Below are 72,089 nucleotides of genomic sequence, written 5' to 3'. Positions count from 1 at the left end.
CCTACTCTGCCAAGCCGATGACTGGCTCTTCATCAAAATCTAAGCTTGCTGCCTCATCAACAAATGACACCTTTTTGTTCCAAGCCCTCTTAGGTTTAAAGGGTTTGATATCCTGGTCGGAAATCCTCTAGACCAAATGAGAAGCATATTTGTCCCTGATATGTGGCAACAAACCTTGGAAAGCCAAATTGGCTAGCTGCCGATCATCTAAAACCAGACTATAGCATTTATTCTTAACTTCCCGCAACCTCTGCACAAAACTTTCAATCGATTCATCGTTATGTTGTTTCAATCTGACCAAATTGGTAATCTTCTTCTCATGAACTCCAGAAAAGAAGTATTTGTGGAACTGCTTCTCTAGATTGGCCCAAGTAAATACTGAGTTGGGAGGTAATGAAATAAACCAGGTAAAAGCCGATCCAGATAGAGATGAAGAAAACAAACGAACACTTAATTAATCCCTGTTAGCAGCTTCTCCACATTGGATGATGAACCTATTAACGCATTCCATGGTGGATGTGTCATCCTGTCCAGAAAACTTAGTGAAATCTGGTACCTTGTACCGATTTGGAAGGGGAATTAAATCATATGAAGGAGGATACGGTGTCCGATAAGAGTAAATGTTGACTTTGGGTTTTATCTCAAATTGGTCCCTCATTACTTCAGCAATCTTATCGGCCCAATAAGCATTGGCATCTTGCCGATGAGGGGTTTGTAGATCTGGCACCTACTGGTAAGCTTCCACGTGTCGCTGAGGCGCACGATCTGCATGGAACATGGGGTTAACCATCTGACCACCAATCTGCTAACCTAGATTCATCGGCTGGTTGATCAATCCTTGATTCTGAAACCCAGGCTGGACCTGTCCTTGTTGAAATCCAACAGCCTAATGATTCTGCTGAGGCATCTGTGGAAAGACTAGCTGCCCTGTCCATCCATTATTAGCATTCATCGGCATAGGCCCTGCCGATGACAGGTAATTGGGCATCATCATTGAGTTGACGTACCCCTGCTGTGTCATAAAACTCCGTTGCGTCGGGATTGAATCTGCCGATGTATTAGGCATCTGAAACGTTGGAGCTTGAGAATTCCCAATGTAAGGTCTTGCAGTAGTAGTTGTAGTATATTGAGGACTCTGATTCATCGGCATATTTGGAGGTGCCGATGCCATAGGAGCCTTGCCTCTCATGTCAGCAGTTTGAGATGTCCCTGGCGTCTTCAACATCATCTCAGGGGGCATACCATAACCCCACCAGTTAGGAGGAACAGATCCCGACATTGCCGATGCCAATAGATCTGTAGCAAGCTTGATTGACTCGTCTGATGTTGATGGATTGGTCGTCATCGGCGTAGATTGCGCGTTAGTGACTCCTAATGTGCTTGGGGGAACTGTAGTTTCTGTGCCCGCAGCGGCTGTAGTGGCCGATGGAGCTGTGACAACTGGTGATCCCTGCTGATGATAGACAGGGCCCACATAGTTTGGTGGCAATTGTCCTTCTTTGAAAGTTCTAGCCACGGCATTGAAAACTGTATTGGGCAGCACACCAGCTTGGTTGATCAAGGCACGGTTGATAGCATTATCGACCATGTCCTGGAGTTTACCAGGATTGGCTTCAAAAGTAACATGCCGAGGTGCCGGCAGTGCTTCTTTCTAGATTACTTCGCCGCTCCTGTTGATACTGAAGGATTTCAAGCATTGCTGCTTGTAGTCCTCCATGGCTTTTGCAATAGCTTGCTTTTGCTCATCTCTGAGATTGGCTTCCGTCATAGGGATGACGTTCTCCAGATCGAACTCGGTAGTCGACATGTTGATCTTGATCTTGAATCTTGTATCAGGGTCCCACCGGGCGTGCCAAAAGATTTGTTGATGCAAAAACTGATCTGCAAACACAAAGGGCTAATACCCGATTTAAACGTTAAGGCGTGCCAGCCGATTTGACCTTACTATCGGCAAAGGTGATAACTCGAACACTTTGGTCCCGACAACAGCGATGCGCCCGGATGTCACGGCCAAGAGGTGCTCACGCGGAACTTGAGAATGCGCCGAGCTTAAGTCGACGAATTCCTAAGAACTCGTAGTAAAAAGGAAAATATGACGAAGTCGTCAAAAAAGTAGATGCTGGAATATGAGTAAAAACTTGTACTTGTTTGATTGATAGATAGATCATACAAGGCCCTAGGGTCTACATTTATACCCTGCTCAAAGAGCTACAATCAGACACGACTAGGACTCGAATTCCAAATTAAACGGAATCCGTATACAAAACGAATTTAAATATCTATGGCAAACATAAAACTATCCTCCCGTAACAGACCGGGACACCACCACAGGTCAATCGGCAACCTTCACATTCTCCTTCCGAGTCATCGGTAGACTTCTTATCATAGCCATCGGCAAAGACTAACGCTGACCATCGGCACGAACGCGTCACCACTTCTGGACTTAATCACATTCAGCCGTCTCTTCATCAGCAACCACCCTCATCGGCAACTCCCCAGCAGACTAGTTACTGTTGCTCCATCTACCGATCTATACTTTACCGATCCCTGGGTACGTGTCCAAAAACGGTGCCAACAAAATTACACCAAGCTATCTGGGCTACCACAAGGTTACTATAAAATTTTCATGGCTCTTGCACCTGCAGATTGTGAGATACAAAAATGACAAGCTAACAATGGAAATAAAGGCATAAATGTGAAACCCTACCAAGAAGTGCAAACAACAGATTGCAGATTTTTCTTAGCTTTGTTTACACATGATTACATCACCCAGCAAGTTCCATCCTAAAAGGAGTCATATTTATTTATTAAAAATACCGCAATAAACTCCTATTTAAACAAAGGATAATTATAACTTTACCAACAGGCATCAAAGAATCATGAGATCTTTATCAGGGCCTATTCATATCATAAATAATACTCTCGTAAATTTGCATGGCCATAGGACGCATAGATCTAAAGATATAATTGCCTTCTTTTTACCAAGAATTAAATCATACCTATTTATTTCTCCAAAAACATTTGGATCACTCCATTTGGATCTGCCTAACTAGACTAAGTCAAGGATCTGACAAAATTGGAATCACTCCATTTGGATCTGCCTAACTCAAGTTATGAATTTTCCAAGAACAGCATTGAATCTGCCTAAAACATAATAGGGGGAGAGAGGAATAGTGGCTGACAGAGGGACCCATTGGTCAGCGGGACCCACTTGACAGTGACACAGAGACAGAGGAGAGCTCGTCGCCAGCGGATCTCGACGACGGCGAGGTTTTGGTCGAATCCAAGGGCACGGTCGTGACCCTCTCACCAAGGCGGACCTACCGAGGTACGATAACCTTACTCTACCAAGCTGTAGGGAGCTCGTCGGCGTGAATGGTGGCTCGGCAGCGCTGCTCAGCCGACGTCGACCCAGTTGAGGTTCACGCCGAGCATCAATGAGTCAAGAGGAAGCTCTAGGAACGAAAATGGGAAGAAATGGTGGAGCAGGGAGGCCTGGCCACGTTGCCGGTGAGCACGACGAAACTCCGGCAAGCAAGACAGCTTGGAGCTCGGCAATGCCGCCTACCCACTCTCGACAATGGCAATGGAGGTGATGCTGAGGTAGAGGAAGCTCTGGCAAAGCTTTTGGTGGGCTAGCTTGGCCAGAGACGGTGAGGAAAGCTCGGCGGAGTCACTGACTCACAGCTGAGCTCGCCGAGGAAGAAGCAGAGAGGAGAGAGAGCGCTGGGGAGGGAAATGATGTCGGCTGGCACTCGGGGTGGCATCGTGGCGTCCAAGTGGAGGTGTTGGGGCTGAGAGGAGGGATCGCCGTCGACGTACGACCGCCACGGGGTGTCCACGTGTCGACCGGCCGGCGACTGAGGAAACTGAATCGTTCGATTCAGTCGTCGTCGATAGTATCTGAACCCTGATATTCGTCGATGTTTTACTCGCGATCCACTCATTGGTTTTGACTCAGATTTGCTCCAATGGATAGAGTTACATGAGTTCAACAATATTGCTTAAAGGATCAAAGTCTGGTTTGGCCTAGATTTGAAACTACAACGCTCCCAAGTGCCCTACCTCGAAACTGCACTGGTTTCTGGCTTGTGGGCCGCTTTTGGTTAGGTTCCAAGCATTTTCATGGAAAGGTACCAAAACAACTTTTGTAGCTTATAAAATTTACTACAACGTTTCTTTAGAAGTCACTTACATGAAAAGCATTTAACACTGGTTTCATAAAGGATCTTTGAAAAGAGGTTTAGGGGGTCAACTAGGTCAACCTAGGGTTAACTATGACTTAGGGTCATTTTTGGGTGAAACCTCCAACATAAACTTTGTTCAAAATGTTATTATAAACATGAATAAAGTATTTTGGAAGACAATGTGCAGTTGTATACATTGGTCATACATGACTAACACATAGAACAAGCCATATGAGTCATTCAATCACATAGTGTATACACAAAATGACATGTGTTCATGATATGATGCTTATGAGTGAGCATGATGATGCTTATGTTGATGCAATGCTAACATGCAAGCTAACACTAGGAGTGTTACAGCCCTCCCCCCTTACAAAATTCTTATCCCGAGATTTGAAAGACGTACCATTTTTCATAGAAGGAGGGGTAAGTCACATGTAAATAGTCTTCCCTTTCCCAACTGGCATCTCTTTCACTTTGATGGTTCCATAGCACCCTATAAAGTTTTATCACTCTCCCATGAGTAACTCTTTCTTTCACATCAAGAACTTGTACAGGTTTTTCTTCATAAGATAGATCTGACTATAGTTTAAGACCTCCTGTTTCAACTCTTTCTTCGGGCATGCGAAGGCATTTCTTAAGTTGGGACACATGGAATACAGGGAAAATAGCTCTCATCTCAGGAGTTAGATGTACCCTATAAGCCACTTGGCCACTCTTTTCAGTGATTTGGTAGGGACCCACATACCTAGGAGCAAGCTTTCTCTTCACGCCGAAGTGATTCACTCCCTTCATGAGTGATACCTTCAGGTACACAAAGTCACCTACTTCAAATTCGAGTGGTCTTCTTCTTGAGTCAACGTAGCTTTTCTGTCTAGCTTGGGCGGCTTCCATGTGTTTCTGGATAACAAGAACTTGTTTTTTGGCTTCTTTGACAAAGTCAATTCCGTAGTACCTCCTTTAACCAGGTTCGACCTAGTTCAGAGGAGTTCTACATTTACGGCCATATGAAGCTTCGAAAGGAGCCATTTGAATACTCTCTTGATAGCTATTATTGTAAGAGAATTCACCAAAGGGTAGCCACTTCTGCCATGCACCCTTGGAAGAGATACACACGCCCTCAACATATCATCTAAGATTTGATTCACGCGCTCAGTCTGACTGGAGGTTTGAGGATGGTAGGCTGAACTGTGAACCAACTTTGTACCAAGGAGTGAATGTAAATGTTCCCAGAAGCGAGCAGTGAACTGAGCACCTCTATCAGAAACAATAGTGCGAGGCACCCCGTGCAACTTAACTATCTGAGAGAAGTACAACTCAACATTGTCGGATGGTCGGTATGTAGATCGTACCGGAATGAAATGAGCTGACTTGGTCAAGCGATCAACAATCACCCATATGGAATTGTACCCTTTTTTAGTAGGGGGAAGCCCAACAATGAAATCCATGCTGATTTCTTCCCACTTCCAACCCAGAATCGACAAAGGTTGCAACAATCCTGCAGGCTTAAGGTGAATTGCCTTTACCCTGCAGCAGGTATCACACCTAGCAACATAAGCTGCTATCTCTTTCTTCATCTTGGTCCACCAGAAACGAGGTTTAAAGTCTTGATACATTTTGCTACTACCAGGATGAATGGACAACTTAGAGGAGTGAGCTTCATCTAAGATTTTGTTGCGTACAAGTCGATCATCAACCCATAGTACACCCTTCTCATCAACCCTGAAATGCTTGGTGTCTTGCTCTTGCATTTTTCTTTTGATGTGGAAGATACCAGGATCGGTCTTTTGCAGTTCTATAATTTGACTCTCTAAAGAACAACTGACTACAATGTTGTGCAGGACTACAGGATGCAATAAATTGAACCCTTCCTCATGGAGAGGTCCAACATGTTGCTTTTGGCTAAGGGCATCTGCTACAACATTGGCCTTGCTTGGATGATAGTGCACTTCAAGATTATAATCCTTGATCAACTCTAACCATCTTCGTTGTCTCATATTTAGCTCAGGCTGAGTGAAAATATATTTAAGGCTCTTGTGGTCAATATAAATGTGACACAGATTACCCAATAGATAATGCCTCAAGAGTTTCAACGCATGCACAACGGCCGCTAACTCTAGATCATGGGTTGGGTAGTTGAGTTCATGTTTCCTCAGCTGCCGAGAGGCATAGGCAAATGACTCGGCCTTCTTGTAGAAGTACACAACCCAATCCTGTGTCCGATGCATCACAAAAGACATCAAATGGCTTTTCGATGTCAGGCTGTGCCAAAACAGAAGCAGTGGTCAGCAAATGGCGTAAAGCAGTGAAAGCGACCTCACACTCCTGAGACCACACAAATTTCACATCTTTTTGCAGTAGCTTGGTCATAGGCTTAGCTATCTTGGAGAAGTCTGGAATAAAGCAATGATAATATCCCGCTAGACCGAGAAAACTTCGAACCTCATGCACTGAAGTCGGGGCCTTCCAGTCTAGAACCTCCCGTACCTTCGATGGGTCAACAGAAATACCGTCTTCGGATAAAATATGGCCTAGAAAAGGCACTTTCATCAGCCAAAACTCACATTTGCTGAATTTGGCATAAAGCTGGTGTTCTTGCAATCTAGTGATTACAATCTGAAGGTGCTTCTCATGGTCATGGGCATTTTCACAATACACCAATATGTCATCGATGAACACCACCACAAACTTATCCAGTTCTAGCATGAACACCGAATTCATCAGGTACATAAAATGAGCAGGGGCATTAGTCAGACCAAAGGACATGACTAGATACTCATACAACCCATACCTGGTAGAGCACTACACCACAACACTTTTATAGCGTCAGACATCTGACGCAAAATCTAAATTTAGCGTGCTATTGTCTGACGCTGTAGGTACTTATATTCAGAGTCTAACTATCTGACGCTAAAACAAGGTACACCGTCCACCCCTCTGACGCGAAAAATAATGGGCCCCACCCTCGCTGATTAGGTTGGAAGAAAATCTAAAGTGGCTAAATTTTTACCTCATTAGTATTAGAGAAGATAGGTTATAATCCAAATAGTTTTTTAAACCTGATAATCCAAATGGTTTTGACAGTTCAGAAATATGAATCATGGTTTTGAAGTTTTTTGAAAAGAAAAACAGAACTTAAAAAATTTCTGCCAGCAGATTTCTTGTGTTAGTGAGGTAGAATGGACCTTTTATCTTTCCTTCCTATAAATGTCCGGTGAGCTGCAACCCAGCCCATCCCGAGTGTCCGGCCCAACTAGCTAGCCCATGTATGTAGTCCAAACCTAACCCTAGCAGTACATCTCGCTCTCCACGGCGGCGGCGGCTACGGCAACACGTCTCGCGCGGGATCCTAATTCCAAACAGCACTGCCCTCTTCTACTGTCTTTCCCAAGTGCGTGCGATCTCCCTCCCTCCCTCTCGTAGCGACGACTGGGCGGGCGACTGCTGCCGGTGTCCAGGTGCCCAGGTGTCCATCGGTACCTCGCCAGGTCTTCTTCGGCCCTTCGCCGCCGACAAGCTCTGCCAGGTACGCCCACCCTTCTTTTTCCGTTCCTGCTGTGCGAAGCTGAACACCCAAACCCTAGGGCGCGTTTGGTTCCCTTCCGAGGGTAGCCAGGAAGCCAGCCAGGCCCCTGGCAGCCATGCTCGGCGCGTGCGATTCGGCTTTGTTTGGTTCGTCGTATACTATCAGTCCGGTCTAGTAGGGATCTTGTTTGTTTCCCGTGATGCACAGGCGTCAGAGTGGTGTCAGTCTCTCAAACAGATGCTGCGCGCTTGCTTGCTTACACCATCCCGGCCTGGCTGCGTAGGAACGGTGAAAGTTCTCGTGTTGGGAGAGACAGGCCCGGCGGCTCTTTTTGCACCTGCTCAACCTAGCTAGAACTCCCGCACAACCAACCAATCATGCGTGCACTGCATCATATGAGCCTAGTTAACCCTGGTACTGGGAACCAAACGCGCAACTGTGCTAATATTTTAATTGGTTCATATTGTTGGTTTATTAATGTGTTTTTTCTACTGTAATATCTTATGTTATCAAAGCAAGGCTAGTAAATCATGTTCTGCTATTACAGGTTGCTGTGTTAAGTTGTCACATGGATCCAGTACAATATTTCCAACCCAGGACATTCTCAATAAAGTTGTGGCCACCAAGTGAAAGCACACGGCTCATGCTTGTTGAGAGGATGACAAAGAATCCTGTGGTGTTTGCTTGGTCTCAGTCAGTTGTTTTTTGCACTGATTTTGCTGAGTCATTCCTGCTGGGTACCATCGCTAATTGAATGAAGGTGCTTGTATCATGGAAGATAAATGCAGCACATGTGGGAGGAAAAGGCAGTAAATGATTAATTAGTAGGCTTGTAGGATTCTGGAATTTTGTTGTCCAAGAGGATAAACATTTGTTCTTTTAGTTTGCTGTCCCCTAGGCTTGCAGCTGAGTATTTTGTGGTTTCATATACATGCCTTGCTCTAGCATTCTTATGGGGTGCATCATTTATTTCAGGTTGGAAAGGATGTGATATTATATGCTGTATTGAGATCTGAGTTACCTGTGGCTAGGGGAACAGTCATTTCAACTAATCCAAACACCATTGTAGGAGGCCAGCCTCTTGGTAATGAATACTGTGAGGTAGTAGTTAATGTTGTGATGAAGAGGGATGCTATGCTGCCTCGGACTTATGGCGAGATGATGAATATGGGTAGTGCTCTCAGTATGAATATTGCATGGCCATTCAATAAAGTAATAAACTAGACTTGACATAATTTTCATTTTGGTTTGATCTGTGATGCATGACCAATAATGTTCCTAATTTTAAACCTATATGTGATACGTAAAAGAATGCAGGAAGAAGGAATGCAACAAGGCATCCAGTACACCTGTCAAGGGCATTGCAGGTATATTCCTAAATTTGCATTCATCAGAAACTATGTTAGATAGCCTGTGGATGTTTGTTCTCAATGGTTGGCTGTTGGATTAATTTTTCTGTGCCATTGTTGCTCTTTGGTCATGAATGTGTGATCCTATCCAAGATCGGTGCGTATGTTGTTGTTTTCCTTCATATAGTAGAGATTTTATTTTAGATAACCCCCGTTTCAGAGCATCTGCTTCTAGCAGAGCAAGTGGTCAAGCTTCAGCTTATATTATCTTCTGTTGGTTCATCTACTGGTTCCAAGTGGTCAAGCTTCAGCTTATATTATCCTCTATAGTGCTTGCCCATCTTTTGCTTTGAATTTGCCCAGTGATGGTAGTAGCTGAATATTGCTAGCAATTTCACTTACAATATATCCTCAATTTACTTATGTCTTTGACTGAATTGGTTGAACATGTTTCATTTTTCAGGAAGTGCTGGCAACAAGTCTTTGGCTTGAGTTTATGGAAAATGCTTCTCCAAATAACCTAGTGGATGTTATTTTGGTTTTTCAATATGATTGTGCACAAACCTTAGTGTAGCAAACACAAACTATTATGATTGCTTGCTGGTGTGCATTCATGTGCTTTTGGTAGACTTGACTATATTGGATGATGTAATGTGAAGACAATATTGTATGCTTCACTTAATTTGCTGGAAGTGATGTAAACATGCAAGAGACAAGATTAATATATGTATGTATTGATCTCTATGTGATGTATCTGCTAATATATGTTTATGTGATGGACATTAAGCTTTAATGTGGATTTGATGTATGTCCTAAATGTTTTTTCAATTGAATTTATTTTTTTATTACATTTAAATTATCCCGTTGAACAATCTGACGCTATAAATATGAATTCTATTGGATGGACTGACGCTATATGTATGGCAAAAGAGTATCCGACGCTATATCCTAGCAATGGACTGTCTGACGCAATAACAAATCTTGGTGACATGCTATCTGACGCAAAAACTCGCGTCTGACGCAATAAGTCTTTAGCGTCAGGACTTACTGCGTCAGCTCAGGACTGACGCTATATCTTTTTTGCGTCAGATCGTGTGAGGCTGTAACGGCTTTTCGCGTCAGACGGTTCGGCGCCTATGTTGGTGTTGTGGTGTAGTGGAGAAAGCTGTTTTAGGAATGTCTTCAGGTCAGATCTTGATTTGATGATACCTGGACCTCGGATCAATCTTCGAGAATACCTTAGCCTTGGCTAACTGGTCAAATAGAATATCAATACGAGGCAGGGGATACTTGTTCTTGACAGTCACGGCATTTAGCGGACGATAGTCTACACACATACGTAGAGACTTATCCTTCTTCTTGACAAAGACAGCCGGACAACCTCATGGAGAAGAACTAGGCCGAATAAGACCTTTCTCCAGGAGTTCTTGCAATTGCTTCTTCAATTCTGCTAATTCGTTGGGTGGCATTCGATATGGCCTTCTAGAGATAGGTGCGGTACCCGGAAATAAGATCAATTTCAAACTCTATGTCTCTGTCCGGAGGCAACCCGGGCAGGTCCTCTGGAAAGACATCCGGAAACTCACACACTACAGGAATCTCGGCCACAGTGAGTGGTCTGATAGCATTGGCAGTGTGACGGATGTCGTCATTTTTGGGAAGTTGGACTAAGAAAGCTTCTTTACTATCAGGCTCCCTCAACATGACTACCCTTTTTGCGGTATCTATCAACACCCCATGCTTACTCATCCAAATCATTTCCAGAATAACATCTATCCCCAAGCCCGGCAAGATTACAAGAATTGCTGTATAATTATGGCCTTTGATGGCAATGTGCACATCCTTCACTAACTGACTCGTAGAGATTTGATTACCAGCAGCACTAATGCAAAATTTGCCATGGTCAAGATCAACTACATGTTGCCCATGCTTAGATACGAATGCTTGACTCATAAATGAATGCGAAGCTCCAAAATCAAACAGGACAACTGCGGGATGTTGGTTGACAAGAAACATACCAGCAGTAACCACTTCACCTGTGGGGATTTCTTCAACGGAGGTATAGTGCACTCGGCCGGTACGAGTATTAACCCCAGCTACAGAAATCTTCTTAGGATAAGGGCAATCCCTTGCCCAATGACCAGCTTGTTTGCAGTTGAAGCAGGGACGGTTGTCAGTGGGAGTTTTGGAGCTCCCTTGACATGTGGCACCTCTAGGAAGAGCAACTGTGAAGGACTTGCGAACTCCCGTCTTCACATTTGACTTCTTCTGCGGTGGCCTGTACCTTGTCACAGCATTGGGTGGGCGATAGGCAGGCTTACTTGTCAACAAAGCCTTGGACTGCAAAGCACCTGCTTCATAGGCCCTCTTGCGGTTCTTGGATGCAGCATAAATAGCATTGGAGTTCTCCTGGGTCAGAGCATCACTCACAAACTCATTGAAGGTGGTACTCTTGTTACCAGCCATATTCTTGGACAGCTTAGGCCCGAGTCCTCTCTTGAAACTAGCAAACTTCTTAGCGTCAGTGTCAACAAACTCAGCAGCATAGCGAGACAAATTATTGAAAGCATGAAGGTACTCAGTCAAACTTTTGGTGCACTGAGTTAAGTTCATGAACTCGGTATGCTTGATGGTCATTAAGCCTTGCGGAATATAAGTGTCCCTAAAAGCATTTTTGAACTGGTCCCAGGTTACAGCAGCATTGGCAGGCAAGCTCGTCCTATAATGGCTCCACCAAACACCTGCTTTGCCTTCCAACTGGTGTGCTGCATACTCCGTCTTCAGCTCCTCAGTCACCCTCAACAAGCGGAACTTCTGCTTGAGAGTGTTGAGCCATTCATCGGCTTCCAGAGGTTTAGAGCCCTCCTTGAAAACTGGCGGCTTGGTGTCTTGAAAATCCTTGGAATTACTATACTGATTCGCTTCTCCACCTTAGCGAGCATGGCGACCACCCCGGTTCTGCTGTGCCATGGTTTTCATAGCATCATCTAGGATCCGCTGGCCCTCAACAAGAGTTGCCAGGAGCTCAGCAAGCATAGGCGGGGGAGGAGGTGGTGGTGGTGGCACCTCATTGTGGTCGGAACGAGTATTACGCGTCAAGCGATCGTTTAGGATGACAAGAATAATTGCCAATGAATTTCAATTGATGCCATATGGAATTTACTGAAATAAATCCACATAAGACAGGGCACAATAATCCATTACAACAAGTGAACATCATCCACGATATTGGTTACACTTGCGATCATTCACAACCACATGATTTCATAGGGATTAAAGACATCACTGGAAATTATTTAAGCTCAACATAAACATGGAGCATCCCAGACAAGTGCATATGGTTACACAAGGTCATTGTCACAGATTAAGTCTTACATGAAGGGCATTCTGGCCAAATACATAGTGTCTCAACTGAAAATTCAGTTTACATGTCCAATACATAAAAAGACAGGAGCTGGTACATAAATGCGGAAACCATTGCTAAACTACAGATCTTCCTCAGATTCTTCATTAGAGACTATGCCATCATCCTGATCTTCCTCACTAGAGTCCTCTTCATGATTAACGGGGACAGGGTGTGGAATAGGATTTATGACATTGTTTAGGCGATGGACATCTAACTGCAGCTCGGCAATCCTATGGATTAGCTTTTGCTCTCTAACCTCAGCTTGGAACAAAGCTCTAACTCTAGCAGCTTCTCTATTTTCAGCCAAGCGCATAGCATCATCTCGCTCTCTAGTCATTTGCATCATGCTCGCTTGTGCTTCATTGCGCTCTCTAACTGCATTTTCGACTTGGTTGTGGCGGGCTTGCAAAGCAGTATGATAATTTTGAATTTCAACTTGTGCATCACTAAAAGGCTTTGCGGTGCTTGCGCACGTGCTTGCGCAATTTGCACTGCCCAACTTGAGCTTGCTGAAGCGCTAGCATGACTTCTACATAGGTGTCTTGGCGTACATAGTACAGCTTGAGTACCGCCAGCATGGCACTCATGGCGGGGCTAGAGCTATATCCTAGTATGGTTTCTCTTATCTCCAGGGGCTCAGTTCCTATCTGGGATACAAAGGTGTCAGTTACACTCACACTAGGGAAAGATCCAGCTGGGCCATTAACTAGTTCATCACCAAAGTCGTGGCATATTTCTAACAACACTTCTAGGGCTGCTACTTGGGCACCCTCCCAAGGAGTTTGGCCATCGGACTCCACTATCCATCCTAGCCACTGCGGGTTATTAGGACAAGGAGGAAGTGTAATTTGGACATCTACCCAAGGCAAGGATCCTGCATGCTCGGCCTATGTCCAAGTATACTAGGGTGGTTCCTCATATCCCACTGATCTTAGCACCTTCCACAATAAAGTAGGAGTGCCAAACATGTCTAGGAATGTTTCACTTGCATGTGGGGCTGCCATCTGTAGGGAAAGACCAGAATTTGAGTAAGGGAATATTACTTACAAGAGAAGATAATTAGGTACAAGTTTCAAAATTACAAGAATTTAAATAGTACATAACGGGATGCATGAATGATTCATGATGCATGCACGTTCCATACGTCCTTACCATCCCTAGAAAAGAAAATTCTAGCGGTATAGTCGGTGGCATACATACGTGCTCTCTTGATACGTAACTACACGGTCTACACGTTTCGCTATTAGTGTACCTGCAGAAATTTCATTTCAGCCCAACCCCACAAGAGTATATGTGCAGAAATGAAAGTCTAATTTTCTAAATTTAAGCGAAGTACTCTAATATATATCCCTGAACATATATCGCAGCACCCTACCCATGTGAAGTACACCCATATATACATCAAATACGTATACACGGTTGCACCAACTACCCACAATTAAGTACTTTCATATATACATGTGTGCAACATGTAAATATTCCGTAACCACAGCTAACACTCCCCTAGACCGACGGTTGGACGGCCATGCTCTTACAACTCACACTTACCATAGTGTAGAGGCATATAGATCCATACATTACCACTCAAGCAAGTGGCATCCATATAATTTCACGCCGTATGGACAACAAAAGGAAAACATTGCTTACCGTGGCGTAGAGGTACATGATCCATTCATTACCACTCAAGCAAGTGGCATCCATATTATTACACGCCATATGGACGACGAAAGGAAAAACCCCCTGTTAATAATACTTAGCCACCTAGAAGTCCTTAAGCGGGCATAAAGGGTGTGACCACTGGCATGGTATATTTTGTTCATTCATTTTAAAACAGCCCTATGTATAGTCTAAATTGCCAATTAGTTTGGGAAAAACAAATTCATTTGTTTTTAAATACACCTATGATGGTTAAATGCTTAATCTTGCTCCGATACCAGCTGTAACAGTACCGTCCAATTTATAAGAATTCAAGTGAATTAGCGACCACAAGAGTAGTCAAGCCAATGGACTTGAACCCATATAAACCCAATAGTCTCACGAAACCTCAAAAGATCTCGATTCAACCAACATACAACCAAGACCATACATGATCAAGCATTCTCCATCACAGATTACAACATTCATCACAGAACATAGTTTTACACACATCAGAGTTCAAATAGAGTTATTACAACATAGTTTAGTAGCGGAAGCAAAGTAGTTTTGAAACTTCACACAAACTTAGTTTAATTACGTGCCAGCTCCATGATCATCCCAACAAAAGCACAACCGAAGATAATAGAAGTGATCTTGCCCGAGATCTACTCATCATCCGCAGCCGAATGGTGGCAGTTAGCACAGTAGCCGTGATACACGACATCATCTGCAACAAGGGTAAATAAAACCCTGAGTACGAGAATGTGCTCAGCTAGACTTACCCGTCATAAACCAGAAATAAAGTGACACCAAGGAGTATGCAAGGCTAATATTTGTGGGCTGGTTTGACTCACATTTTGCATAAAAGCTTTAGTCTTGAGTAACCTTTTTATAACATTTTCAGCAGCAAGTTCATTACTTAAACAAGTATCCACTAGATTAGCACCTGTGCTAAGCATACACTTGAGTATTTAAGCATCACAATAATAACTATATCCGGATTATCACATAGCCATCATCATTCTCATCATAACCATTAAGTATACTTAGTGAATTCTACATTGCCGCTGCTTGAGTCAAGTTCTCACTATCCGGGAGAGACGGCGATTCGAATCGATTTCTATCCAGCTGGAGGGGTATTCCTAGCACTCACCCAAGCATACCTTGCGAGGGCAGCTCGGATCACCTTTAGCACAACTCTAGACCAATTCGCGGGTCCGTACGGTGCCGCACCCCCAGGGACCGCCAATCTGCCAGGGTCAGGACTCTAACCTGACTCCTCGGTCTTATGCCATTGACTCCCCGCACATCCTTGCTACCAAACGGGGTGCGCACTTTAACCGATCGGGGTATCCGGCCGGAGAGGCACTCGTAGGCTTCGCGGTCGTAACGACTTAACCGGCCAACTAAGTGTTAGGCATGCGTCCAACATGACACGAGGACGTACAACATATCGGTCCTTAAATGACACAAACGGGGATAGATTCACACCCAAGACCTCCATGCCTTGTTGCTTCCCTATCGTCATCCCGCCCGGTCTCAAATTCATTATTAGCACATGGTTATTTCCACGATAGCAAATATAGCCAACCGTGATCAGGTATCCACCTATCTCTCACAGGTGACAGGAAATCACCCAGCTTCTACCGAGCTAAGCATGGCTAAGCATCAATTCGATCCAGTACCTACTCCGGTGAGGTATAAGGTGGACAAGGTAGTCTTTATGCAGCAATGTTGTCATATCAACGCCTAACACTTAATGCAACAATACATAACCATAGTCAAATGACAGCTGGACATGATAACAAAAATAGTAGGAGTCTTATAATGCTCTGGGGCTTGCCTTCGACGTAGGTGGAAGGACGGTGGTCGGGGCACTCCTGTAGATCCTCCTCCTCCTCAGCTCCTTCTCCTTGAGGTGGCTCCCTCTGCTGCTCTTCCGGCTTGGGTGTTGCAAATTCCAGGACCGTCACGCCACTGGGTACACCTATGTATGCATGACAAGGCGTTAAACATAGGGAATGCAGATATGATGCATGATGTCATGATGAGGAGCCAAAGGAACATAAAACAAGGTGCAAACATGAGCATAAGCTTCTAAGATTAAGAGGATCATGAAATAACAAATAAGTGCATACTTCTTCTCTGGTAGAGAGGCTAACTAGACAAGCTAATCAACCTTAGCTACTCATACACAACAACTGGTGTCATGGACAGATTAACTAGTAGTCATCAGTTGGCCAAACTAAGCAAGTAAGCACTTTCTGGAAAGCTAAACAAATTACCTACAAATCACTTTCAGACATCCCACAAATATTCCCAACCGAAATGGACTAAAACAGACAAAGTCTCCTGGCTGCTCTGGAAAATCAAGAGAACAAGCACTTCGCAGCAACTACTTGTAGCAACCACAACTTTTAAACTACTCAGCCAAATGCTATGAAATTTGGACCCAAGGTAGATAAGTAAGTTAGCTACAAGTTTGTTGTAGACAAGTTTTCCAGCAAACTTAATCTTCAAGCAGTTCTTCAGCAATTTCTACCAACTACCCAGAATGTGCTCTAGACAAGGCATAAATAGCAAAATAATATTTTAACACATATTAAGAATATAACAATGGTTCAAACCCAAGGCACCAGTAGCTAGAACATGTCTAAGAAACACCATAAAACATGATGGCAAGGTTTAAACTCATTTTTATTATCACCTTTTCTATTTATTTGATTATTAAGGTGAATTAATGAGCATGTACTAGAAGTGCTTCAAAAATCCCAGAAAAACTATAGCAAGCTACCTGGGCTACCACAAGGTTACTGTAAAAATTTCATGACTCTTGCACCTGCAGATTGTGAGATACAAAAATGACAAGCTAACAATGGCATTAAAAGCATAAATGTGAAACCCTATCAAGAAGTGTCAAACAACAGATTTTAGATTTTTCTTAGCTTTGTTTACACATGATTACATCACCCAGCAAGTTCCATCCTAGAAGGAGTCATACTTTATTTATTAAATATACCACAAGAAACTCCTATTTAAACAAAGGATAATTATAACTTTACCAACAGGCATCCAAGAATCATGAGATATTTATCAGAGCCTATTCATATCATAAATAACACTCTCCTCAATTTGCATGGCCATAGGACTCATAGATCTCAAGATATAATTACCTTATTTTTACCAAGAATTAAATCATACCAATTTATTTCTGCAAAAACATGGCATGCTTCATATTTTTATTAAAAACTAGACTAACTCAAGGATCTGACAAAATTGGAATCACTCCATTTGGATCTGCCTGACTCAAGTTATGAATTTTCCAAGAACAGCATTGAATCTGCCAAAAACAGAATAGGGGGAGAGAGGAATAGTGGCTGACAGAGGGACCCACTGGTCAGCGGGACCCGCTTGACAGTGACACATAGACAGAGGAGAGCTCGTCGCAGGCGGATCTCGACGACGCCGAGGTCTCGGTCGAATCCAAGGGCTCGGTCGTGACCCTCTCACCAAGGCGGACCTACCGAGGTACGATAACCTTACTCTACCAAGCTCTAGGGAGCTCGTCGGCGTGAATGGCGGCTCGGCGGCGCTGCGGGCGGTACGCCGGCATGCTCAGCCGATGCCGACCTAGTTGAGGTTCACGCCGAGCATCAGTGAGTCAAGGGGAAGCTCTAGGAACAAAAATTGGAAGAAATGGTGGAGCAGGGAGGCCTGGCCACGTTGCCGGTGAGCACGGCAGAATTCCGGCGAGGAAGACAGCTCGGAGCTCGGCAATGCCGCCTTACCCGCTCTCAACAATGGCAATGGAGGTGATGTCGAGGTAGAGGAAGCTCTGGCAAAGCTTTTGGCAGTCTGGCTTGGCCTGAGACGGCGAGGAAAGCTCGGGCCGAGTCGCTGACTCACGGCGGAGCTTGCCGAGGAAGAAACGGAGAGGAGAGAGAGCGCTGGGGAGGGAAATGAGGTTGGCTGGTGCTTAGGGTGGCGTCGTGGCATCCGAGTGGAGGTATTGGGGCTGACAGGAGGGGTCGCCGTTGACGTACGGCCGCCACGGGGCACCACGTGTCGATCGACCGGCGACTGACGAAACTGAATCGTTTGATTCAATCACCGTCGACAGTGTCTGAACCCTGATCTTCGGTGACGTTTTACTCGCGATCCACTCGATGGTTTTGGCTCAGATTTGTTCCAGTGGATAGAGCTACACAAGTTCTACAAGATTGCTTAAAGGATCAAAGTCTGGTTCGGCCTAGATTTCAAACTACAACGCTCCCAAGTGCCCTACTTCGAAACTGCAGAATCCAGACTTAGCCAAATTCGACTAAGTGTTGGAAACAGCACTAGTTTCTGGCTTGTGGGACACTTTTGGTCAGGTTCCATGCATTTTCATGAAAAGGTACCAGAACAACTTTTGTAGCATATTAAATTTACTACAACTTTGCTTTAGAAGTCACTTACATGCAAAGTCTCTAACACTGGTTTCATAAATGATATTTAAAAGAGGTTTAGTGGGTCAACTAGGTCAACCTAGGGTTAACTATGACTTAGGGGCATTTTTGGGTGAAACCTCCAACATAAACTTTGTTCAAAATGTTATTCTAAACATGAATAAAGTATTTTGGAAGACAATGTGTAGTTGTATACATTGTTCATACATGACTAACACATAGAACAAGCCATATGAGTCATTCAATCACATAGTGTATACACAAAATGACATGTAATCATGATATGATGCTTATGAGTGAGCATGATGATGCTTATGTTGATGCAATGCTCATGGTTAACATGTAAGCTAACACTAGGAGTGTTACAAACCAGTTCTAATTTGTGTTTTTTTGAGTCTTCTTAAAGTTGGAACTTGGTTGGGTAAAAGTCGAGTGAAGTTCCAAGTTGAAAAACAGGCCAAAGGAGCACCGGACGATGCACAGGACGCTCCTGCAGTGCGTCCGGTGTGGTGAGTTTGCTGGACAGCACTCACCGGACGCTGGAACAGTGTCTCTGTAGCATCCGGTGAGGTGCGTCCGGTGGTCAACCTGGCGTGCCCTAAGGCACCGGACGCTAAATCCAGCGTCCGGTGGCCATCGTCCGGTGGTTGCGCGATTTGCAATCTTCTCTGTGTTTTAGTCCGGTGGTCACCAGACGCGTCTGGTGCCACTTTAAGACCGTCCGGTGACCCTGCGATAGGCGCATATAACCCCGTGATCCGCATTTGATTCGGTAGTTCTTCTCTCTCCCAGCGATTTCACCCAGCCCGCAGCGCACCCCCGTGCCCTAGCCGCCTGCCAAGTCGCCACCGCCGGTGAAGAGGTTTTTCCCCATGGATTAGCCAAATCTCTTCCCAAGGCTCTCTTCTTCCCTCTCTATGCGCAGGAATCTCAATCTCGCGCAGTTTTAGGGTTTGAGGGTGAGTTCCCTGTTCTGTGCACTTACGGTGTTTGGCTTTTTTGCCTAAACGGATTTGAATGTTGTTTTTGACAATGTTCTCTTTCGTTTACCCTTCATAGCACCTTGAGGAGTTGATTTGCCTTCTCCGATGGATTCTGATCATGATCTTTCATCCGAAACGCGGCTCAACATCGGATTGTAAGCTGTTCGCGCCCGTTCCTCATCGAATCTTGCGATCTATAGGGTTTTCTCATCTCTACATACTATGTGTGCTTATGTATACCCTATATATTCCATCTCTTGCAGCACGTTGGTGTCTTGTGGCAGTTTGTCAGTTGCAGTTGAACTCGGGGCCAAGCCCGTGAGTACAGATTGAGGCCAAGCCTCACGAGTGTCAGCTTGTCAATTGTCAGCAGTTTTTCAGGCTCAGGTTCTTGCAATAGCACGTTGCAAGAACGTCAGTAGTCCGACAGGAGCCAGTGGTGGCTCTCTAGGAGGTGATGGTGGAGGTGATCCTCCCCGTCGCTTTTCAGCTATAGAAAAGGGCAAATGCAAGAAGCTGGCCACCAAGAAGAGGAAGGCTAGTGACAGAGAGGCCGAGGTAGTCAAGGCAGTGGCAGCAGCAGCTGAGGCAGCAGAGAGGGGTGGCCGCTCAGGTGCTCTAAGGATCAGGGCCGATCTCACGCTATCTTAGAGGCGTGCAGTGCTTCAGGTTGAGGCACGACATGGGACTCCACCTGGCACCATCATGCTATGGGGTCAGTGTGTTCAGATTGACATGACTGAGTCAGCACAAGAGGAGCCAGAGGCAGAGGCAGAGACCCAGGTAGAGGGCCTGACACAGGTTCAGGAGGAGGAACAGCCCCTTCGGAGGTCGACTCCTGGTCGTACCCAGGCTGCCTCCAGAACTGGTACACAGGGTCAGTCCACCTCATCGGCTCGCTCCACTCCATCACGTGGCACTCCAGCACCACGTCCAGCTCCAGGCAGGATACATAAGGATTATACCTAGGCGCCTACTCGAGAAATCCAGGAGTTCAGGTTTGCTCCGTTTCCCACTTGGTTTCCAGCAGTCCGGGATCAGAGGGATAGTGCCAGATTCTACACAGTGGTCCAGGAGGATATGTATGAGGCTTTTGTCCATTCGGAGACCCAGTTCAGGGAGCATAGGGTGCTAGACCTCGAGGTGCTAGGGAACGTGGTAGATGCTGACATCAGGCAGTACTTCACCTATCTGATAGGTCTCCCAGACTTGCTTGCTTTGTCAGGTACCTACAGTGAGGAGTGGGTAAGTGAGTTCTATGCCTCAGTGTGGGTTGCTCCAGATCACAGCTACATCCACTATGCACCGGCAGGCACAGATTACAGGGTAACAGCTCAGAGGGCTAGATAGGTATTGGGGCTGACAGCATCTGCTAACAATATCCATGAGCTATGCTATGGGAACTTTGAGCCCCCTCGACGACCACATGGTGGCGCTCTTCCACCGGTTGACTTTGTGGCTCCGTGTTTCTGTCCGCCTTTTGGTGAGGCCTCAGCAGGACACTGGGCGATCTGACATGCCCAGCCAAGATCCTTGATTTCGTCATGAGGAAGACTCTTCTCCCCAGGCCAGGCTACAGAGATGGTTTCACTAGGATTCAGCAGTGGCTTATAGCTCATCTGATTGCTCAGAGGCCGTTTGTCTTGTGGGATTTGATAGTGTCAGAGATAGAGAACACTATTGGGGAGGGCTTCAGGGGTCGCCGTCAGCTACCTTATGCAAACTGGATTACCTTGCTTATCCTCCGTGCTAGGCCTGAGCCTCTTCCAGCTCACCTTTAGAGAGAGCTGAGAGACACTGACATAGTTTTCCCACACTACGACCCCCAACAGATGCTGAGAGCGCATCATGACCTTAGAGCTCCACCTCCTCCTCCAGCACCACGTACCCAGGTGCCACCACCTTCACCGAGGGCTACCCACAGTCCAAGGGCAGTCCCAGAGACAGAGGAGGAGCAGGACATTGCTATTAGGGCATTTGCAGATGCTGAGGCTGAGGAAGAGTTTGAGTTTGCTTCAGACAGTTCAGATGATGATTATCATCTCCCTGTACCAGATCTTCCTCTAAGGCAGCACGACCACGAGGCAGGAGGTTCTTCCAGTGCCACAGATCCAGCTCTGCTTGCGATACTTGAGGGGATGAGGGCCGATCAGCGTAGGGCAGCTGAGGAGCAGGCTAGGAGAGACAGGGACCAGGCTGCCATCAATGCAGCCATGCAGGCCAGGCAGGATGAGCTTCAGAGACAGCTTCTGACCTTCCAGGAGCAGCAGCTAGCTTTCCAGGCACAGCAGACTGCCATGATTGCCACTCTTATGGCTGCATCAGGGATCCAGCTACCGCAGATTCAGCTTCCAGGACCTCGTCAGTTAGGCCTCTGACTCCAATGTCTCAGCCGAGCCAGTTTCAGAGTCAGTCTCAGCCGCCGCTTCAGCTCCCTTCTCAGAGTCAGCCGTTCTCAACTCCTCAGCACCAGGTCTCTCAGGGTGCTATTTCTTCTGGCATTTAGTAGGTGCCCCGGTTTACCCCGCTTCGCTCAGGTTTTACCCCGCAGTCAGCTACAGCGTCACAGCTTGTGTTGGATTCGTCGGCATGACAGCACATCTACTTTTCTTACAGTGCTCTGACTGGTGACCCTATGCCTTCACCTCTACAGGCTCCTGCCGCCTTTATGCTCCCAGTCACCACTACTGAGCACCTGTTGTCGTTAGTGGCTTCGTCCGAGCAGCTTGCACCCTCGTCTACAGTGCTAGAGATGTCAGCCATAGCTACAGAGTCTGTACCAGCTTCCTCAGCAGGACTTGAGCCGCCAGCATAGCCAGTGATAGCTACGGAGCCCACCGAGCAGACCCGAACCGCTTGTCCAGCTCCAGTAGTTTCTGAGGGTCACTCCACCTCCTTCGAGTCGACGGCCGATGGATCAGACGATGCAGCTCAGTTTGATGCCGTGCCGAGGGACTCCACTGCTCCGCCTCCACCTCCTTCGTCTTAGGTTTTTGGCGCTTGATGCCAAAGGGGGAGAGAGTTGAGAGTATGATAGAGGTAGGGGGAGCTAGCTAGTGAGTGAGTGGGCTTTTGATACTTTTGTGTGCTTCTCCATGTATCATGTTTACTTTATGCATATTTGTGTGAGATACTCTTTAGCTTGTGAGATACACTTTTGGTTGTGAGACATGACATTATGCTTCCTTGTGATATCTTTATGTCATGTGTTTGGCTCATATTCCTTTGCTTTCGCGTTTTTACTCAAATGTACTATGAGCCATATGTTATTATATCCTGTTGTATACATCTCACATATTTGGATGCAGGATGGTAGACTTGGTTGATATAAGCATGCCTAATCCCTTTGTGTTCTTATTGTCTCATGCTTATAGAAACCAAGTTATTTGAAAACCTCATTTCCTTTCATACTCGAGGTTATTGTCATTACTCACCAAAAAGGGGGAGATTGAAAGAGCATCTAGGCCCCTAATGATTTCAGTGATTAATGACAATGTTGATTACTGTGACTAACATGTGTTTTGCAGCAGCAAAGTCATTAGTGTTAGGTCATGGCAATAGGTACTCGATGAACAGGGATGTACATGCCTACTTAATAGTGGAAATCATTTCGGTTTTCAGAGGACGGATGGACATCGTCAAGACTAGACTAGGTCTAAGTGCCATATGGTAAAGAAGGGCACTTAGAGTAGTTTAGCACTTTGTTTTCCTTTGACCGTACTATTAAGAGGGGCTTTGATCTAGTAGCTTGACTTAGGCAAGGCTTAGGTTTAGGTGTGGTGGACACTTGGTAAACCTAGCACTAGGCAGCTCAGAGATAGTTCTTAGATCGAGAGGTACAAACTTTGTTTTGGAACGGTCTCATTTCGACGAAGTTTGGGTGCCTAAGTTGGCACCAGACGCGCTGTGAGTGTGTCCGGTGAGGTCGTTAGCCGTTAGAGTGCTTGAGTCCCTAGGGTTAGGCACCAGACACACCGGGTAGCGTCCGGTCCTAAACCCAGGGAGGTCCACAGTGTGACCAACGTCACCGGACGCTAGCACCGGACTCACCAGGTAGCGTCCGGTCCAAAACTCAAGAAGGGTGAAAAGTTCACCCTCGCACCGGATGGTGGCACCGGATGCTAGGAAGTAGCGTCCGGTGACGTGTCAGAGGCAAGTACAGTTAGCCATTGAGTGTCACCAGATGCTCGGTGCAGAGCGTCCAGTGCAACATCAACAGCGTCCGGTGACCCCGTTTTCTGTGTAAAACGTTTGGCCGACCCTTGGACTTCATGGGGTGTATTTATACTCCTTCACCTTGTCCATGGGAGGTCTCTTGCCCATTTGATCAGTTGAGAATCATCTTGTGGTGCAAGAGAGGAGCAAGAGCCTAGAGAGGATTGAGATTTGAGAGATTTCTGGTGTGAATCCTTCTCTAGTTGAATTCCAAGAGTCAAGTGTGCATCCACCACTCTCTAGTGCCTTGTTTGGGTCAAGTGAGAGTTCTTTGCTTGTTACTCTTGGTGATCGCCATCACCTAGACGGTTCGGTGGTGATTGGAGGCACGAAGACCGCCCGAAGTTCTTGTGGGTGGCTCGTGTCAAGCTTGTGAGCAGTTTTGGGCGATTCACCGCAACAGAGTGTCGAAGAATCAGCCCGTAGAGAGCACTTGGTCCATGCGCGGACCAAGGGGAGCAAGACCCTTGCGCGGGTGCTCCAACGAGGACTAGTGGAGAGTGGCGACTCTCCTATACCTCGGCAAAACATCGCTGAGCACTTTCTTCCACTATCCTTTACTTTCTAGCATTAACTTTGTGCAATTACTTTGAGTTTTTACATTCATAGAATTGCCATGCTAGAATATGATTGGAACTAGGTTGCAAAACTTTTATCCGGTAGCTCTCTAGTCACTCTAGGCACAAGAGGTGAAATTGGAGCTTATAGGTTGCTTAAATTTTTAGAGAAGCCCAATTCACCCACCTCTTGGGCAACTTGATCCTTTCAATAGCTTTTGTGACTAAAATATTATGAAGATTTCTTTGCACTGGTCCGTTCTTGACATCCACTGGTCCGTTTGACTCTTCTAGTCTGTTTTGTAGTGTCTTCTGGGACTTGCACCGATCCGTTCTTCAGGTCCGATTCATCATTCTCTTCTTCTACATACCTGAGTACAATCAAGGTAGAACACCTAGGTAGTATATAAATCTCATTAATGTTAAAATGAATCTCACAAAGTAGCGTGTGGACCTATTATTGTAGCTTCTTTGCACGACTACGTGTAACCGGTCCATCGATGACTTGGGCTGGTGTCAGTGTAGGTAAAACTGGAATGGTTGTAGCTTGACTTTGAGCTTGTGTCATCTTGCTTGCTGGCATGGTCATCTTACCGATCTAGAGAGCTACACAAACAAGTATAATTATATTAATACAAATGCCATTTATTTTAATTTCATGTATATACATATATACTAGATTGTAGAGAGACCTCATGAGGATTGTCTCCGACAAGTTCTTCATAATCAGCAAAGTACTGACTCCCATCATCTTCGCCTTGGGGATCTGGATTGGCGCCGTTGTTGATTAGGTCCAGCATTGCATCATCCATGTTGTCATTCAGATTGGCCATTTCTGCAAATTGGATCAAGTGTTAAAACTTATTTGTCAAATCCCGTACTTAATATGTCCAACGCAGAAGTATTTGACACGATCAACATAAATTATTTGGATAGGCTAAACTTAGACAATATTTGGATACAAGAGCTAATTACTAGTTAGCTAAAAATTAGATAAAATTAGCAATACTGCATAGAGGGCTAAATATTTATATGTATTAAAATATTTATCCACACATTTTGGGATTTTTATCATAAAGATAAAGATAGCTTTTGAGTGGTTTTAAGAGGATTTTTATCATAAAATATTTGTCTACACATTATCTAATGAATATTTTAATACATATAATATTTATCATTAAGTAAATCTAGATGCGTAACTTTTTTATAAATATCTAAAAAATGAAAGCATTTCCATTTTTTGTCCATTAACTCTTGCATAGATAGAAATATGATATATATGATACATAGAAATATGATAAATAAAAATGCCACTGTAGGATGTAATTAATTTGCGAGACAAATTTTTTGCAAGTAAACAAGGCCTTCCATATATATATGTTTACAACATGTAATTAATTTGGGAGACAAATTTGCAAGACAAATTTCCAAGACAAATATGATAAATGAAACCACTTCCATATATATGTTTACAACATGTAATTATGTGCGAGACAAATTTTTTGCAAGTAAACAAGGCCTTAGCAACACTGTAAAAATAAATTACATATTTCAAGTTTATACAAAGGATAAATTATAAATAGAACTTATATCATCTCATCTCAATATATAACAGCAACACAGTTTTTTAAAAAAACTCATCACAAGCATAATACTGTCGGCCGAGAGATCTTGCCTGCAGAGTACAAGAGCTAGGCAATGCAAATATACTACGAGCTGTCGGCCGAGAGATCGATCACAAGCGGCGGTGGCGGCACTCGGCTCGGGCCGCGGATGAGACGAAGGTGCTCCTAGGCTCGAGACGACGGCAGTCGGAGACGAGGGCTCAAGATGATGGCGGTCGGAGACAAGGGCTCGAGATGACGGCGGGGAGCGGCGCGCGGCGGGCTATGGCAAAGGACGATGTGGATCGAGGAGGAAGAAGACTGTTGGCTTAAATATATGCTGGAACTTTTAGTCTCGGTGCGTACGACCAACTGGGACTAAAAGGTCTTTTGTCCCGGTATGTGATACGCACCACCTTTAGTCCCGGTTCGTGGCTGGAACCGGGACTAAAGGCCACCTTTAGTCTCGGTTGTTGTTGTGGACCGGGACTAAAGGTGTTTTTGTCATTTCTTATTTATTTATGCTTACAATAATTAGATTAATTTTGTTAATTGCATAGTAAATAAAAGAATAGGTATTAATTTGTTAAAAAATAAAAGTTCTATTTCTTTTTGTCTGATTGCTTACATAATAAATTTGGGAACATAAAATCTTTCCATCTCTTATAATAGCAAACTTAAATATAAAAAATAATTAGTATTTTCTTAATGCAAAAAATGTATTACTTAATTTTAATATCTTAAAGTTGTTGTTTTTGAAAGAAAATCTGTTTGTGCATTATTTAAACATAAATTTTGTTCATTTATCATCATTTATCTCCAAAGTCGTGATATACGTGATATTCACCATCAAATTGGATTATTTTTTAAAGATTTATTTTCTATTTCTTATTTATTTATGCTTACAATAATTAGATTTTGTTAATTGCATAGTAAATAAAAGAATTTGTATTAATTTGTTAAAAAATAACAGTTCCATTTCCTCTTATCTAATTGCTTTCATTATAAATTCAGAACATAAAATCCATCTCTTATAATAGCAAACTTAAATATAAAAAATAATTAGTATTTTGCTAATGCAAAAATGTATTACTTAATTTTAATATCTTAAAGTAGGTGTTTTGTACAAAAAATTTGTTTGTGCATTATTTAAACATAAATTTTGTTCATTTATCATCATTTATCATCATTTATCTCCAAAATCGTGATATACGTGATATTCACCATTAAATTAGATTATTTTTTTAAAGATTTCTTTTCTATTTTTTATTTATTTATGCTTACAATAATTAGATTACTTTTGTTAATTGCATAGTAAATAAAAGAATTTGTATTAATTTGTTAAAAATAACAGTTCCATTTTCTCTTATCTAATTGCTTTCATAATAAATTTGGGAACTTAAAATCTTTCCATCTCTTACAAACTTAAATATAAAAAATAATTAGTATTTTGTTAATGAAGAAATGTATTACTTAATTTTAATATCTTAAAGTAGGTGTTTTTGACAGAAAATTTGTCTCCCACAAGTCATTTCATTATTTGAAATGATATAAAATAAGAAAAACTAATATAAACATCTTAAGTTACAATTGTCACATACACATACTCTAATGCAATCTATTTATTAGGCGGGCATAATAATGATCTTCTTTTTTACGTATGTTCCTTGAACATGATCTTGACGTAACCATGGAGTGTTCTCAGCATTTATCAGGATGCTCGGATCTTTGGTCACATTGAAAGGCGTGATTCGGTCATCCCTTTCATAACCTTCTAAAATATCTGACTTGTCCTCAATTCCCACAATGTTTCTTTTTCCTGAGAGAACTATATGGCGTTTTGGCTCATTCATTGATTTGTTGTCATTTTTTCCTCTCTTCTGTTTTGTAGACATGTCTTTCACATAGAACCCCTGATTCACATCAGCAACAAGGACGAATGGTTCATCTTTGTAACCAATATTGTTGAGGTCCATTGTTGTCATTCCATAGTCTTTGTCAACTGTTACCCCGCCAAAGGTAATCTTCACCCATTGGCACCGGAACAAAGGGACTTTAATAATTAGGTGTGTAGTGTAGTTTCCAAATCTCCTCTATGCAGCCATAATATGTTTGTCTGTTTCCATTCGGGTCTGTGGCGTTTATGCGAACCCCACTATTTTGATTCGTGCTTTTTTTATGTTGCCCTAGGGTGTAAAATGTATTTCCATTTATCTCATACCCTTTGTACGTGAGGATGTGCCATGATGGTTGCCTAGCCAAAAAATACAGTTGCTCATCAATCTAGTCATTATCCTAACATTCTTTTCGTAACCAATCATTAAAAGTGTACATGTGTTGACGCATAAGCCATGCTTCGTTCTTCTCTGAGAATTTGGATCATAGAAAGTCCTTGTGTTTCGTGACATACGGCTCCACAAGGATGAGTTTTGAAGAACTGTGTAGTGTGCTTTATTGAAATAATCGTCCCCCGTACTGATGTATGTTTTCTTTCCTACTGTTCCCTTTCCACTCAGTCTCCCCTCGTGTTGCGATTCAGGAACACCAATTGGGTCAAGTTTAGGAATGAATTCAACACAAAACTCAATGACCTCCACTGTCCCATAGCCCTCTGTGATGCTTCCTTCTGGCCGAGCACGCTGGTGAACATATTTCTTTAGGACTCCCATAAACCTCTCGAAGGGAAATGTATTATGTAGGAACATAGGAAACGTATTTTGTAGGAACATAGGAAACGTATTATGTAGGAACATAGGAAACGTATTTTGTAGAGTAGCTAGTTCCAGTGGATTGATTGCCTTTAGAGAAATTGCATTAAGGAATGCACATAGCTTTACGGTGGCCAGACATACATGTGGAGGTAGAATTCCTCTTAATGCAACTGGAAGCAATTGCGTCGTAAGCACATGGCAGTCATGCGACTTTAAGCTCATAAATTTCTTCTCGGGCACATTAATTATACCTTTTATATTAGAGGAGAATCTAGATGGGACCTTGATGCTGCTTAAGCATTCAAACATGATTTCTTTCTCTTCATTGCTAAGAGTGTAGCTAGCAGGTCTTAAATATTAGCATCCATCTTCTGTCTTCTCTGGATGCAGGTTGTCTCATTCTTCCATGTGTTGCAAGTCTTGTCGTGCTTCAAGTGAATCCTTAGGCTTCCCATACACACCCATGAATCCTAGAAGGTTCACACAAAGATTCTTTGTTAGGTGCATGACGTCGATCACATTCCGGACCTCTAGGACTTGCCAATAGGGAAGCTCCCAAAATATTGACTTCTTCTTCCACATGGGTGCATGACCCGCTGCATCTTTTGGAACTGGTTGGCCGCCTTGTACCTTACCAAAAACTACTTTAACATCCTTAACCATCTCAAATACATCTTTTCCAGTTCTGTTGCGAGGCTTGCATCGGTGGTCTGCCTTATCTTTAAAATGCTTGCCTTTCTTTCTAACTGGGTGATTCATAGAAAGAAATCGACGATTCCCAAGGTACACGACCTTTCTGCATTTTTCAAATATATACTATCAAGGTCATCAAAATAGTATGTGCATTCATTATATCCCTTGTTTGTCTGCCCTGAAAGATTACATAGAGCAGGCCAATCATTGATTGTCACAAATAATAGTGCTCGCAGTTGAAATGTTCCTATTTGTACTCATCCCACACACTAACACCTGTTTCGCTCCATAAAAGTAGGAGTTCTTCATTTAATGGCCTTAGATAGACATCAATGTCATTGTCCGGTTGCTTCGGGCCTTGGATGAGCACTGCTATCATAATGAACTTTTGCTTCATGCATAACCATTGAGGAAGGTTATAGATACATAGTGTAACAGGCCATGTGCTATGACTACTGCTCTGCTCACCAAAAGGATTCATACCGTCCGTACTTAAAGCGAACCTTAAGTTTCTTGCGTCTTTTGCAAACTCTGGAAATTCCCTCTCTATTGCTCTCCACTGGGACCCATCAGTAGGGTTTTTCAACATATTGTCTACCTTACGGTCTTCCTTGTTCCACCGCAACAATTTTGCCTGGTCCTTATTTCTAAAAAGACGTTTTAGACATGGTATTATAGGAGCATACCACATAGTCTTTGTAGGGATTTTCTTTCAGGGACGTTCTTCCTCTCAATATCGCCAGGATCATCTTGTCTGATCTTATACCATGATGCTTTACATACGTGACATTCATCTAAATTCTCGTAGTCCTTGCCATGGTATAGGATGTAGTCGTTAGGACATGCATGTATCTTCTTGATTTCTAATCCCAAAGGACACACAACCTGTTTTTGGAACATTCATTAGGCTTTGGAACATCATTTTTTGGATCTTTAGTAATTGCCCAAATGCCTTATCGGATACACCATTCTGTGCCTTCTATTTTAACAACTCTAGTGTTGTACCCAATTTTTTTGCCCATCGTGGGCAGATGGGTATAGTAATTTCTTGTGATCTTCTAACATGTGGTCAAACTTTGCCTTCTCCTTTTCACTTTTGCAATCTTTCTGTGCATCACGAATGACATCATCAAGAGCAGCATCTTCAACAGGTGTGCCTTCTGTACCTGCCTCATCTTCAGCTTCTCCCATTGCTGTATCACCGAAGTCACCGTATTGAGCAATAATGTCGTCAGGCTCCAACTGTTCTTCTTCACCTTCTTCCATCATTATCCCGGTTTCTCCATGCTTGGTCCAACAAATATAGTTTTGCATAAAACCCAACTTTAACAAATGTGAGTGAATATTTCTAGAGCTAGAATATTCCTTCAAATTCTGACACAAGGCACATGGGCAACATATGAATCCACCCTGCTTGTTTTCCTTGGCCACTCTTAAGAAATAATGCACACCATCAATGAATTCTTTAGAGCGGCGATCAGCATTGTACATCTAATGACGTGTCATTGTCTGTATTGCAACGTAAAGTATTATAGGTTTCTAATTTTTTATACAGAAATTAAAGTAACAGATAACCTAAAATTCTCTATTTCTAATTTTCTAAACAAGCAAAACTAAAAAGATATAAAAGTTCTCTATTTTTCTAATTAATCATGAAATGTGGCATGTATACTAGTTATAATTAACTATATATAACCTTGTCACAAATTGCAACGTAAAGTATTATAAGTGTCTAATTTTTTATACAAAAATTAAAGTAACAAATAACCTAAAATTCTCTATTTCTAATTTTTCTAAATAAGAAAAACTAAAAAGACATAAAAGTTCTCTATTTTTCTAACTAATCATAAAATGTGGCATGCATACTTGTTATAACTAACTAATTAACCTTGACATAAATTGCAAATTAAATTATTATAAGTTTCTAATTTTTTACACAGAAATTAAAGTAACAAAAAACCTATAATTCTCTATTTCAAATTTTTCTAAACAAGCAAAATTAAAAAAGCACAAAAGTTTTCTATTTTTCTAACTAATCATGAAATATGGTATGCATACTAGTTATAGTTAACTAATTAACTCGGTCACAAATTGCAAATTAATGTATTATAAGTTTTTAATTTTTTTCTAAACTAATTCAAATAAAAAACCATAGTATCACTATTTCTCTAACTAAACCATTAATTGTGGTAGACATATGAAATGATAATTTTTAGGGAACTAATTGTAGTTGCTATCATTCAAATATTCAAACGATCAAGTGATTGGAGTTTAAAATAGCATAGAATTCATAAAATAAAAAAACATATATAACACTAGGAAATGACATATGCCGCTGCTAATGTTGAAAAGATGAAGCTAGTGACCTCTTAACAAGTCGACGATGGCGTAGAAATGATGAAATGAATCAATAGCCGGAGATGAGAGCAAAAACAAGCAAGAACAAATGTGAAGAACACAACAAAAGAGTTAAGATCGGGCTCAGCTAGGGGAAGAAGAAGAGTTCATATATGGGAAAAATCCAGATTACAATTACCAACCGGAACTAAAGTCTAACATTTTGTCCCGGCCTATGAGACGGACTGGGATAACACATTTTAATCCTGGTTTGTGTTAACAACTGGGACTAAAGGCTAGGCTTTAGTCCCGGTTGGGGAGACGAACTGGGACTAAAGGTCCCTTCTCCCGATCTTTGACACCGTACCATAGCCGTTGGGCAGAGGACTTTTAGTGCCGGTTGGTCTCACCGGGACTAAAGATGTTTTTGTCTCGGACGCTGATTGGACCGAGATTATTGTTTATTTTAGACAAGTGACCAAAGACCTATTCTGTAGTAGTGTGCAATGGCTGGCCCGGCGACTTACGTGATGGCAAGTTTATCCAAGTAGAGTACCACGGTTGTTGCTCACGATTGAGATACGCAAGATGACGAGTTTGGTAGGGCGGCATAGAGGCACGGAAGTGGGCGCAGGCAAGTCACTGGAGACGGCGCAGTAGAAAGAGAGAAAACCTAGTTTATTTTCTAGAGATTCCAACTATGGACTCCTCTTATGATAGTTTTTGGATGTTTCCCCTAAAGGGTTGGTACATATTTATAGTGAGAAAAACTCTCCACAACTACATCAACTAGCAATATAGGTACTAATTGATATTGCACCTTCCACCTTTACCAATAGGCCAAAATAGAATTAAAGACCATTAGTAAATAAAGACAAAGGTCCTTGATAGTTCGTAGAAAATAAGAGATTTATTATTTTCGAAATTAATTAATTTCATGGATAAAATAATTCTAGTAAAGTCCAAAATTATTATTTTCGCTGAGAAAATACTTCAAAAGCTCTAAAAATTCAGGAAAAATTCTCAGAGATATTTTGGAACGTGAAGAACCTAAATAGAGTATTTAGATCTCATGATAAGATAATTTGGAGCATCTAAAAATTAGATATGCTCACAATTAAGTGGGAACAAGTTCAAGAAAAAACTAGAAAAATTCTAGAGAAGATCGTAAAGATTAATTGAAGGATGAAAAATTGAAAGAAGTAGTTTGGTTGACAAAGAAAAGGTTTTAGGAAGCTCCCACTGAAGATTTGAGCTGAAAACAAGGGATTTGATTATAGAAGAATATAAAAGACATGTCGGATAAGGAAGATCGACCTACTAAATGCATTTTAAAGACTTTGCTGACTCTCAACATATAGAGGAGCAACAAACAAACATCATATAAAACATATGCGCCAGCATATATGCACAACAATATTGCTATACCCTATGATAAATTTTAATTTGATGAAAAAAATATTTTCCCGCGGCCTCGTTGCCCCTTGTCGTGGTGCTCGCCCTGGCCTTGCCTCGGGCCGGGTCCTCGTCAGCCACCTCCGTCACAGTAACAATGGCGGGCTGCTCCACGGGCTGCTTTGGGGCAGTCTATTCCATGGTGTTACGATCGGCAGCCGCCGGCTCAGTTGTCTTGGAGCCCAAAACATTGCCAGGATCAACATCCGAGGCAGTACTACAAAGAAAACCCAATCCAAAATTACTACAGCGAAATCAAACTCCACGAAAAAAGAAAATTTTTCTTGATAAACTTATAGATTGGAACTTCGGTGCGCCGCAGTGAAGACCCTTCTCCTGGCTCGCCCAGCTGCCGTCGTCGCCTCTGTTCCCCCTGGTCGTGCCTGCTCGACCTGCGCGTCAGGCAGATCCTCGGCGACCCGACCACCGTCGCCTGGGGCGATGTCGGGGCAGCTGCGGGGTCTGCAGACCAAGGTTGGGGCCGCCTCCTCCTCCTCATCGTCGTTGACAATTCTAACAAGCCGGCAGCACTTGGGCGCTCGGCTATCTGAAGTCGACCCCTGACCCATCACAGAGCCTGCAGCCGCTCCTGAAGGTGCTGCTCCTGCTGGAGACGGCTCCACGGCCATCGGCCTTTGGCCGGCCACCCTGTCATCGGTGGTCGGCACCGGCCGGTCCTCCCCTTCGTCGCTGCTAGTGTATTGGTCACACCGAGCAGTGTCGTCCACTAGGGGATCCATTCCAGCTGGGTGCTCCATACCGTCACCTGGTCAACGTCACCGATCTACAACAAAAGTACGACAAGCGATTAGCATAAGAGTATGATACTTTCAGAACACTGCATAAAGTCTTCAACAACCTTCGGGGCTGGTCGACTTAGCTTGTAGGCGTGGATCCGGTTCTCGCTTCGAACGAAGCTGTTGTCAGCCAGGTTGAACAATTCATTGATCCTCCACTGGATCTCCGGCTTCTCCAGATTGTCCCAGTGCATCCTGGTCGAGTCCTGGCTGCCTTGGTATTCATATGCCGAATGTACCCTCCTCTGTCAGGGCATGACTCGTTTGCTCAGGAAGTTCCCGACCACTCCTAGCCCATCTAGTCGTGACCAGTCGATCAGAGTCGTCAACTCCGACACCTGACCAGTATATTCTGGCCGGTCTGTCCAGCTTGTCTTCTTCTCGGGGATGTAACCGACGTCACACAACATAGTGCTACCCGGCTCCTCCCTGATGTAGAACCACCTGTTGTACCACTCGGTGAGGGAGGTGTTCCATGGGCAGCTGAGGTAGCGGTTCTTCATGCCATCACGAAAATTGAGGTGTACTCCACCTGCAATCTTGGAGCTTCCAATCGCTCCCTTCTTCCTCAAACAAATCAGATAACAGAAAAGATCGAAATGTGGCTCAATACCGACAAACGCCTCACAGAGGTGAATGAACGTCGCCACGAGCAAAATAGAGTTCGGGTGCAGGTTGCAGATCCCAATCTCATAGTAAAGAAGTAAACCTTGAAGGAAAGGGTGAACTGGAACCCCAAATCCCCTCTTGAAAAAATCTTCAAAAACGACCACCTCACCAGCGCGGGGATCTGGGTAGCTTTCCCCTTCCGGTGCCCTCCAGCCACCGAGCTCCTGGTCGTGCAGAAGCCCCATCTCGACGAGGTAGTTGAGGGACCACGTGGTGCTCCAAGATTTCTTCCACTCCTTGGCCATCATCTCGGCCCTCTTCTTCGAGTCGCTCTTCACCATTTCTACTGCGTAGAAAGCTTCAAACTGAGTGTAGAGCAATTGGAGGTGCGGAGGAAGACGATGGCAGGAGGCAGTAATGGAATGAAGGCAGGATGCTGGTGTGCAACTGGTAGGTAAAGAACAAGGGTACAACATCGGGCTCTTTAGTGAGATCTGGTGATAACCAGAGTAGCAATCTAGAAAGGAGAGAAGTTCGCATCCGGTCGTTGAGTGGACCACCTCGTCAATGCAAGGGGGACCAAAAGGATCTTTAGGACAGTGTTTATTGAGATCAGTGTAATCAACGTACATTCTCCATTCATTATTCTTTTTCCTTACAAGAACCGGATTGGCAAGCCAATCGGGATGATACACTTCTTTAATGAATCCGGCTGCTAGAAGCCATGTTGTTTCTATCCTAATAGCCTCTTTTTTATCGCGAGCGAACCGTCGTAGCTTTTGCTTGATGGGTCTTGCGGTCTTCGAGATCTTTAAGGAGTGCTCGATCAGGTTTCGTGGGACGCCGGGCATGTCTGCGGGTTTCCATGCGAAAACGCTCATGTTGTCCCTTAGAAACCTGACGAGCGCGTCTTCCTATTTAGGGTCCAGGTTGGCCCCGATGAGGGCCGTCTTCTCAGGCCTGCCGTCGACCAGCTGTACTTCCTTGTGCTCTTTGGACTTTGAATTTTTCCTCGGAGTCTCCTGCTCGGGTAGTCGGAGCTGGTCGGGTGGAATCTACGTGGCTTGAGCTACGGTTTCTGCCATGCGGATCGAGAGGTCGATCGCCTCGATGATCTTGAAGCTTTCCTCCTCGCATGTGTATGCGGTATAGACATTGCCTCTGAAAATTAGGACGCCCTTCTCTGTTGGCATTTTGAGGACCAGGTATGAGTAGTGTGGAACTGCCATGAACTTTGTCAGCGATGGTCGGCCCAGGATTGCGTGGTAAGTTCCGTCGAAATCGGCGACCACGAAGTTGACGAACTTTGTTCGAAAGTGATCGGGTGTTCCAAATTGGACGGGCAATGTTATCTGTCCGAGGGGTATTGAGCTTTGACCCGACAGAACTCCCCAGAACTGAGCGACATACGACTTTAGCTGTGCCGGAGTTATCTTGAGAGCAGGCAAGCTGTTGCAGAAGAGGATGTCGATGGAGCTTCCCCCGTCCACGAGCACGTGCTCGAATCTGACGCTATTGATGCAAGGATCCAGAATTAGAGGGAAACGTCCTGGTCCCCGGATGGCGACCCATTGATCCTTTCTGCTGAAGGAGATCTCCCTGTGCGACCAGGGGGGAAATTTCGGATCAGCGATCGGGCCGTCCGTGCTGTCCACGTTGAGGCAGGCTCTCTTCAGGAGTTTTCTTTCACGCTTAGACTCGATAGAAACTTTGCCTCCGAAGATGGAGTGGACCACGTCAGTGGGACTGACATACTGGTGTCGTCGGTCCCTATCCTGCTCGTCGTCCTTGTCTTCGTGACCGCGGCCGTCCTGCTTCCCGTTATTCTTGGCAGAATCGTCTTGAGCAGCCCGCCGCGTGTAGATGCTTTTAAGGACACGACATTCTTCCATCGTGTGATTGGACTTGGGGTGGAGGTGGCACGGTCCCTTCAACGTCTTGTTGTAGTCTTCCTCGTAGTCCCGCCGCCCATTGGGGCGTTTGACCGTATTCACCTCGTGATCGTGGTCGCGAGGGCGCTTGCCCCTGAAGTCATCACGATTATCACGCCGCCTATCCCAACCTTCTCTGTGGTCGCGGTTGTCAGGGCGACGATGGTTCCTGTTGTCAAAACGGCCACGACTGTCGTCCCGTCGAGGAGGCTGGTCGGGACCTCTCGCATCCTCTCGGATGAGCTTTTCTGCATCATCGGTGTCGGCGTAGTTTTTAGCCGTGGCAAGGAGCTCATCCATCATGGTCGGCCTTTTGCATAGTAGCTTGTTCCATAGTGCTTCGTGGAAGCGTAGCCCTTCGATGAAAGCAGATATGGCCTCGTCGTGAGAATTTTTCAGGATTTTAAGACGCATATCCGAGAATCGTCGGATGTAGTCGCACAGAGGTTCGTTTTTCCTGTCCCTTATCCTCTCGAGGTCGTACTTGTTCCCAGGCTGCTCGCAGGTAGCGCTGAAATTGTCGATAAATGCCTGGCGCAGTTCTTCCCAAGAGTCGAAAGAGTCCTCGTGCAAGCCAAGAAGCCATTGATGACCAGCCTGGTCGAGGACAACTGGAAAGTAGTTAGCCATGACGTGCTCATCTCCTACTGCTGAACGGACTGCAATCTTGTATAGAGAGATCTAGTTTTCTGGGTTATCCTTGCCGTCGTATTTTTTAAGCTTCTCGAGTTTGAAGTTGCGGGGCCATACGACTTAGCGAAGGTGCGAGGAAAACTGTCTCGGGCCGGGGGGGCCTTGCGCGGCATCGTACTCAATGCACCGCAAGTTTTCGTGCACCGCTCTTTCCGTGGCGCGCCGGTTGATGCGGTCCCGGGCGTCCTTGGGAGGGATGTTGTATCGTAGATCCATGTCCTGGTTTACTTCTTGACCACGCCCTCGCTTCTGCTCGCGGTAGCCACCGGCGTCCCGACCACCATTGCCATGCCCCGCATCCTTCCTGCAGTTATTGGGGGAGCGGCTGCGGTGGTGGTTGCTGAGTTGTGGTGAAGTCCGGCTACGATGAGTCTGGTCGGAAGAGACCCCTTCGTAGGAGATAGCTTGGACCCTTTTGAGTAAGGTGGCTGTCTGTCCCATCGTGGCGATCAGGTGTCCGCGTACGCTGGATCGGACGCCCTAGCACTCAGGAGTATCAGGGAGCCGGTCCAGGTTTGCCATAGCAACAACCACGTTAGCACTTGGCGTTTTGTAGACTTGCTGATCTCCGACCAAGTCGAAAGCGTCACTGAGGTTATGGGGCGCGACTTGCCGTTCCTCATCCACGCGTCGCCGAGCACGGTCGGCATTGCACTGTTCGCGGAGCTGCTTCTGCTCGTCTGTCTCTCCGTCGACGATCAGTTCGTCGTTGCTGTCATTGAAGATAAGATCTCCCTGCCGGGGCGGAAAGATCAGGAAGCGAGAGAAACCCGGAGGGTACGGTGGTAAATCCAGGTCGTAATCTTCGTCGTCAGAGTTTATAACCTCAGTGGGGACGGATCCCGTGCTTGAGTTTGTGCTGGAAGCCTGGCCGTCCGGTAGCACTTGAATGGACACCATGTTGACGTAGTGTCGAACTGGTCGACTGGTCTGTCCTGGCGACCATCCTTCCCCGTCAAAAAGGGATTGGACGTGCCATGAGTAGTGAACGGCTGAGTTATTTAGTCTATAGGGAGGACTCTGGTCTGGGTCTGCCTTGAGCTCGACGGACCTCCCCGTTGGGGTGGACGTTATTGTCAAAGACGTCCCTAGCTGTTCGTGTGTGACGACACGAGTTGGCCGGCAGAAGTCGAAGGAGTCTGTCGGCACGGCTTGGTCAGATCGGCACGAGATCCCGTCTACCAGTCGGGAAGCTTCGAGGAGACTGAGATCGGCACAATCAAGGGTTCGGAAAAGATCCGAGTCGTCGACCTTCTTTCCCTTGTAACGAGGGAGCGGTGGTCGAGTGCTTGGAGTCAACGAGATCGGAGTCGACGTCGCTGTCGTCCCAGATCAGATCTGGGTTTCTTCCAAAGTCATGGTCATGAGGCCGCCACCATGAGTCGTCCATGTGATCTGGCCGACGGTGAACGTGAGGCCTTCGGGTACGGCCGCGGAAGCTGGAACGATGACCATCTTGTTCGTCGAGGGATCTGTACGCACACCCCCTACCTGGCGTGCCACTGTCGATGAAAGCTAGTCGGCAGTCTACCTTGGGGTATACCCACGGTAGTAGACGGTGCGCAAGCTACGAACTTGATGGTGACCCAAGACACAGATAAGGTTTTTATCCAGGTTCGGCCGCCGTGTGGGCGTAATACCTACGTCCTACGTCTGATTGTATTAAATTGTGTTGAGAGAATAATATGTCCTAGGGGGGTCCCTTGCCTCTCCTTATATAGTCCAGAGGGTAGGGTTACAGATCTGGAAACTAATCCTAGTCGGTTATAATTGCCATAGATAGTATGATATCAATTCCTATTCCAACCGACTAGAATCTGGCTTGATCTCCACGTCTTGTTTCCTTGCGTGGAACTCCGAGCAGTTGGATCAAGCCTTGAACTGTCTTTGTGATGGGCCAACCCTCCTGGCCCAAGTCTAGCCGTAAGGGTATAGGGGTTTATACCCCCACAAATATGTACACCTATTACTACCAATTTAGTGCTTGGGTGTCATAGGACCCCCATATTTCACCCAAATGAGTGGTGTTGCCCAACTGTTTCGTGGCTAAAGGGGGAAAACCTTGTAGCATATGCAAAACTACGTTTCAATTGTTGAAATTGAAAATTCGAATTTTGTGAATGACCTCGGATGTAGAAACTCTCTAAACAAAAATTGAAGATCTCAAAAAGTTATGAAACTTTATAGTTGACAATATTTTGATTTGAAATCGTTTAGGGCTTCAAAAATGTAATTTACATGCAGTTTGCATAATATAATAAGAAGTCTTTAATTAGTATTTTTTCAATAACACTCGGCAAAGAAGCATCTTTGCCTAGTTTTTTTCATTGACACTCGGCAAAGAGGCCTCTTTGCCTAGTGTTTACTTTAACTCTTAGCAAAGAAAATTTCAAATCAAATTTTGAAGCCCTAAAAAAATTCAAATAAATCAATTTTTAACTACAAAGTTGTGTAATTTGTCAAAACATACAACCATTATTTTGGTCATTTCTTTATTTGTAAATGTGGAAATAAATTTGTTCACAAATTTTACATCTCTCTCCTCTAGTTTATGAAACTACGAGAAAGAGATATAACTTTTTCATTTGAGTTCATCTTGTCATTCAAAACTGCATCTTTATTTTGAATTTTTCAAACGACCTTTGATTGAAAAACTCCCTAAATAAACATTATAGCACTCAAAAAGTTATGAAACTTTGTAGTTGACAACTTGTATATTTGAAATAATCTTCTTGTGCAAAAAACTATGTTTCAATTTATCAAATTTGAAATTCAAATTTTGTAAACCACCACAGACGAAGAAACTCTGTAAATAAAAATTAAAGACCTCGAAAAGTTATGAAACTTTCTAGTTGACAACTTTTTGAGTTGAAATGGTTTAGGGCCTCAAACAATTAATTTACATATAGTTTCTATAATATAATAAGAAGTTTTTGCCGAGTGTTTTTTTCGTTGACATTCGGCAAAGAAGCCTCTTTTCCTAGTGTTTTTTTGTTGACACTTGGCAAAGAGGCCTCTTTGCCTAGTGTTTCTTTGACACTCGAGAAACATAATTTCAAATCAAATTTTGAAGCCATAAACAAATTCAAATAATTTTTATTTAACTACAAAGTTGTAACACCCTAAAATTTGCTTGTTTTTAAATAGTTGAATTTGATTTTTTTAGTCAATTTTGTGAGCATTAGAATAAAGGAGAAATAAATAAATTTTGGGAGGTAAAAATTTAGTATAAGGTAAGAAACATATTTTGATGCATTCATGCAGCAGCATTTTATTTTTGGTGTTGTGTGGTTTTAAGCAAAAGAAGATTTGAATTCAAATTCAATTTGAATATGTATTTGAAAATTGGTTTGAAATTGAAGATGGCAAAATCCTTCTTTCTTCCCCCTCCTCTCTCACTTTTGGCCTGCTCGGCCCAAACCCTGCACCGCCCCCTTCTTCTCTCTCTGGGCCAAGCCCAGCCGGCCTCCCCCAACCTCTCCCTCTCTCTATTGCCGACAGGTCAGGCCCGCCTATCATCCCCTTCCTCCCTCCAACCGCCTCCTCCCTCTCTCTCTCGGTTCTGCAGAACCACAAGCTCTCCCCCCCGCTCCCACGTTCCCCACCCCCCTCTCTTCCTCCCCTGCGCCTTGGCATTAGAACACCGCCGCACCCGAGCCGCTCTCCTCGCCCATTCTGCCTCCCCCCTTCTCTGTCTCGCTTGGGAAGCACCGTGCGCTGCCAAGATCGCCGCCGTGGTGGAGAATCCGTTTGGCCGGGATTCCTCCCTTGTAATCTCCTTGCCGAGCGTTGTGTCGAGGGAGAAGCCGTCTGCCTTTCCTCGTGGTGCGCCTCTCCAAGCCCTTCTAGCCTCCGATTGGTACCGTAGCCGGTGAGCAACTCGTAGTGATCAAGAGTGCTTTAGTGATCAGGATGAGAGCTTTGGACAACTAGTAAGACCAGCAGGATCAATAAGAGCATTTAGATTAAGGCAAGTATAGCATTTAGGTTTTAATTCTATGACCATGATCTTGTGACTAGATTAATATAAAGTAACAAATGATAATAATGAGTTTTTAGCAACTTGAGGATTTATTCGTAAGTGATAACTGGGATAAGCGTGCAACCATGAGGGCTATGATGGCTCTAGCTTTAGTCAAGTATGAGTAATTTTTCTAGCTTGTTAGAGGTTACCCGCGTGGCGCAAATGGGGGATAGCAGACCATGGATTCCATGTAGGGTCGAATCACACGGACTGACTACCGAAACCAAGCGGCCCTAACTTGTTAGACGAACCTTTGAAAGACTTCATAGTGATCCCTGCCGACCTACCTTGGTAGTGGGTTACGAGGCTGATCACCTCGGGCGAAAGGGTAACGAGCGGCCTTGGGAATTCTTACATTAAGGGTGATGAATCTTGTTGTGTTAAGAATCTCATTGTTTATTGTTTAATGCTCTATATTATTTATGTCACATAGATCATGAGACCGTGGGATCTATACTATCGAGTTGCTATACTTGCGGAGCTCATCTTGGACTCACTCTTGCTATCTCCCCCACACCTCAGGAGAAGTATTGGGCTTGTGACCAACCAGTCAGTTGGATCCTGTAGAGTGAAGTTAACACCCGAAGTTTGGAGTTATATTTCGTGGTTTGCTGCCTAAGGTTGTTTCTGATTTACTATGTACGCTATATAATTTATGCATTGTCCTTTGATATTACCCCTTATTTGTAGCTATATGCGAGGTTTGTCTTCTAAAACTCACATATTGTGCAAATCTGATTTTGTCCTTAAAATCGGGTGTTACAAAAGTTGTGTAACTTCTCAAAATCTACAATCTTTATTTTGGTTATTTCTACATTTGTAAATGTGGAAATAAATTTGTTCACAAATTTTGCATCTCTCTCTTCTCGTTTATGAAACTACAATAAATAGATATTAGTTTTGTGAAAAATGTTAGAATCACCATGTTGGATGAATAAATGACCAAATACCCAAAATAAACTTTGTAGATATAGAGAAGTTAAGAAATATTATAGTTGACAACTTTTCCATTTGAGTTCATCTTGTCATTCAAAACTGTGTCTTTATTTGAAAATTTTAAAATTCAAATTTTTGAAATGACCTATGATTGAAAAACTCCCTAAATAAACATTATAGCACTGAAAAAGTTATGAAACAAAGTAGTTGACAACTTTTATATTTAAAATAATCTTCATATGTAAAAACTATGTTTCAATTTATCAAATTTGAAATTAAAATTTTCTAAACCACCTCAGATGAAGAAACTCTATAAACAAAAAATTGAAGATCTCGAAAAGTTATGAAACTTTGTAGTTGACAACTTTTTGATTTGAAATCATTTAGGGCCTCAAACAATTAATTTACGTGTAGTTTGTATAATATAATAAGAAGTTTTTGCCGAGTGTTTTTTTCATTGACACTCGTCAAAGAAGCCTCTTTTCCTAGTGTTTTTTTGTTGACACTCGGGAAAGAAAAATTCAAATTGAATTTTGAAGCCATAAATAAATTCAAATATTTTTTTTAACTATACAGTTGTGTAACTTCCCAAAATTTACAACCTTTATTTTGGTTATTTCTTCATTTATAAATGTAGAAATAAATTTGTTCACAATTTTACATCTCTCTCTTCTCGTTTAAGAAACTAAAAGAAAGAGATATTAGTTTTGTGAAAATGTTAGATTCACCATGTTGGATCAATAAATGACCAAATAACCAAAATAAACTTTGTAGATCTTGAGAAGTTATGAAATATTATAGTTGACAACTTTTTCATTTGAGTTCATATTGTCATTCAAAACCGCGTCTTTATTTTAAAAATTTAAATTTTTAAACGACCTCTAATAGAAAAACTCCCTAAATAAACTTTGTAGCACTCAAAAATTTATGAAACTTTGTAGTTGACAACTTTTATATTTGAAAGAATCTTCTTATGCAAAAACTATGTTTCAATTTTTCAAATTTGAAATTCAAATTTTGTAAACAACCTCGGATGAAGAAACTCTCTAAATAAAAATTGAAGATCTCAAGAGGTAATGAGACTGTGTAGTAGACAACTTCTTGATTTGAAATCATTTAGGACCTCAAATAATTAAATTACATGCAGTTTGCATAATATGATAAGGAGTCTTTTCCATGTGTTTTTCGTTGACACTCGGCAAAGAAGCCTCTTTGCCTAGTGTTTTTTTGTTCACACTCGGCAAAGAGGCCTCTTTGCCTAGTGTTTTCTTTGACACTCACAAAAAAATTTCAAATTTAATTTTCAAGCCCTAAACAAATTCAAATAAAACTTTTTTCAACTACAAAGTTGTGTAACTTCTCAAAATCTCTAACCTTTATTTTGGTCATTTCTTCATTTGTGAATATGGAAATAAATTTGTTCACAAATTTTACATATCTCTCTCCTCATTTATGAAACTACCAGAAAGAGATATAAGTTTTGTGAAAAATGTTAGAATCACCATGTTGGATGAATAAATGAGCAAATAACCAAAATAAACTTTGCAGACCTTGAGAGGTTATGAAATATTATAGTTGACAACTTTTTCACTTGAGTTCATCTTGTCATTCAAACTGTGTCTTTATTTGAAAATTTGAAAACTTGAAATTTTCAAATGACCTCAGATTGATAAACTCCCTAAATAAACTTAGTAGCACTGAAAAAGTTACGAAACTTTGTAGTTGGCAACTTTTATTTTGAAATATTGTTCTTTTCAATTTATCAAAATTGAAATTCAAATTTTGTAAACCACCTCGGATGAAGAAACTCTATAAACAAAAATTGAAGATCTCGAAAAGTTATGAAACTTTGTAGTTGACAACTTTTTGATTTGAAATTGTTTAGGGCCTCAAACAATTAATTTACGTGCAGTTTGTATAATATAATAAGATGTTTTTTCCGAGTGGTTTTTTTATTGACACTCGGCAAAGAAGCCTCTTTTCCTAGTGTGTTTTTGTTGACACTCGGCAAAGAGGCCTCTCTGCCTAGTGTTTTCTTTGACACTCGGTAAAGAAAATTTCAAATCTATTTCTGAAGCCATAAACATATTCAAATAGAATTGTTTTTAAGTACAAAGATGTGTAACTTCTCAAAATCTACAACCTTTATTTTAGTTATTTTTTCATTTGTAAATGTGGAAATAAATTTGTTCACAAATTTTAGATCTCTCTCTTCTCGTTTATGAAACTAAAAGAAAGAGAATTGACAAGCTCAATCATATTAGTGATGCGAATGATAACTCAAAATTCTATATTCATTCCTGATTAGTAATCAACCTTCCCAAGCAACGGCGCCAAAAATGCTTGTTGGGTATTCTTAACGACATTACCAAAAGTAGACTTAGTTTTCTAATTCTGATAACGGCACCAACAATGTCAAACCTATCCCTCATAACACTTAAGCCAAGTTGTCATCCCCAGCATGACATGAGAGACGCGGTATTGAAATATGCAATTGCTCATCTAGATAAATAACAAATGGGATCTGTAAGTGCACAGATTAATACCAATGTAGCATTTTAACCGGGAAGTATTCCAGGTATCGTTATTTATATTTTTACCACTGGGAAGGGATTAGCAATCATCAATGTTTGATTATAGAATGGAATATAAGATTGAGTATCTATCATTGCATGTATAATTGAGAACATTTATCTAACTCAATCATCAGTGTTTGATTATAGAATGGAATATAAGATTGAGTATCTATCATTGCATGTATAATTGAGAACATTTATCTAACTCTTTCATACAGGGATAAGTGTCACATAAAGGATATATAAAGTAATGAATGGTGACAAAGATAATTAATCTGATCAACATAACTTAGCCACATATAAATATGATAAGCACCTCAATTAGATACTCTAGCAAGTCATTAGCATGGAATTAGGATGAACTACAAGAATATTTCCTAAGTTATTCTTAACTATACAATCTAGCATATCATAGTTAATGCAATTATACTTAGTGTAAGACAGGACTACGCCCATGCATAGTGATATTAGCAAGGAATATGAGAAACATCGTAATAGCTCCCCTGTAATAATGTTGCTCTGCCAGCCCAATACACGAAAGGGGGACTATATAAGAATCAATGGAGCTGTCACTACCACGAACTACCTCGCGATCTGGCATATAGGGTATAATCACAGATAAATACGGTATAAGCACCACGCCTACACAATATCTATCATTTACCCATGGATCCGATGGATAAACGCTATACGATCCTAAATATGTATATAATTCCAATCTAACTAAGTCCAGTATATAACTATGATAGACTAAGAACAATATAATTGCGAACATAAACAAGTAGAGCAAAGTCTAAATCAATATATTGAAGTAGAACAAAGTCATATTCATAATATTGAAGAACAAAGATGAACAATTGAAGAATAATAGAGAATTACCAATAATCCTCTTGACACATCTGGAAACCAATCGAAGATTGACTCCTTCTAGTTCTAATCCTATGTAGCTATGCTAATCTAGAGATCTAATTGATGTGGTGGCTCTAGGGCTTGATCAGAGGCTTCTTCTCCCAAGATGAATAATGAATTAGGGTTTAGAGGTGCTCTCCTCCAGGGGCCAGGGGGTCTGGTTATATAGTCCTTCCAAGTGAATGTGGGCCGTCGGATCAAACCGACATTGATTGAACGATTATCCTTGATCTTTTAGGTCGGTGGAGCATGATCCGCAAGATTGGCCGTGACTGGTGGAAAGGCCAGGGCAGGCGCCCTGCCCCCGAGCCCGTCCAGTCTCTCGTTCGTTCCCGTGGCTTCTGGACTCTTCTAGATGTAAGATTATTGCGTGGTACGTTAATATCTCTATGTAAACCCGACGTGTGGGCCTTTCTTCCATAATTTCCGATAACCCCCTGCAGAAATAGACAAACACCAAAACTCGTGGAATTTTGTCAGATAAAACCCTAAGTCTGGATGTTGATTTCATTTGGATCCTTTTCTTTGTTTATTTGATAATTAAATTTGATACTTAAGGACCGTCAACACATATCACTACCCTGAAAAGCAAAACCAACTGACTCCCTAGAAGCAGAATAACCACCAGAAGTCAGCTTCTAATACTGGAAGGGTGAACCACATGTCTTCTGAGACAGCACAGAAGGAACCAGAGGTCATGCTCGGTATGTTCGAGGTCAACTCTATCCCTGTATCTATTATTTTTGATTCTGGAGCTTCGCATACTTTCATATCACAAGCATTTGTTAGAATACATAGCTTACCCTTATGTGCCATGAAGAATCTCATACTAGTAAATTCACCGAGGGGAAGTATGCAAGCTTCTTATTGCTGCCTCCCACTTACTTTAACTCTAAGGGGGGTAGAGTTCAAGATATGCCCTATTATGTTGAGAGCATCTGGTATAGATGTGATTTTGGGAATGAATTGGATGAAAAAACAAGATGCTTCGATTCAGTGTAAAGGAAAGGCAGTTGCACTAACAACACCAAAAGGGGACAGGATCTGTGTGGAAGTTGCAGTTCAGCCTCAGCCAACAGCTACAGTGAACCAGCTTGATAATAGTGTAAGTCAGGAGGAGTCGGTTGTTGATAAGTTTCCAGACATGTTCCCTGATGAATTGCCAGGTATGCCACCTGACCGTGACATTGAGTTTATTATTGAATTATTACCTGGCACTGCTCCTATAGCTAAACGTCCATATCGAATGGGGGTTAATGAATTAGAAGAACTTAATAAACAAATAAAGGAGTTACAAGAGAAAGGTTTCATTCGTCCTAGCTCTTCACCTTGGGGAGCACCAGTGATTTTTGTCGATAAGAAAGATGGTACACAGAGGTGTGTGTGGACTACCGGTCACTCAATGAGGTCAGAATCAAGAATAAATATCCATTGCCTAGAATGATGACTTGTTTGATCAGTTGAGAGGTGCTTGTGTGTTTTCCAAGATTGATCTTGGTTCTAGGTACCATCAGCAGAAGATTCATGCCATTGATATACCAAAGATAGCATTTACGACCCAGTATGGCTTGTATGAGTACACAGTAATGTCTTTCGGTTTGACCAATGCTCCTGCATACTTTATGTATCTGATGAATAAGGTGTTCATGGAATTCCTTGATAATTTTGTGGTGGTGTTCATTGATGACATATTGGTATTCTCCAAGACTGAACTAGAGCATGCGGAACATCTAAGGTTAGTCTTGCAAAAGCTTCGGGAGCACAAGTTATATGCTAAGCGAATTAAGTGTGAGTTTTGATTGAAAGAAGTTTCCTTTCTAGGCCATGTTGTATCTAATGGTGGAATAGCTGTGGATCCAAGCAAGGTGAAAGATGTGCTAGATTGGAAGCCACCTGTTGATGTGAGTGGAATACGAAGATTCTTGGGATTGGCTGGTTACTACCGAAGGTTTATTGAGGGATTCTCCAAGCTTGCCAAACCAATGACAGCTCCACTTGAGAAAAATGTCAAGTTTGTTTGGTCAGATAAGTGTCAAGAGAATTTTGAGGAATTGAAGAAGAGATTGACTATGGCCCCAGTGGTAGTATTGCCAGATCTTAGTAAGAATTTTTCCATTTATTGTGATGCATCTCGTCTGGGACTTGGGTGTGTTCTTATGCAAGAAGGAAGAGTAGTGGCTTATGCGTCTCAACAATTGAGGAAGCATGAGTTAAATTATCCTACCCATGACTTGGAATTAGCTGCAGTGGTTCATTCCTTGAAGATCTGGAGGCATTATCTTATCGGTCATAAGAGTGACATATACATGGACCATAAGAGTTTGAAGTATATATTCACGCAGTCAGATCTGAATTTGAGGCAACGACGGTGGTTAGAGTTGATCAAGGACTATGATTTGGAGGTACACTACCACCCTAGGAAAGCAAACGTGGTCGTAGATGCCTTGAGCAGGAAAAGCTATGCCAAAGAGGTGCAAATAGCCTCTATGGCTGATGAGTTATGTGCTGAAATTGGACAACCGAATATGGGTTTTATTATTAATGCAGTTGACTTAGTAATATAACCCACTTTGGAGCAAGAAATACGAAAGGGTTAGTTACAGGATGAAAAGTTGAAAGAGATAGCTGAGAACATCATGATTGGAAAGGCACCAGGATTCCAGGTGGATGACAATGGAACACTATGGTTTGTGAAAAGGTTATGTGTACCTGAGGATCAATCTATTAGGGAGGCAATTCTGCGAGAGGCACGCGAATCCGCTTATTCTATACACCCTGGCAGCACTAAGATGTACCTAGACCTAAAAGAGAAGTATTGGTGGTATGGCTTGAAGATAGAAGTTGCTGAGTATGTTGCTTTATGTGATACTTGCCAGAGAGTCAAGGCAGAACATCACAGACCGGCAGGATTGTTGCAACCAATGAAGATCCCTAAGTGGAAGTGGGAGGAAGTTGGTATGGACTTCATAGTGGGATTACCCCGCACTCAGAAAGGTTATGACTCTATATGGGTAATAGTAGACCGGTTGACTAAGGTCGCTCATTTTATTCCGGTTAAGACCAAATACAATGGACCAAAATTGGCTGAACTATACATGGAAAGAATAGTGTGCTTGCACGGGTCCCTAAAAAGATAGTTTATGATCGAGGTACCCAGTTTACGTCTCACTTTTGGCAAAAAGTGCATGAGTCCCTGAGGACTAAGCTGAATTTCAGTACTGCATACCATCCCCAGATCGATGGGTAGACTGAGAGGACTAATCAAATTTTGGAAGATATGTTGAGAGCATGTGCATTACAGTACGGAACGAGTTGGGATAAGAGTTTGCCATATGCAGAGTTTTTATACTACAACAACTACCAGAAAAGTCTCTAGATGGCACCATTTTAAGCCTTGTATGGATGGAAGTGTAGAACCTCGTTGTTTTGGAATCAAGTGGGAGAAACACAAGTGTTTGGGCCAGATGTACTACGGGATGCAGAATAGCAAGTGAGAGTTATCAGGGAGAACTTGAGAGCAGCACAGTCCCGACAGAAGAGTTATGCTGACACACGGAGGAGAGAGTTGGCCTTTGAGGTAGGAGACTATGTGTATTTGAAAGTGTCACCTATGAGAAGTGTGAGAAGGTTTAACATGAAGGGGAAGTTAGCACCAAGGTACATTGGGCCTTTCAAAGTGTTGCAAAGACGAGGGGAAGTAGCCTACCAATTGGAACTGCCTGAAAGTTTAAAAGAAGTGCATGACGTCTTCCATGTGTCACAGCTTAAAAAGTGTTTGTGGGTGCCAGAGGAACAGATACCGATAGAGGAATTGACCGTTAAAGGGGATTTTACTTATGAAAAATATCCAGTGTGAATTTTGGAAACCGCATAAAGAGTTACCAGGAGTCGAGTTATCAAAATGTGCAGAGTACAGTGGAATAGATATACAGAAGAAGAGTTTACTTGGGAAAGGGAAGAAGATTTAAGAAAGTCATATCCTTAGTTGTTTGAGTAAGCACCAACCGAATCTCGAGGACGATATTCATTTTAAGGGGGGTAGAATTGTAACACCCTAAAAATTTCATCTTTCCAAATAGGGTAAAATGATTTAATTAATTGTTTGTGAGCACCAAAGTGTAGTAAGAAATGAATTTTTATTAAATTAAAAGTCACTATAAGGTTTAGATACATGTTTGAGCATCCATGCTGCTGCATATGTTTTATTGAGTGGTGTTTTTTTTGAATTCAAAATGGTTTTTAAATCCTTTTAAATGGTTTGAGCAAAAGGTGTGAAAATAAAAAGGAAAAGGATTTATTCCCTCCCTCCCTCACTCTCGGGCTCGACCCAGTCTCCCACCCACGGCCTGTTCCCCCCCCTCCCTTCTTCTGCCGCGCGGCCCAGTCCTCGGCCCACGCTGAGCAGCCCAGCGAGCTGCGCGACCTCCCCTCCGCAGCAGCAGCTGATAGAGCGGGCCCGCGCCCCTTGGTCACCGACAGGTGGGGCCCTGCGGTCAAAGTCGTCCCCAACCTCGTGTCCAGACAGCACTCGAGCCCGATTTGATCCGTTCCGCGCGCGTAATCTTCCCGGGCGCCTTGCTCCGCACGATTGCCCCCTTTAAATACTCACCCCGACCCTCGCCAAGCCCCTATCTCAATCTCAGCGCCAGCCGCCGCATAGTTTTCGCTGAAAATTGTCGCCGAGATCCAAGCCGAAAGCAACCCGCCGCTGCGACGTGTCTTAGCCTCCGTGAGCGACTTGCTGAGCTTCGGTTTTGTCTTGCGAAGTCGCTGAGACCTTTTGTTTGCGTTCTCTTGCTCCATATGCTTGCCTAACCTCCGCCGAACTTTTTGCAGAGCCGCCGTCCACCTCTCGCCGTCGGGAGCCCTAGCCAGCTTCTCTTTGTTCCGATTCTTGCCTCAGGTGAGTTCGCACCGAGCTCCTGAGCGTCCCTGTGCTTTTGGTTCACGTTCTACTGATCTGTGTCGCCGGATTGGCCAACTCCGGCCAACTTGGCCATGGCGCCGCCGCGGCCTTCCCCAGCTCCGGCCGGCCGGCTCCTTCCTCCTCCCCACGTTTTAATCTCGTCCATTATTCCGCAATCCAACGGCCCCAAATGAAGGGTACCCCTTCGACCGCGTGTTTTGCAAAACACCCCCCTGCTTTTTAAAGACACAACCCGCAGTCCTTTGCGGATTTCCTGATTGCGTTTTCGAATTCTGACAGCGTATTCTCGCTTTCTCAGTCCAAAATACGCTTTCTCAAAATTACAATTTTGCCATTGATCTTATTTAACTCATAAAAACTCTATTTTAACTCTGTTTTGATCGGTTTAAATTGCGTTGGATTCGTTTTTGCATAATCTATAGATTAGTAGCACTGTTATACATGTTTCCAACTTTCTAAAATCTGAGTTTAGATTTAATTTATTATTTTATTAAAGGAAATCTTATTTAAATCATAACTTCTTCGTTTTAGATCTGATTTTTGTGAACCTTACGTCTGTGTGATCGTAGTGCAATGTAGATTCGTTTAATAAACTTTTTATCTTTATTTATTATTGTTGGTGTACTGTTATAATTATAGACTTGTTTGTCTTGTATGATTGTCTTTGGATGATTGTTGTTGATGTGGTGATTGCGTATAGACGGTACGAGCAGGATTAGTAGGACCAGTCTAATCAAGACAAGTATAGCATGGGATCGTCCTTTTTTCCTAATAACTTTAATCACACAATTCATATTGCATGTGTCTCTTGGTTATGGATTTCCTAGTATTGATCTTATACCTTGTCACCTATGGTTATGCATTGGGTAGCTTATGCTAGTGCTCCACCAAACCATGATCTCGTAATTTGATTAATGGAATATGCAATAAACATTAAAAGATGACTTTTTAGCAAATTTGGTAAAGAGGGCTGGAGCATTAGGCTATCTTATGGTGCTCTAGTTTCTCTCCATAAGGGCTTTAACTCACTATGAGGACCTTTTCTAGCTTGTTAGTGGTTACCCTTGCGGCGCAAATGGGGGATAGCAGACCGTGGATTCCTGCGGGTGGATCACACGGACTGACTATCGAAACCAAGAAGCCCTAACTTGTTAGACAAACCTTTGAAAGGCTTCATAGTGAACCCTGCCGGTCTTCCTTTGGAGTGGGCTAAGGGGCTGATCTCCTCGGACGAAAGGGTAAATCATGACTCACAGTGAAAGTGTACAACCTCTGCATAGTGTAAAACTGATATATCAGCCGTGCTCACGGTCACGAGCGGCCTTGGACCAAAATAGAATAAATAATCACTAATGGCAAAACATTAAATGTTATTATGGTTAATATGTTGTTTATGCTATTCTTTATTCACTTTACTTGATCATGAGTTTATTTTGGGTCTTGACAACTTGATGCTACTCATATGCTAAAATTGTGACAACTAAAAGCTACATGCAGTTAAACCGATGTCTACCCTTTGAGCCTCATGAACCCCATGTTACACTTGTTAAGTATGAGATGTACTTACACTTATTTATTTTCTTTATTTGGATAAAAATCCCGGATGGGTAACAGATGGCATGGGTAATGACTACTTTGAGTACTTCCCTAAGGATTTCTAGTCTTGTGGTCAACCAGTTGACGTGCCTATGTGTTGGAGCTTCCATGCAAGAGTTACCTTTTATTTCCACTTTATTTTTGTAAAGACTTTGAGATATTAGCGTCATGTAATAAACACTTGTGACACTTGTGATGATACTCCCTATAATTTGTCGGCTTATGTGTGATTGATCTCTGGGCACACATAAGGTTTTGCATTCAATTTTATCCTTAAAATTAGGTGTGACAATTAGTTTTGTGAAAAATATTAGCATCACCATGTTGGGTGACTAAATGACCAAATAACCAAAATAAACTTTGTAGATCTTGAGAAGTTATGAAATATTATAGTTGACAACTTTTTCATTAGAGTTCATCTTGTCATTCAAAATTGCGTCTTTATTTGAAAATTTGAAATCTTCAAACAACCTTGCATGGAAAACTCCCTAAATAAACTTTGTAGCACACAAAAAGTTATAAAACTTTCTAGTTGACAAATTTTATATTTGAAAGAATCTTCTTATGCAAAACTATGTTTCAATTTTTCAAATTTGAAATTGAAATTTTGTAAACGACCTCAGATGAAGAAACTCTCTAAATAAAAAATTGAAGATCTCGAGAAGTTATGAAACTTTGTAGTTGACAACTTTTTTATTTGAACTCGTTTAGGACCTCAAACAATTAATTTATGTGCAGTTAGTATAATATAATAAGAAGTCATTGCTGAGTGTTTTTTCATTGTCACTTGGCTAAAAAACCTCTTTGCCTAGTGTTTTTTTGTTCACACTCGGCAAAGAGGCCTCTTTGCCCAGTGTTTTCTTTGGCACTCAGGAAAGAAAATTTCAAATCGAATTTTGAAGCCATAAAAAAGTTGAAATAAAAAAAGTTTAACTACAAAGTTGTGTAACTTCTCAAAATCAACAACCTTTATTTTGGTTATTTGTTCATTTGTAAATGTGGAAATAAATTTGTTCACAAATTTTACATCTCTCTCTTCTCGTTTATGAAACTACAAGAAAGAGATATAAGTTTTGGTGAAAAATGTTAGAATCACCATGTTGGATGAATAAGTGAGCAAATAACCAAAATAAACATTGCAAATCTTGAGAAGTTATGAAATATTATAGTTGACAACTTTTTCATTTTAGTTCATCTTGTCATTCAAAACTGTGTCTTTATTTGAAAATTTGAAAATTTGAAATCTTCAAACGACCTTGCATGGAAAACTCCCTAAATAAACTTTGTAGCACTCAATAAGTTATGAAACTTTGTAGTTGACAACTTTTATATTTGAAAGAATCTTCTTATGCAAAAACTATGTTTCAATTTATCAAATTGAAATTCAAATTTTGTAAACGACCTAAGATGAAGAAACTCTCTAAATAAAAATTGAAGATCTCGAGAAGTCATGAAACTTTGTAGTTGACAACTTTTTTATTTGAACTAGTTTAGGACCTCAAACAATTAATTTACATGCAGTTAGTATAATATAATAAGAAGTCATTGCTGAGTGTTTTTTCCTTGTCACTTGGCAAAAAAACCTCTTTCCCTAGTGTTTTTTTGTTCACACTCGGCAAAGAGGCCTCTTTGCCAAGTGTTTTCTTTGACACTCAGGAAAGAAAATTTCAAATCGAATTTTAAAGCCATAAAAAAGTTCAAATAAAAAAAGTTTAACTACAAAGTTGTGTAACTTCTCAAAATCAACAACCTTTATTTTGGTTATTTGTTCATTTGTAAATGTGGAAATAAATTTGTTCACAAATTTTACATCTCTCTCTTCTCGTTTATGAAACTACAAGAAAGAGATATAAGTTTTTGTGAAAAATGTTAGAATCACCATGTTGGATGAATAAATGAGCAAATAACCAAAAATAAACATTGCAAATCTTGAGAAGTTATGAAATATTATAGTTCACAACTTTTTCATTTTAGTTCATCTTGTCATTCAAAACTGTGTCTTTATTTGAAAATTTGAAAATTTGAAATCTTCAAACGAATTTGCATGGATAACTCCCTAAATAAACTTTGTAGCACTCAAAAAGTTATGAAACTTTATAGTTGACAACTTTTATATCTGAAAGAATCTTCTTATGCAAAAACTATGTTTCAATTTTTCAAATTTGAAATTCAAATTTTGTAAACGACCTCAGATAAAGAAACTCTCTAAATAAAAATTGAAGAACTCAAAAAGTTATGAAACTTTGTATTTGACAACTTTTTTATTTGAACTCGTTTACGACCTCAAACAATTAATTTACATGCAGGTAGTATAATATAATAAGAAGTCATTGCTGAGTGTTTTTCCGTTGTCACTTGGAAAAAAAACCTCTTTGCCTAGTGTTTTTTGTTCACACTCGGCAAAGAGGCCTCTTTGCCTAGTGTTTTCTTTGACACTCGGGAAAAAAAATTTCAAATCGAATTTTGAAGCCATAAAAAAGTTTAAATAAAAAAATTGAACTACAAAGTTACGTAACTTCTCAAAATCGACAACCTTTATTTTGGTTATTTGTTCATTTGTAAATATGGAAATAAATTTGTCGAGGGTATCAGTAAGGGGTACCCTAACTGATGCACATAACGAGATTGCCCGCGCACAGATCGAGGCCCTCAACTCGATATTCTAATAAGCCGTGCGGTCATCGACAGCCGCAGCCTCGAAGACGGAAAAGACGTCGAGCGAACCACTCAGGGGTCGAGCGCTAACTACCGTCGAATACGGAAATAGGCTCGAGCGAATCGGAGGCGTCAAGCGCAAGGACACCGTCCGCCACCTGACGCGCGCATGAGAGCCAGGGCTTTAATGCGCCTGTCGCCTTCCCACCTAACACGCTGGCCGCGGGAAGCGTGATAGGGAACAGGCTCCCGTCCCATCATCCTTTTTGCAGCTTTAACACCAAACAACCCAGAGCATTCCAGGACGCAGAAAGCAGGGATGGAGCGTCTAATCGGGACCTCCTCGAGACACCCAAGGTCAACGCTTTGGACAACAAGGCACTGCACGGCGTTTGACCCTCGACCAGACATGATTCCTTCCTGGGGAAGAGTTGGGCGTCGACTGACAACACCGCAGCCACTCCGCCGGATCTGCCGCTATACCGTACCGGGGTGCGACCAGTGAACCTGCCCGAGACGGCGCGCAGAGCAGGATACAGGGGCACGCGTAATCGTCATCAAGCTACCAAGACGGGACGGCTCGAGACCATGCCGGTACGGAGGCCTCGAGTAGGTCAGTGCGCCATGCCTCTATCGACCCCTACTCTGACACCTATACATGTACCCTAGGTCTCTCCTTGGAGCTATAAAAGGGGAGATCCAGGAATAGACATACATCACGGATCACCACGCACACACGTAGAGAAGTCTCCATACTCCATCCTGGTTCATACACACTTGTATTCGCCCCTATACAAGCACTTAGGTGCAAGATAATACAAACTTCCCTCCTCCGCTGGACGTAGGGCCTTCTCTTGCCCGAACCAGGATAATTCTTTGTGTCTTCTTGCATCACCATCTGGGAAAGGGAGTACGCATACAAATTTACTCGTTGGTGTGACCCCCCGTGGGGAATACACCGACAGTTGGCGCACCAGGTAGGGGCCCTGCGTGTTTTTCATCGATTTCCCACTCCTTTCCAGATGGCCACTCTCGCCTCGCCGATTCCGCGCTCCACAGTGATTTGGTTTGGGAGCCTTGAGTTCATGTCGACGGGCTCCGGCTACGACATGATCTTGCTCTCGATCAAAGGACCGGGAGGAGCTCACGTTGCGCCAATGCGAACGAGGGCTCCAAGATGCCCTCGACATCAAGCCTCCTCGCCTAAGAAGAGGCGTGGGCAACACCATCGTCACCCCTCTGCCTCGTCACGACCGGTAGTTCGTGCTAGGCAGGAGGTGGCGCAGGAGCCGGCCGCGCCGCGTACCGGAACCATGGGCATGCCGGCCCAACGCCAGACGACGACAAGAGGTGACGCGCCCCGAGCGCTCGCCCCCACCGCTAGGTTGCTTCCACATGGGTTGTTCACCCCAAGAAGGGCATTGCCATTCGGGTTGGACAACGCCGCGGCGTCGCTCGTCAGGACAATATGCCCAAACGCCCAAACGTACGTGGAAAGACCAATGGTCCTCCCACGTGACTCCGAAGCACGGCCGCCGACGTCCGAGCTGCCGGACCTCTCCCGGTACGAGGCCTCCGCCGCCTAGGCCTTGGACGATACACGATCACCTCACTCAGGCAGCGGCTGCTGGAGGAAGGACGTCGATGTTACTACGCCGCCAAGCCAGACTCTGACTCCGAGACCGATAGCTACGACCCTACAAGGGAATGCTATCACATCGACGGGGCGGTAGAAACTACCGACGAGACGCAGGATGCGGCTGCCGGCGGTCGAGCCCCTGCGGCAAGAGAAGATCCCAGGACACCTGGGAACGACGGACAGGTCGACCCGCTTCCACAGGAAGTCAGGGCCGCGCAACTCGCGCAGTTACAAGAGCTCAAGACCAAGCTAGACGAGGATCGTGAGCGCCTCGTCCTCCTCGAGTAAATCCTCGAGCAAGACTTGCCCTACCCGCCTGGCGGAAGTGTCCGCAGACGCGCTCGAGAGGTACACCGACAAATCGTCGGAGAAGCAGAGCCAGAGTAGCCTGTCAGCCGTTTTCCTCGAGCAGGCCAGAATGTAGTGGCGGCGACAATGCTGCTGCGCAACATGCTAGAATCATCGAACTCCCAAGCCCGACGTATTCGAGACGAGGTACAGACTCTGCTCCAGGTGGCGGCAGTTCAACAAGCCGAAAGCTCGGCTTCTCGACGACGAGGAGCTGCCACTGAAAAGCGCGATGAGCCACCCCAAAACGAAAAGGAGGTATCAGTTCATCAACTGCCACCACCTCGAGGAAGAAAGACCACGCTCGTTCTCCCCGTCGACAATCAGCGTCGACACGACGCACGTCATGACATCGAGGATAATCGACGCCGCCGGCATGGGGACGCGGAAGAGCGCGGTTACAGCGCACATCGTGGCGGGAGGTACGACAGCGACGAGGACCGAATGGCCCCCGAGCCACCAGGACCACGGGTGTTCAGCAGGGCAATCCGCAGCACACCACTGCCCAGTCCGTTCCGACCCCCAACCAGCATCGCGAAATACAACGGTGAAACCAAACCGGAACTGTGGCTGGCAGACTTCAGGCTGGCTTGGCAGCTGGGACGCGCTCGAGGAGACGATCGAGCTATCATCAGACAGCTACTGCTTTTTCTCTCCGATACCGCCCGTCGGTGGCTCGTGGAACTTCCAGCTAATCAGATCCACGACTAGGTCGATTTAGTTAGAGTCTTCGAGGGTAATTTCAAAGGGACCTACATACGGCATGGGAACTCGTGGGACCTCAGCAAGTGCAAGCAGAAGTCAGGAGAAACTCTTCGAGAGTATGCTCAACGCTTCTCGAAGCAGCGCATCGAGCTGCCACATATCCCTGACCACGACGTCATCCTAGCCTTTGGCTCTGGTACCACCAGTCGAGACCTGGTACGGGAATTGGGCCGGAATTGCCCTCAGACCGTCGATGAGCTGATGGACGTAGTCGCAAACTACGCAGCAGGGGAGGAAGCAGTCGGTGCCTTCTTCAGTTGTGAGGGAAGGAAAGGCAAGCAGCCCGCCGATGAAGATGAGACCCCCAATCGAGGGCCCAAGAAAAACAAGAAGAAGCAGAAAGCGTGACAGTTCAAGCACGAAGACCTCGACGACGATCTCGTCGCCGTCACAGAATGAAAGAGGCCTTGAGGCCCACCAGATGGGGGCATTTTCGACAAGATGCTAGAAGAGCCAAGCCCTTACCATAAGGGAGGCGCCAACCACAAGCTCAAGGACTGTCGTATGCTGAAAAAGCATTTCGACGGTCTGGGGTTCAAAAAGCATGTGCATGATGACTCAAAGAAGGAGAAGGGCGGCAACAAGGAGGACAAGAAAGATGACGATGACTTCCCAGCCGTCCACGACTGCTACATGATCTATGGAGGGCCCTCGACGCAGTTGACCACAAGGCAGCGCAAAAGGGAACGACGCGAGGTCTTCGCGGCGAGAATGGCGGTGCCCCAGTACCTCAGCTGGTCGAGCACTCCCATCACTTTCGATAGAGAGGACCACCTGGATAGGGTAGTCGCCCTAGGCGTCTACCCGCTCGTCGTCGACCCCATCATCGTCAACACCCGGCTTTCAAAGGTGCTGATGGACGGCGGCAGCAGCCTCAATATCATCTACCTTGAGACCCTCGATCTCCTCGGCATCGACAGGGGACGGCTCCAACCAAGCGCCGGCGGTTTTCATGGCATCGTGCCAGGGAAAAAGGCGCTACCGGTGGGTCGAATCGACCTACCGGTCTGCTTTGGCACGGCGGCCAACTTCAGGATGGAGACCCTCACCTTTGAGGTGGTCGGGTTCCGGGGCACGTACCACGCCATCATCGGGCGCCCGGGCTACGCCAAGTTCATGGCTATACCCAACTACACCTACTTGAAGCTGAAGATGCCCGGTCCCAAAGGAGTCATCACCGTCAGCTCCTCCTTCGAGCACGCTTACGAGTGTGACGTCGAGTGCGTCGAGTACGGGGAGGCAGTCGAGAACTCCACCGAGCTCGTCGCGAAGCTCGAGGCCCTGGCCGCTGAGGCTCCAGAGCCCAAGCACCACGCAGGCAGCTTCGAGCCAGCAGAGGGAACCAAGAAGATCCCGCTCAACCCTAACAACTCCGACGGCAAGGTGCTGACGATCAGTGCCGACCTCAACCCCAAATAGGAAGCTGTGCTCGTCGACTTTCTCTGTGGAAACGCCGACATGTTTGCATGGAGTCCCTCGGACATGCCAGGCGTACCGAGGGAAGTCGCCGAGCACTCCTTGGAAATTCGAGCCGGTTCCAAGCCAGTGAAGCAACAGTTGCGCCGATTCGATGAGGAGAAGCGCAAGATCATTGGCGAGGAGATCCACAAGCTTTTGACGGCCGAATTTATCAAGGAGGTTCATCATCCTGATTGGTTAGCAAACCCTGTACTAGTTAAGAAAAAGAATGGGAAAATGAGGATGTGTGTCGATTACACGAGTTTAAATAAAGCATGTCCGAAAGTTCCTTTTCCTTTACCATGTATTGATCAAATTGTTGATTCTACTGCGGGATGTGAAACCCTTTCTTTCCTTGATGCATATTCCGGTTACCACCAAATAAAAATGAAAGAGTCCAACCAGCTCGCGACGTCTTTTATCACACCTTTTGGGATGTATTGTTATGTAACCATGCCGTTTGGGCTTCGAAACGCGGGAGCTACGTACCAACGTTGCATGCTCCACGTGTTTGGCAAACACATAGGGTCGACGGTCGAGGCCTATGTCGATGACATCATCGTCAAATCAAAGCGGCAAGGTGACCTGATCCAGGATCTCGAGATCGCTTTCAGCTGCTTACGCGCCAACCAGATCAAGCTCAATCCCGAGAAATGCGTTTTTGGTGTGCCTCGAGGCATGCTCCTGGGTTACATTGTTTCCCAGCGTGGCATCGAGGCCAACCCCGAGAAAGTCTCGGCCATCACGAGAATGGGCCCGATTCGAGACATCAAGGGTGTGCAGAGAGTCACAGGATGCCTAGCGGCGCTGAGCCGTTTCATCTCGAGGTTAGGAGAAAAGGCGTTACCATTATATCGACTTCTAAAGAAGGTCGAGCGTTTCTCTTAGACCCCCGAGGCCGAGGAAGCCCTCAAAAACTTGAAGAAAACGCTGACTTCAGCACCGGTCCTGGTCCCGCCTCAACCTACAGAACCACTGCTCCTTTACGTTGCGTCGACGACTCAGGTCGTCAGTGCAGCTGTGGTTGTCGAGAGGCAGGAGGAGGGGCATGCGTTGCCAGTCCAGAGACCGGTCTATTTCGTCAGCGATGTGCTCTAGGAAACCAAGGCACGTTACCCCCAAATCCAGAAGCTGATCTATGTCGTAATCCTCGCCCGACGCAAGCTGCAGCACTACTTCCTCGGCCACCCTATCACGGTGGTCTCATCCTTCCCCCTGGGCGAGATAATCCAAAGTAAGGAGGCTACGGGAAGAATAGCCAAATGGTCAGTCGAGCTCATGAGCAAGACTCTCACTTATGCGCCTCGCAAGGCTATCAAATTGCAAGCCCTAGTGGATTTCGTCGCGAAGTGGACAGACTCCCAGCTTCCCCCGACTCAGGTCCAGTCAGAGCTATGGACGATGTATTTCGATGGGTCACTCATGAAGACGGGAGGCGGGGCCGGCCTGCTGTTCATCTCGCCCTTGGGCGTTCATATGAGGTACGTCATTAGGATTCACTTTGCTGCATCCAACAACGTCGCAGAGTACGAGGCCCTCGTCAACGGTCTCAAGATCGCCATCGAGCTAGGAGTCCGACGCCTTGACGTCCGAGGCGACTCCCAACTCGTCATTGACCAAGTGATGAAGACCTCAAGTTGCCACGACCCGAAAATGGAGGCGTACTGCAAGGAAGTCCGTCGACTCGAGGACAAATTCCATGGCCTCGAGCTCGTTCACGTCGCCCGACGCTACAACGAGGCAGCTGACGAACTCGCCAATATCGCGTCGACCCGAGGCACGGTACCACCTGACGCGTTCTCAAGAGATCTTCACGAGCCATCCGTCGATTTGGGCTCGGGGGCTGGCGTCGACCGACACCGTCAACGCAATATTGATGGCATCTGAGGTGATGGAGGCAGAACAGCGGCCCGGTCGACCGTTCGACTGGCGCACGCCGTTCCTCGACTGCCTAATCCGCTGCGAGCTGCCAGAAGATCGATCCGAGGCCCGCCGTATCGCTCAACGGGCCAAGTCGTATGTGATCTATGGCGAGGACAACGAGCTATATCGATGAAGCCCGACGGGGGTCTTGCAGCGTTGCATCACCGTGGAAGAAGGCCGGAAACTCCTCGAGGACCTACACTCGGGGGCTTGTGGCCACCATGCTGCTCCATGGACCCTCGTAGGGAACGCCTTCCGACAAGGCTTCTACTGGCCAACGGCCGTAGCCGATGCCATCGAGCTCGTACGCTCATGCCACGGGTGGCAGTTCTACGCCAAACAGACGCATTTGCCTGCCCACGCTCTTCAGATGATCCCCATCACATGGCCATTCGCAGTATGGGGGCTCGACTTAGTAGGACCTCTGCAAAAGGCAAAAGGAGGGTACACCCACTTGCTGGTGGCTATCGACAAGTTCTCCAAGTGGATCGAGGCTCGACCCATCACCAACATCCGCTGCGAACAAGCCGTCCTTTTCTTCACTGACATCATCCACCGATTCGGGATCCCCAACGTCATCATCACCGACAACGGCACTCAATTCATGGGCAAAAAGTTCTTGGACTTTTGCGATCAGCATCACATCCGTGTGAACTGGTCTGCAGTGGCCCATCCTCGAACTAACGGCCAGGTCGAGCGTGCCAACGGCAGGATTTTGCAGGGGCTCAAACCGAGGATCTACAATCGCTTGAAGAAATTCGGCAAGAAGTGGGTCGAGGAGCTTTCCTCGGTCTTATGGAGCCTAAGGACGACGCCAAGCAGGGCCACGAAATACACCCCATTCTTCATGGTCTACGGCTCTGAGGCTGTCCTCCCCACAGACCTCGAGTATGGGTCCCCTCGACTCAAAGCGTACAACGAGCAATCAAATAAAGAATCTCAAGAAAACGCGGTCGACCAACTAGAAGAAGCTCAAGACATGGCCCTCATCAACTCTGCTAGATACCAGCAGAAGCTTCGACGCTACCAAGACAAGCACGTGCGCAGGAGGGACTTAAACGTGGGCGACCTTGTCCTGCGACGACGGCAAAGCAATCTAGGACGCCACAAGTTGACTCCGCCTTGGGAAGGCCCGTACGTGGTGGCCGAGGTCTTGAAGCCAGGAACATACAAGTTAGCGGACGAAAAGGGGGCGATCTTCACCAATGCATGGAACATCGAACAGCTACGTCGATTCTACCCCTAGAATTTCAAAGCTTTATGTTCCTACATACGTTTTGTACCAAGGCCTTGTAAACGAATGTACGAATAAATGAAGTCTTTCCCTCGAGCAATTTACTTTTCCACAAGTCTCAATGATAGAAGGGAGTATCGACTACGACCCATCATAGTCGACACTCCCTCGGGGGCTAGCAAGGGGGGCGACCCCCCCCCAAGTGTCGAAAAAATCTAGCAATCCTTTCATTCCTATTGGTAATCTCACACGGTTGAGTAGTAAAGGTACCTCGAGCCCCTTAAGGGCCAAGAAACGACGAGCCTGAGAACTCCTACGCCCCCGAGCTATGGAAACTCTACTCGCCTCCTCGCCCTTGGGGCAATCGAGACCGCCACGAACGAAAGACCAAGTGAGAAAAAACAAACATAGGCACGAAAAGAAGCCTCGAGAGAAAAGACAAACAAACATATAACAACCACTTAAAGACACTGTATCGCTTGAAAACAGGATTAACAAAGTACTATACAAGGGGCCCCAGGCACCCCGAGTAGGCTCGCAGGCCTTAGTCCACGGCACGGTCCTCACCACCCTCGCTAGCGCCCGAGCTAGTCTCAGGGGGCAGCAGCTCAGGCTCAAATAGCTGGGCCAGCCTCTCCCCAGGAGCCTCCGCGTCGTCGATCAAGGCGTGGAGCCTCTCTTCGTTCTCCGCGTCGGTCTTGGAGATGTCAGTGATGAAGCCGTGGGACACCACCTCCATGTCATAGGAGAAGCCTGAGCAGACAACCGCCATTGCCCGCTTCACCCCGATGTGGAGGGCATCCCGCACCCGATCTCTCAGCGTCGTGCTTAAGTAGCACAGCTGGTTGACCAGTGCGTCGCCTCGAACGTCCTCCTTCGACTCGTCCATGGGCTCGATCTCCCAAGAGGTCGAGAGATCGCTTATCGCCGTCAGTACTCGACGATTCAAAGCAACCTCCGCCTCGAGCTGGGCCTTAGCATTGCGGGCCTCGACTTGGGCGGCCAAGAGTTCGTCCTTAAGCCCTGTGGATGCCAACGCAAAAAACTTTAGAAAAAACCAAGCACACCTCGAAAAGGAAATCTGGCAATAGAAACGTACCGCGGACACTCTCCTCCAAGGCCGTGTTCTCGCCGACTAATCTGGTGTTCGCCCTCTCAATCTCTTTGTTGGAGTGTGCCAGCTCAGTGTTGGCAATGCGGAGATCCTCGATCGCCTTGCCAGCCTAAGCAATGGCCCCACTCTTCTCCAACAGCTCTCCGTTCAGACGTTCGACATCGTCAGAGAGCCTGCGGGATCGAGCCCGCTCTGCCTCGAGGTCTTCGAGGGCCTTCTTCTTGGTCTCCTCCGCGGCGCTCCTGGCGATCTCGCCGTTCACGTGCTCCACCTTCATCCTTTGAAAGGAGTCTCGGAGGGAGTCCAGGTCTGTCTTGAGAAGGCCCTTCTCCTTGTCCAAGTCAGCAATGACGTTCTTGTAGGACAGGGCCTCCTCGCGGGCTTTGGACGCAGCCTCCTCGACTGTCAGAGCCCGCTCCCTTAGCAGCACGGCCTCTTCCTCAGCCTTCTTTGAGGCCTCTCGAGCATCGACCAGGGCAGCCTCCCTCACCTTATTCTCCTCTTCGAGCGCTATGAGATCTTTATAAGCCTTAAGGAGTTTCTCTTGTGACTCGAGGAGCTGGTCCTTGAGGAGGGGGAGCTGCTCCCAGCCACCCCTCGTGGCATGAATTAAGCTCGATTTGATACGGGAGGTCTCTTTCATATCCTGCGAGCCGGTGGTCGAACAGTTAGAATACAAAACCAAAAGGCTCCATGAGGATTAAAGATCGAAAAACACTTACAAAGTAAGCCGGCCCGAGCCTGTTATTGATGATGTCCGACAGGAGCCCCACCACGTGCTTCATCCAAAGGCGGAGCTCCTCGATGTGTTCCCACTTCTCGGCCTCCTTCCGATCATCGAGGAAGATGTTGGGTTTGGACGGATCGGTGGAAGCCTGGATACGAATCCGATCGGGGCACCAGTTCTCCATCTCCTGGTCAGCCCGCGCCTTGACGCCGCGGATAAGGTTCTCGACGGTCTCAAGGGAGCCCCCATGGCGCAAGAACAAGTCGACGAGGCATGGGAACCAACCGTCGTCGTCCACCGTCTTCCAGGTGCCGTCTTTACTCCCCGACGTCCTGATCTCGTCCTCCTCAGGAGGAATACGGTCCTCCCACGCCCGACGCTCCCGGAGGAACCCTGGGGTGATTCCGTCCATGCCGTAGATCGTCCTCCTGATCTCGGACTCGGGGTCGACGGGGGTGCGCATCTTGCAGGCAAGCGCCACCACACCGTCCGCCCGACCCGACTCTGCCGGGATCACGGCGGGCGCCCCTGGAAGGAGCCACGCTGGGGTTGGAGGGCCAAAAACCGACAAATCCTCTTCCTGCTCTCCGGGCTCTTGCGGCGCCGGTGGTACTGGTTGGGGCGGACTTTGAGGTGGGGGCTCGAGCGGTCCTTCTTCTTGGCCCCCCTGTCGCTGCTGTTGCTGCCCCTCGAGCTCCTGCGACTCTTGTTGGCGGCCCTGCTCCTGCAGCTGCCGTTGCGTCTCCTGCTCCTGCAGTTGACGTCTTGCCTCTTGCTCCTCCTCCTCCTCCTCCTTCTTCCTCTGCTCCTTGAGAGAGCGAAGACCGGCAGGCCAAGGCGTCTGTCCCACGACAAGAGAAGTCGAGGCCTCCTCGTCCATAGGACGGGAACCCCTCGACGTCTCATCGCCACCAGACCCATCACTGATGGTAATGGGATCCCCCTCGACCCCTGATCAGGGAGGCACGGGGGCTCCCTCTTGCCCTTGGGTCTAGGGCGCCTCGGCCTGCTTCAGCGACGACGGGGCAGGATCACCCGCCGGGGGATGAGGCGGGGCGCTCTCGATGCCGGTCGGCAGCTGAGGGTCGGAGGAGCCTGTGGAACAAAAAACGAAGGCCAGTCACTATGATGACCAACGTAAGAACAACACAAGTCCCAAGAATAAGCTACAGACCTGGCTCCTTGGAGGCAGCTCCTACCTTGAGCCTCTTCGCCATCGAAGGCTGGGCTTGCTCAAGCGTCCGCTTCAACCTGAGAAGAGAGGGACGGACATAAAGAAGACCATTACATGGGAAAACACGAATAATCAGGAGAATGAAAATCACAGCGTCGAAGAGCTTACCCCACGGGGAGAACAGCACGCCTGCCGGTGCCCCGACCGGTGGGTCTCGAGCCACCCCGCGTCAAGGTCCCAGGCCCCTCGGGGACAGGCGTTGGCCTGGGCCCAGCAACTTCCACTTGGCGGACACCGGGACTAGCACTCCTGCGGCCAGTCTCCCCTTTCTCGAAGGCCACGGCGCGACCGCGAGTCAGTGGCCCCGTCGCCTGGGGCCTAGCATGACTACCCATCTTGGGCGCAGGGGGAGGGCGCGAGGTGACCTAACCAGTCATGGGCACAGGGGGGGTGTCGGCACGAGGGCGGTGAGATCCGCCTGGTCCCTCCTTTGTCGTTTCCATCCGTGGGGCGTCGACGTCGCCTCGCGGCGGACCCTCGAGGATCCGGTCGAAGCGAGACGCCATCCCCTCGGAGTCGTCGCTGTCCTCATCACCATCTCCACCATCATCGTCGCTGGGGGATTCTTCCTCAGGCTCCCCCCTCTGCCTGGCTTTAGCTCGACGCGCATCTAATGCTTGGCGGTCGAGGTTCTTCTTTTTCTCTCCTTTCTTTGCAGAATCCTTGGCGGACTTTCGCTTCTCGACGGACCGACGCCGCGCGTCACGATCAACCTCGTCCTCCTTTACTAGAGGCCTCGAGGACCGGACATCAATCCGCCCCTACCAGAACAAAGGCAGACTTAGAAAAGGGGGTAGAAAGAAATCCAGAATCAAAGCTGTACATGAGAGGAGGACATACCAGATCAATCGAGCCCGCATCAGGCCTCATGGGGAAGCCGTTAACATGCTCCGGCTTAAAGTCACCAGCAATGGCAGCCCTGACCCGGGCCGCGACTTCGTCGTTCGCCGGAGCCTCGCTTGACATCCGGCATGCCTCGAGGTCCCGAGATGAGGCGCCAGGGGCCATCTCGTCGATCCTCAGCGGTCGAGACATCAATGGGAGAACTCTCCGGTGATGGACGGCCGAGAGGACGAGAGCGGCGGTCAAGCCTTCCGAGTGCAGCTTCTTCATGACGTCGAGGAGGGGGTCGAGCCGAGATTGATGAACTTGGACGACGCCGTATGTCCAATTCTCCGGACGCTCCGTGATCAGACGCCCGGTGTAGGCAGGCAGGAGATCATCGTCGTTTCTCAAGTAAAACCACTAGGAATCCCAGCCGGCGTGGTTGGTCGACGGTCCCACTGGGACGTACTCGCGCGGCCTCTCCGTCTTCCCCGTCTTCAGCACGAGGTTGAGGCAACCCGCCCGAACGGGTTTCCTCACGCCGGTGGTCCCAGTGGGGGCGTTGAAGAGCTTGCCCCTGTAGAGGTGGAGCCATAGCTCCCAGTGGGGCATCATCCCCAAATAGCCCTCGCACACCGCGGCGAAGACCGCTGCGACGGTGATGGCGTTTGGGGAGAAGTGCTGGAGCTCCACCCCGTAGTGGTGGCAGAGCGCCCGCATGAAGCGGCTCGGGGGAGCGCCCAGTCCGTGGCGGTGGAACTTGGCGAACGAAACCACATAGCCCTTGGGCGGCCTGGGCTCCCTATGGTCCGCTAGCGGTGCGATCCACTCCGGCGACGACAGTGAGATGCAGTGGCGCCGGAGTCCCTCCCTCTCAAGCTCTAGCAACCGATGCTCCGTCATCGACGACGGGCGCCAGTCGTCTGCGGCAACAAGTCTCACAGGCATCTTAGCTGGAAGGATGGCGGATTCACTACTGCTCGAGGGGGGCACGGGCGCGTGAGATGGCAAGAGAACTAAGGCAACGAGAGGGCTAAGGCGAGAATGAAGACGGGAGGCAGAAGGGAGAACAACGGCGACGCTAGGGCACATTTATAGGCAGCTGTCCACCAACGGGCAGATCCGATAAATGAGGTAACCCCCCCATAAATGCGTCGTCTAACGGTCCTTTTCCTCCTCTCAGGTGGAGCGCTCCGAATTCCACGCCAACGCAGTGTCGTAACGTCTCCCACCTAAAAAGGCGCGCCCAACAGGCAAGAAAGCGAATCGCCCACAGTCTTTTCCTTCCCTTGTAAGCCAAGGAGTGTACCCGTGAAAGCCTCGAGAGGTCGCAGGCTGGCCCACCGAAAGGGTTCGACAGCCGATCTCGAGCACCAGAGTCAGGGATCCCCAGCGAGTGGTCGAAGATCGAGGCCCGCCTCGAAGACTTGCTGGGGATGTCCAAGGTAGGATCGAGACAGTCGAGAGGAATCCCCCCGATGGGAGGCATCGAGCCGCTGGACTCTATCGAATGAGACCAGTATCCCGACCACGTCGACCCTGCTTTATGAGAACGCCTCCGGGCTACAGCTGACCCCCTCGAAATGGGCACAGGTACTCACTTGGACTACCTGCTAGGAACTCAATTTGGGGTGGAAGACGCTCGCTCTATCGAGAGTACGTCGAATCCCCCGTACAAAACAGGCCAATCAGGACCTTCCACCACCAGTGTCGATAGCGTTTCTGAGAGTTAGGCAATGTAACCCTCGAAGGAGTCAAAAACTCCTCCAAGGGCTCGGGGGCGACCCCCGCGGGGTCGCTCGCGCGTCCCCACGGAAATTCGACCGCAAAATAAAGCCTCCACTCGAGCGCCAGCGCTCGAATGGAGACTCGGGGGCTACTGTCGAGGGTATCAGTAAGGGGTACCCTAACTGATGCACATAACAAGATTGCCCGCGCAAAGATCGAGGCCCTCAACTCGACGTTCTAATAAGCCGTGCGGTCATCGACAGCCACAGCCTCGAAGACGGAAAAGACGTCGAGCGAACCACTCAGGGGTCGAGCGCTAACTACCATCGAATACGGAAATAGGCTCGAGCGAATCGGAGGCGTCGAGCGCAAGGACACCGTCCGCCGCCTGACGCGCGCATGAGAGCCAGGGCATTTAATGCGCCTATCGCCTTCCCACCTAACACGCTGGCCGCGGGAAGCGTGATAGGGAACAGGCACCCATCCCATCATCCTTTTTGCAGCTTTCCCCACCAAACAACCCAGAGCATTCCAGGACGTAGAAAGCAGGGATGGAGCGTCTAATCGGGACCTCCTCGAGACACCCAAGGTCAACGCTTTGGACAACAAGGCACTGCACGGTGTCTAACCCTCGACCAGACATGATTCCTTCTTGGGGAAGAGTTGGGCGTCGACTGACAACACCACAGCCACTCCGCCGGATCTGCCGCTATACCGTACCGGCGTGCGACCGGTGAACCAGCTCGAGACGGCGCGCAGAGCAGGATACAGGGGCACGCGTAATCATCATAAAGCTACCAAGACGGGACGGCTCGAGACCACGCCGGTACGGAGGCCTCGAGTAGGTCAGCGCACCATGCCTCTATCGACCCCTACTCTGACACCTATACATGTACCCTAGGTCTCTCCTTGTAGCTATAAAAGGGGAGATCCAGGAATAGACATACATCACGGATCACCACGCACACACGTAGAGAAGTCTCCATACTCCATCCTGGTTCATACACACTTGTATTCGCCCCTGTACAAGCACCTAGGTGCAAGATAATACAAACTTCCCTCCCCCGCTGCACGTAGGGCCTTCTCTTGCCCGAACCAGGATAAATCTTTGTGTCTTCTTGCATCACCATCTGGGAAAGGGAGCACGCATACAAATTTACTCGTTGGTGTGACCCCCCGTGGGGAAAGCACCGACAAAATCTGTTCACAAGTTTTACATCTCTCTCTTCTCGTTTATGAAACTACAAAAAACAGATATAAGTTTTTGTGAAAAATGTTACAATCACCGTGTTGGATGAATAAATGAGCAAATAACCAAAATAAACATTGCAAATCTTGAGAAGTTATGAAATATTATTGTCACACCCATATTTTAAGAACAAAATAGGATGCATAAAAGACTCATATGTGCCTCAGAAACAGTCGCACACATAAGTAGACAAATCTCAAATGTACCATTGCAGTGTTTATTACATAGCGGAACATAATAAATCACATAGTCTCATACAACAAGGATAATAATAATAAACAACGCTCTCGACGGGAGCACCACACAGGGACACTGTTGACTGGTTGACTTCAAGTCTAGTACTCATAACGGTAGTCCTCATTCCAAACTTCATCCCTTGCATAACCTGGGGTGTTGGGAAATTGCAAAAGTGGACACATATCGAACTCAACAAGTATTACCAGGGGTGCATGAGGCTCAAATAGCTGACACTGGTTTGACTGCATTTAGCTTTTAATAGTGAGTAGCATGTTCATAATTAGATAGCAAATGTTAAGGTAGCATAAATAATCCAATAATCACATGATCAGTTGTAAGCATAATTAACTCATAGCATAAACGATAATCAAATGAACATAATAACATAATAAGCTCATCATCTTAATGTAGATGTCCCAAAGGCCGCTCCTGACGTGAGCTCGGCTAGTATACTAGTTTTAAACACTCTGTAGAGGTTGCACATCTTTACCCATGAGTCATGATTTACCCTTTCGCCCGAGGTGATCAGCCTCTTAACCCACTTCCAAGGAAGGTCGGGAGGGATCACTATGAAGCCTTTCAAAGGTTTCGTCTAACAAGTTAGGGCCATTAGATTCACTCGGCAGGCAGATATAGAGCCCCCCTTCCATGGCACATAACCCGCAGCCTATGCACACGTAAAGTCTGCCGGCTTGATTCAAAATACGTTTTCTAATATTTACAATTTTGCCACTGAAACTGTTTTAGCCATAAAATCTTTGTTTTAAATCCAATTCAAACCATTCAAATTGTGTTGGATTCGTTTTAATGAGCTCTACATGTTAGTAACATTGTTTTCTTAGTTTGAAACTTTTAAATTTCGTGAGCTTAATTAATTAATTGATTTTCTATATAAAATCTTAGAAAATTCATAACTTCTTCGTTTTAGCTCCGATTTTCGTGTTCTCTATGTCTATGAGATCGTAGCGATGCGTAGAATCGTTTTATAAACTTTTCATACTGTTTTTATATGATTGGTGTACTGTTCTAATTGTAGCCTTGTTTGCTTCGTGTATGTTATCTTCGATTGTTTGTGTTGGTGATCGATGATCGAGTTTAGTCGGAGAACAGTTTTTGGTGATCAAGATCAAAGCTTTGGCAACAAGTAAAGACCTGCAGAACCAAAAGGATAAGCAAGAGCATTTGGATTAAGGCAAGTATAGCATTTGGATTTTAATTCTGTGACCATGATCCTGTGGCTAGATTAATGATAAGTAAGAAACGATAAAAATGACTTTTTAGCAACTTGATGATTTGTCTGTACGTGATCACCCGGGACAACAGTGCAACCATGAGGGCTATAATGGCTCTGGCTTTAGTTAAGTATGAGTAACTTTTCTAGCTCGTTAGCGGTTACCCGTTGTGGCGCAATTGGGGAATAGCAGACCGTGGATTCCTGCGAGTGAATCACACGGACTGACTAATGAAACCAAGCGGCCCTAACTTGTTAAACGAACCTTTGAAAGACTTCATAGTGATCCCTGCCGACCTCCCTAGGAAGGGGGTTAAGAGATTAGCTACCACGGGCGAAAGGGTAAATTATGACTCGCGGGTAAAGATGTGCAACCTCTGCAGAGGGTTAAAAACTAGTATCTAGCCGAGCTCACGGTCAGGAGCGGCCTTGGGGACATCTAAATTAAGGGTGATGAATCTTGTGTGTTAAATATGCTAATTATTTATTGTTTAATGCTTTACATCATTTATGTCACATTGATCACGAGATTGTGGGATCTATACAATCTAGTTGCTATACTTGTGGAGTTCGACATGGACTCACTCTTGCTATTTCCCCCATACATCAGGAGGAGTGTTAGGCTTGTGATCAACCAGTCAGTTGGATCCTGTAGAGAGAAGTTAATACCCGAAGTTTGGAGTTGTCTATCCGTTGTTTTCTTTCAAAGGTTATGTCTTTTATACTATGTATGTTATATAATTCATGCATTGTCTTTTGATATTACCCCTTATTTGTAGCTATATGTGAGATTTGACTTCTAAAACTCACATATGGTGTATATCTGTTTTTGCCCTTAAAATCGGGTATTACAAAGTGGTATCAAAGCAATGCTGACTATAGGACGCAAGCCTAGTTAGAAATTGGTCGTCTTAAGGTTTTGGAATTGTCATAAAATCCTTGCTCTATAAACCTTGGTATTTTCATCCATATTATATCCCTATCCTTGCTATTTGTGTCTACCTTGTTGCTTATTTTAAAAGTACTTGTTCTCATCTTCACTCCTTGATTTGGTATGCTATTAGAACCTTTTCTTACCACCTTCTTGCGTCTTTGAAACATAAGTTTTAGGATCTTTGCCCTTAATGAAGAGAACGATAATATCGCAAGTTGAGTGAAGTGTGCTTAGTTGGTTTGTGATTATGCTTATGTTTGATTTCGATCTTTGTAATGATTGCAATGATCTTGTGGAATTACTTCACAATTTCATTAGTTTATAGACTTAAGGCATAAGGATTAATGAAATAAGTAGTTGGGTTGGCTATCTCTTGTTTCTATCCCTTGCTGATTTCTGGACCAGTCTGCGATGATTCTAGTGTATCTCAAGTTTTGGTCGTGCAAAGTCTATCAACTTTTTCTGCGAACAACTAGACTTTAAGATCTTTCTCTGACCGCAAGAATCACCCTCATAGCTGTAATGGTTTGGAAGTTACAAAAATCACAAGACGATACAGATGTGCTGTCAAGAATCTGGACCAGTTTTGGTTTCTTAATGTGTAAGACAAATATAACCATAGAATTTGGAAAAGTGTTCTATATAAAATTTGTAGAAAATTTTCTAAGCTTTCCGACAGTATAA

The sequence above is a fragment of the Sorghum bicolor genome, chromosome 8 (genome assembly GCF_000003195.3).
Source record: "Sorghum bicolor cultivar BTx623 chromosome 8, Sorghum_bicolor_NCBIv3, whole genome shotgun sequence".
Classification (NCBI taxonomy): domain Eukaryota; kingdom Viridiplantae; phylum Streptophyta; class Magnoliopsida; order Poales; family Poaceae; genus Sorghum; species Sorghum bicolor.
Note: the sequence above shows the minus strand (reverse complement) of the source record.